Source organism: Triturus cristatus, chromosome 10, assembly GCF_964204655.1.
Source record: "Triturus cristatus chromosome 10, aTriCri1.1, whole genome shotgun sequence".
Lineage (NCBI taxonomy): Eukaryota > Metazoa > Chordata > Amphibia > Caudata > Salamandridae > Triturus > Triturus cristatus.
The window spans coordinates 1,171,266,592-1,171,338,680 of record NC_140593.1 but is presented as its reverse complement, the minus strand read 5'-3'; the positions used below and the strand labels follow the sequence as shown (position 1 = coordinate 1,171,338,680).

Below are 72,089 nucleotides of genomic sequence, written 5' to 3'. Positions count from 1 at the left end.
AAGGGAAGGGATTTGGAAGGGGTAGTGTTGGACTTGGCCCTTTTTGCATGGTCATCCCAGAACTTTTTGCCTTCCTCTGGTATTTTATTTTCTGAACATTTGTTGGTGGTTTTAGGACTCTGGGCATTTTATCACAGCTGTTCAGTGTTAAAGTACATGTGCTCTCTATGGTAAACTTGGCAGGATTGGTCTACACCTGTTTGGTGTATTTAATTTACTTATCAGTCCCTTGTAAAGTAGTATCTCATATACCCAGGGCCAGTAAATTAAATGGTACTGGTGGGCTTGCAGACTTGCTTGTGCCACCCATCAAAGTTGCCTTTCAAACCTGTCTCAGGCCTCTGTGGTTGTAGGACCTGCACGCACAGTTTACTACTGCTGTGACGTGGCACATAAAGTGGTTGCCACGTCCGTGACTCCCCTTTTACTACATATCAGTCACCCTTAAGGTAGGCCCTGGCTAGCCCTACGGGCAGGGTGCGTGTAGGTAAAGGGTAGGACATGTGCCTTAACTGTGTGGCATGTCTGGTAGTGACAAACTGCCTACTTGGTTTCTCACTACTGTGAGGCTGCCTTCTCATAGGAATGCATGGGGGATTCCCTGATATGTGTTTCAGTGGTAATTCCTGACATGAGAGGAGTAGCGTGATCCAGTTTGGTATGTTTGGAATAGTGGCGATAAATGCTGCGTAATCTTGTTCGCTGATTTATTATCACTATTTTAGAAATGCAACTTTTAGAAGTGGGCATTTCTGTATGCTATGTGTCTTTGTGCCTGCCTGTTGTATATCCACTGTCTGACCTTGGAGTGACAGGGGCTGGGTGAGTCAGTGCTATGCGCGATAGGCCTGATCTGCATTTGGAGTAGTGGGAGGAGTAGCACCTGAACCCAAATAGGGCTGTGCCTGACTTACACAATGCTGGCTCCGCCCCCTGTGGTGTGTCTGGGGCCAGAGCCTACACTGACAATGGGGAGTGTTGTGCACTTGATAAGTGCCCCCCAGAACTGGTTTGGACTAGGTCCAGGGCCCTGTGCCAGGGCAGAACAAAGACTTTATGGAGTATAAATATTTGGGCTGTGACCCCATGTAAATGTGCTGTACTTCCTGAACTGGTGCTTACTATAGGACTGCTGGGCACCAGAAGGAACCACCATGAAGGACTTCCCCTCTGCTGGAGGGCCCTGTGAGCTGGCCTGCCAGGGCCCAGCCCTGCCCCAGCCAATTTCTCAAGAGGGGGGCTGTCTGCACCCTGGGTGTGTCTCGCAGTGGGAGACACAGAGCGTGAAGAGCCTCCCCTGCTGACCAGACACAAGCACATGGTGAGAGCTGTACTTTTAATTTTTAACTGGTGCCCGGAGCAGCGTGTGGCCATGCAGCGTGCGTTGGGCTGCATTGCCAGAGCCGAGAAGTTGTGGAGACTGCGCTCCGTTCTGTGGCTGAGGGAGGAAGCAGGTGGAAGCCAGGCTGAGCCTCGTTGTGGGCGGAGCTGGCAGGAGCGGCTGAGCCAGAATCTCACAGGTTCCCAAGACTACCAAAAGTCAGGTGGGACATTGCCTGGTTGTGAGCGGAGTCGGCAAGAGCGGAGAGATGTCGCCTTGTGTGCTGGTTGTGACCGAGGTGTTCAGTGCGCTTTCCGTGCGGCTGAGACGGTGCCGGCATCTCCACTTCGGGAGTTTAGCCAACGGTGGTCTGGGAGATCCTGGAGGATCCCGCATGTGCTGCAATGTTAGGGCAGGAGCTTTTTGGTTGCTCTGCACTGGGAGAAGCAGCGCTTCCCCCTCTCCCGGCCTGTAACGAAAGGAAAAGTAGGTGAGGAGCTGAGTCAGCATCACCACATGTGGCCAGGGTAGCAGCTGCCCCGGATGGTAGTGGCAGCTGCCGGAGTGACCCTTGGGCCCACATCCCTACTTTTCGGGCGAAGGCCTTGTTGTGGGTCTTGGAAGCTCGGGGTAAACCTCGATGGAGGCCCACGAGCTTGGGTGGAGGAAGGACCCTCCACAGAAATCACTGCGCAGTCCAGGTGGTGAATGCAGAGGCAGTGGGACTACTGATTGCGGGCCAGAGGGACCCCAGAGATATTGTTGCATATGAGCAATTACAGTTATGCCTGAGAAGGGCTAATAAGATGTACACTGTGGCAGGTGTTACTAAGGTGCACAGCTGCTGATGTTATGCATAATGTGTTATGCTCAGGGTGACCCCTACTGCAAGGCTTCTGCTGAGGGAATGTAACGTGCTATAGTGCACAGCGGGTGGGTGCACCTTATAAGTAATTATGGTGCACTGTTGCTGATTATGTTTTGCATAATAATGAGCTAAGTGCAATCTTACCAGTAGTTACTAGTTGTCTTCACTAACTATAAAGTTATGATGTTGTGACAGTGGCCCGATTGGCCCTGTGGTGTATATGATCCCTGTAAAGTCATGCCAAGTGCCAGGTGGCACAGTGTATATATGTGAATATGTTCTAATGTGTTTTATGGATAATGCAAAGACTATTATTACATAACCTGGAGTGGAGTTTCTTTTGTGGTGTGCCCAGTGTGACGCTGCTGTGAGAGTGTGTTGCGCAAACGATTTTTACGTTGCTCCTGGGATAAGCCTGACTGAGTGTGCCAAGCTACCAAGGGGGTGAGCAGGAGTTATCTTTAGTGTGTAACTTCCTTGCCCTGACTAGAGGTGAGGTTCTGGACTTTTAAGAGTCCAGAGGTGTCAGGGAAACAACACCCGAAGACCCCTGAGTTCCTCCTGTCTCGGTGCACAAATAAACAGAGACACAGGCTTCTCGATGGCGGCGTCAAAGACCAAGGTTTATTTACTGCAGGGATACAGAAATCATAGGAACCACACAGAGGCAGAATCTACGAGGCTGTTCAAATTGCATTAAGTGGGTTGCTTCTTAAATACAAGAAAAATGTCTTGGGGCAACATTACACGAATATTTCTCATGCCTAACCCGGTATCCCAAACAGACAATAAATAAATATCAAACAATGATTAGTTGTGGGTTTTCGGTATTCAATCAGGTCCTCTCGACAGTTTTTCATTCTCTACTTGATCCTCCCCATCATAAAAATCGTAACCTCCCCATTGTAAAAGCCCAGAAAGGAAGGAGCAGAGCCAGGTGCAAAGGATTGAAATGTAGGATAAGAGGTGTTTATGGATCATAAACGGGCATGGCTACCGTCTTCGGCCTTTCAGTCAGGACAACGGACACGAGAACCAGTATAGCAGGACTGGCCTCAGGCAAGGGAGGCAGCTTGATTCTGCCTAGTCATGTAGCGTCAGCCTTTCTCGGGGCTCGAGCTTACGTGTCCTTAACAAGGTGACTCTGCCGGGGTCATCGTCCGTTCATTGACTATGTGAGGGCAAGAAACAAGATGGATGCCGTAACTAAAATGGATGCCGTGACTTTTAGAGAGAATGCCCTAGTTTCCAGTGAATTCGTGCTAGTTGCGCAGCGAAAACACTGTCACGTATACAATGGATCGTTTGCGGTTCATTGGTACCAAAATCGTGTCAGTACTATGATACCGAATTCACAGGTTCGAATCGCTACAGAACCTCAGACCGTCCTTTTGCCCTTACATAGGCAACAACTCACTCTATGTCAGAGTCCAGTTCTATGTTCATCAGGTCACTGATATGTTGTTGTAGCATTACTCTATCCCGTGGCGTATCTCTGAAAACAGGTGGTCTTCTTACGCATGATGAAACACAAACGCTACATAAGGCAGGGCCACACTGAATAATGAGACAGCACGAGAATAAAAATACTAACGTAACACCAATGACCATTAGAACCTTCCACCCCCATGCAGATAACAGGTTCCAGAACCATCCCATTAGTGACCAGTCACCTTCCTCTACGTGGATGGAGTCGGAGATTTTGTGTAACTTAGAGATGGCCTTGTATACTGTTGGCGCATTATCTGGGATAAAAACGCAGCAACTGGATTGGATCATTTTGCATACCCCACCTCGATCTGCAAGTAACACGTCAAGAACCATACGGTTCTGTAACGTCATGAGGCAATCCGCTTGAAGCTCAGCTGTCAGGTTACTAAGGGCACCTGTAGTTTCAATAATGGTGGATTCAACTACTCGTGTTAGTTGACGCAGGTTTCTACTGTTGACCATAGGCCCCCAGAACGGGAGGAAACCTTTGAAAAAGTCTCCTGCTTCTTGGCCAGCAGTATCCTCTTTACTGAATACACCTCTCACAACTCTCGTTTTGTGATAATCCGGTGCAGCAGTGTATGTCGGAGGTAACAGTTGAGCGATATAACATGAGCCTGAGAAGTCAGCGGGCAGCCATGTATATGCTCTGTCTTGACAAACAAAATAGGTACCCTTAGCGGCTAAGAATGCAGGGGAAGATTGTGACGGGAACACGTATGTTTCAATGCAGTCACTCTTCCCCAGTCGAGCCTTCGGATTCCTCCCATTCCCTTGCAAACAGACCTGACCTTAGTGGGGTACGACCCAGATCGGAGTTGAGCTCTTACGTTTGTTCTCACCCAGAGTAATGCCATATTCTGTAATGTTCCACCCCATGTAAACTCGCAACTCATCCTTGGGAATGTACGGAGTATTAGTGACATCTCTCACCATATCAGTGATTCCTTTTACCAAGGCTCTATTAGCAGAGTTATACCGGGTGGAACGCGGAGGTCGTGGAGGGTAGGTCTCTAGAGCATAGGCGAACATGGTCTGAAATGCCCAGAATGATCCATTATAACTGAAAGGCAGAACCAAATAAGGGATGCCCTTGTCCATGGTATGTGGTATCAGGCCACATACCCAGCAGTTTGTTGTGTTAACCACTAGTTGATGTTGATGCAAGAGCTGAATGAAAGTGTTATTTATAAACTCAGAGCGTCGAGCTTGCTCGTGAGCAGGAAAAGGGTGGAAAGAGTGAATAGTACCAATAGTTGGGGAAACAGAAATATGGGGAGATACTGTGGACGTAACAGGTGCAAAGATCAATTGAATACCAAAGATAATTCCGCCTACTAGAGTTATAAAAACAATCAGAAGTGTTAGGGCACATTGCATTAGGAAACATTTACTATACAATATGTCATATAATTTTGTCTTGTGCACATTTATGACTTTAACCCGTCGTAATTCAGGAAGCTCCATCTTCTACAACCGTTCGCAATGGATGGTTTGTACCTGTTAGAAACTTACCTCTGTTTATCCTGGGAGTTCCCAAGACAAACAGAAGAAACCGACCTAATGTCTGATTCTCTGTAAATTAAAACAAGGCACACGTTACGACCCTACGGTGACCCAGATGGCAAGGTGAAAGAAACAAAAATAAAAAAATAAAAATTCTAGCAAACTTCCTGATTGACTGGAATGTAGTATGATCAAAACAGTTTTACAGTCTTTAAACAGAAGGGCAATAATGCAATGTCATTAGTTCATAACATGAGAACGTAGATTATATCTGTACTTTCCGGGTCTTGTTTGGTCTTGAAATAGCTGTTCCACAGGTGCAGAAATGTTCGATTCCACAGGAGACAAGTGTTCACTTTGTGCAATACTTGGTTCAGGATTCAAAGGAGCGGTTTCTGCTGAGGTGCCAAAGTTCTGCGTTTCGGTTCGTGGATGGTCCGTTAGGTACTCTGCATCACTGAAAGGGATGTGCCTAGGAACAGGTTCTGTTTCGGACACACCAATTCCTCGTCTAACCCAGTTATCATAGGGGAGTGGAAGAGGGACACGCTTTGTGTGGCTGGCGTGCACCCAATTCTTCCTTCCAGCTAGCCGTACTGCAGTTCTGGTTACGAGGAAGACCTGAAACGGGCCCACGAATCTTGGCTGAAGGTTTCGGGTGCGTTCAAAGTTCCGCACCACAACCTGGTCGCCGGGTTTCAACGTATGACCTGGACTCTCCGGCAGTTTAGGCAAGGATTCGAATACCTGTTGATGAATAAGGCTTAGTTTAGCAGTCAAGTCATAAAGGTAATCAATCAACATTGGGTATTCGATCTGTTTGAATTCCTTTGGCCTAGGGACTCCCCAAACATTAGCAGGACGACCAAACACAATCTCATATGGGCTAAGCCCTACTCGAGAGTGTACAGTCGCTCTGGTGGACAGTAAAGCTAGAGGCAGTGCGTCTGGCCAAGAGAGACCAGTGGAAGCATGAATTTTCGCAAGTTTCAACTTCAGGGTGCCATTGTACCCTTCCACCAAACCTGCTGACTGTGGATGATTCGCACTGTGGAATTTTTGTACAATTCCTAGACCTGCACACACACTCTTCATAACTTTCCCTACAAACTCACTTCCGTTGTCTGACCAAACAATCCGTGGCATACCATACCTAGGGAAGTACTCTTTGAGGAGGATTTTGGCAGTGGACATGGCAGTGTTATCCTTTAATGGGTATGCCTCAATCCATCTTGAAAAGGCACATACTACCACTAGGACATACTTAAGATTGTTACACCTGTCCATGTGGATATAGTCTAATTGAATCACTTCAAAGGGACAAGAAGGGGGAGCAAAATGACCAGTTGGGGTTGGGGTTCCCTTACCAGGATTATGCATCAGGCATACCATGCAGTTTTTCACCACTCTTTCCGCACACTTAGTAATTCCATCGTTCTTCCATACTGGAGCTAACATTTTACAGATCCCTTTCGAACTGATGTGCGCCGCTCCATGTGCCATCGTGACTACCGCAAGTACATACGCGTCAGGTAACATCCAACGTTGCTGCTCAGACAGATCAATCCAACATCCACTTGGATCCATTTTACCCGTTTTCTCCTTCCATTCATTCTTCTCATTTTCAGTTGCCTCATTTTGGATTGCTTTCACACTGTCAATCGTATTCTCACACATTCCTGATTCAGCAATCCATCTTGCAGACGTTGCAACATACATTCGGCTCGTCATGTTCTTGGCCGTCTCTTTGGCAACCTCATCGGCAAATGCATTCCCTCAGCCAACATCATCCGTAATCTTTCGATGTGCACTGCACTTCACAATCGCAACTTCATTCGGTAGGGTCAGGGATTCCAATAGATCGCTGACTAGCTGTCCATGTTGGATCTTAGTTCCATGAGACGTGAGAAAACCTCTTTCTTTCCAGAGACGCCCAAAACTATGTGCAACACCGAAGGCGTACTGGCTGTCAGTAAACACATTCACTCTCTTTCCCTCAGCTAAAACACACGCTCTCGTCAATGCAATTAATTCTGCTGCTTGGGCAGAATTCTGACTCACTCTTGCAGCCTCAACAATCGTGCTCAAAGTCGTAACTGCATACGCGGCCGTCACGTCACCATTCTGGAGTTTAAAGCAGGACCCATCGACATATAACGTGCCGTCTGGGTCTGATAACGGAGTATCTTTCAAATCAATTCTAGCTTTTGTCTCTTCCTCAGTTCTGAAACAACAATCATGGGGCTCTGAATCACTCGACTCCTGAGTAGTCGGCAACAGTGTTGCTGGATTCAATATGTTGCATCGCTTGATCTGAATGTGACTTGCCAATAGTGTCAGCTCGTAGCCTGATAATCTAGCACTGGTGAGGTGCTGAGTTTTTGTTCGATTCATGAGTGTATCCACAGCATGTGGAACCATGACTACTAGCATGTTGTTCATGACTAATCCGGCAGACTGTCGAATAGACACTGCGGCTGCTGCCGTGGCTCTCAAACAACTTGGCAATGCTCTGGCTACCGGATCTAACGTGGATGAAAAATATGCACAGGGCCGCTGCTTGTCGCCAAATTGTTGCGTTAATACGCTCAATGCACAACCTTCTCTTTCGTGGACATATAGAGTAAACGGCTTACTGTAGTCAGGAGTACCCAACACAGGAGCTGAACACAGCGCATTACGCAAGTCGGAGAAGCTCTGTTGACATTCATCAGACCATGGCAAAGGGCTTGGAACACCTTTTCCAGTCAGGGCTACCAATGGTTTCGCCATGAGAGAAAAATTTGGGATCCATTGCCTACAGTATGACGTAATACCCAAAAACGCACGCACTTCTCTTTGTGTGCTTGGTACAGTCATCTGCGAAATTGCTTTGATTCTCTCTGGGGTCAACCTTCTTCCCTCTTTTGACAAAAGATGACCTAAGTAGGTCACTTCTTGGCAACAATATTGCAGTTTAGAAGGTGACACCTTGTGATGTAAGTCTGACAAGTGATGCAATAAAGAAATTGTAGCTGCTTTGCAAGTTTCCTTGTCGTCAGCGGCTAATAAAAGATCGTCTACGTATTGGATCAGAGCAACACCATGAGGAAGTACAAGAGCGGCTAATTGACTTTTTAATGCTTGGCTATAAATTGAAGGGCTTTCACAATAACCTTGTGGAGCACGTTTGAATCTGAAACTGCGTCCTCCTAAGGAGAAACCAAAAATGTCTCTACTTTCTTCTGCTATGGGAATGCTGAAAAATGCATTTTTCAAGTCGATCACCGTAAACCATGATGCCGATGCAGGAATCAACGTCAACAATGCGGTGATATCTGGTACCACTGGGAACTGTGGAATCACAATTTTATTTACCTCTCTGAGGTCAATCACAAATCTGTAGATTGGAGGTTTGGAAGGGTCAGTGCGTTTCAAAATCGGCAGGACAGGACTATTGCAGACGTTTCCTCTAGTTTCCTCAATCACGTCTTTCTGTATCAAGTCTTTCACAATCAGCAAGAGTGCTTGTTCACCTTCATTTGAAATCCGATACTGTGGGATTCGTGGAAATTTAACATTAGCTTTCAGACTTACCACGTAAGGGGGAATTTCCAAGAGGCCTACATCGTTTGGACCAGTTGCCCAAAGAGTATCAGGGAGAGAACGTAGCTCCGGTGGTAGCTTGTCCATCGACATGTACCTCGGAGAGATTACTCTTTTTCCTAATGTGAGCTGTACTCCCGAAGGAGAACAGTACAGTGTCGCATGCAGGCGTTTCAACAGGTCTAAACCAAGGAGATTCTCATTACAACCAGTAGTTAGGATAAGGGGTGCTTCTAACTTGCATGGCCCAACAGAGATAGATAAAGGATTGGACACAGGATTGTGAACAGGGGCGCCTGAGAAACCTACTGAAGTGTTCGTTAAGCCGGACAAAGGTGCGCCAGGGAGTTTCGCATGCATGATTGAGCTTTTTGCCGCACCAGTATCCAACAGAAACGGTTCGACCACGCCTGAGGTAGCTACTGCGACATAAGGTCCACTCTGATCAACTGGAACTGATACTACTCCCTCTCTCTGCCTGTGGCTGTCCTATTGCTCGCTTCTATGAATCTCTTCATTATGGTCGTAGTAATCTTCAACATGGTACTGCGGAGATCTACCTGGCTGCGTAGGTTGTACATTTCGCTGGTCGAAATAATTCGATTGGCGATCAGCCTGTGGTGTCATCGTACCACGTCCTCTACCTCTAGGAGCTTGCATAAACCCAACATGACCTCTCTGAGCTGGGACACCACTAGTTTGTGGGTGTAGTACTGGACACTCATTCTTATAATGGCCCTCCTTTTTACAATAGGCACACTGATTCCATGCTAACTGTTGTCGGTGAAAACTATAATTAAATCTCTGGGCCGTCCCTTGCTGGAATTGTGGCTGCTTTTGAAACTGGGGTCGCTGCTGTGAATCTGACTGATTTGAACGAGGCGGATATGCCTGTTGCAAAAGGACTTTGGTTTTTAAATCTTTCGTTTTCTTTTCTGACTTTTCCTTTTCTTCTTTCTCTCTATTCTCATAATACTGTGCAGTTGCAAGTATCTGTGCTGTCGTCGACACTGCCCATGCACTTTCTGAATCCTTTAACTTGTTACTAAGCTCAGGTAGTAAATTAAACACGAACTTGTCAACAAACAATCTCTGACCTCCCTCGGTACTCATATCTTGCCCACTGTGGTCTACGAAAGTCTCTTCAAATCTAGTGAAGAAGTCAGAGACGCTTTCGTCCTTCTTTTGCTTGCATGCTGATAGTTTATCCCAATTTACTCGTAACGCTGGCATCAGCGTTTTCATCAGGTTAATTATTCTGCCAGGTAAGTCAGCAATCAGAGGTTCGGGTTTAGCTCCGCCAACCTGCTGTGTGTCTGCCGCTACGATAGCTGCCCAATCACCTCCTAAGGCGACTGGGTGGTTCTCTTGTCGAATCTTAGCCCATATAGGCTGTGGTACTACATTACCAAATAGCATTTCAATGTCTGCCAAATTCATGATACACGCTTGGACTGTCTGCGTTAATTCTTTGTAATAACCAGCAGGATTCTTACGAGGGTCTGGTAATGCTTGTTTTACTGCTAATACTTCAGCCCGTTTCCAAGGAATGTGTATCCACACTCTCTGGAATTGTGCCGGAGCAGCCAAAATACCCAGGGCCGCATCAGCTTGAACTGCATCACGCCATATCGGTGGAACTTCCCTCATCGGATATTGACCTCGTCTTTTCCTAGTTATCGGTGTACCATCAGGGTCTCTTGTCGCCCTAAAAGGGGACTCATCCCGATAGGCTAAAATCAATTCTATCGCTCTCCCTACTTCTGAACCTATCACCATTCCTGCGGCGAATTTCTGCTGAATATTTATTAAATCCGAGGGGACGGAATCTAATTCATCATCTTCCCATTCTTCACGCACAAGAGAACACATCACGTCAAAAACATAACGTTGAGTTGGTTCATTCCATTGCATAAATGTGTCTAACACTCTTCGTGCATCATACTTCGCAGCTTTCGACATCCACCTAAGAGCTGTCGAATCTAACGTGTCTCGTTCCTCGGGACCAGGAAGCTGGCTACGTCTCTGTATAGAGTCAGAAACGGGGGTCCCAATTAAAGACCTGTAGAGAGGAGTTAAGATATTAGTTACAGAGTCGGTTATCTTCCGACGAACGGAAAGCGGAGTCAGAATGACAGGGCTTGGGGACAGGGCAGCTGAAGCAGATGAAGTAGTAAGGGTAGGAGTAGTAGGTAAAGCAGTTTGCGAAACGATAGGCAAAGGCGGAATAGGCGACCCAGGAAGAGGAGGTGCCGTAGGATCATTGATCACGGGAAAGACAGGAGCTGGATTAAAAGGAAGTGGAGCACCTATCCCATGCTGACCAGCAGCTGGCTGTACAACAGGTAGTAACTGTGGTGCTGTAATACCCTGTGCATACGGTGGAGGTGAACTCAACAGATAAGATAACAGAGGGTCCTTTTCAGGGTCCTCTATCGGCTTAGCAGGACAAGATGGCAATACAGGGTAACATTTATCAATTGCCAAATTGTGTTTTCTATTTTCTATCTCTATTGCTTTCTCGGTCTCGTTGACATGCAGCTGCCTAGCAGACTCCATCAAGGTCAACCCTTTCTCTTTCTGTTCTTTCTTCGTTTTCCTAATTTCTCTCTGTTTGGCTTCTTTGCGCCATACGCGAAAAGAATCAAACATTGCCGGCCGGGCTTTTCTCTTAAACAACTTTGTTTCTAAATTATCTAGAATTTCTGTTTCGAAACTACCATGCGGTGGCCAACTAAGGACACCATCTTTCTTGGTATAACGGACCCATACTTCATTATACGTAATAGGACCCACACCATGTTTACAATAGAGCTCATATGTAGGAGTCCCAATCGGAGGAACCAAACACGAGTCCTCCAACCGTGAATCCCCGTTGCAACGTAACCAGGACAAAAAACAATTGTTACCTTTAGTCATGACTACAAGGACAAATTCCAACCAAAAATGCGCAGAGAACTTAGGCCTACCAAAATGAACCAATACCAAATACAAAGATTATCTTACCAAGAGCAACCAATGATAATCTACAAATCCAAAACAAACGTATCCAAATAACCAAACTGAGCACAACCCACTTAATACTTAACTGAAATGTGGAAGACGTCACCAAGGAGAACCCGTCTACGTCTCGCCGTACTAAGGTCTGCACCTCGGGTCCAAGACAGGGCGACAGTCAAGGCAGCGGTCCTCTGTAGCCGTCTGGGAACGGGAACCCTCGTGGAAGAGATCGTCGGGCCACTTTTACGACATGCAGGGATCGATGAAGCGGGGTACCTCCCTTCGGAATCTTCACACGAAACTTCTCGAACTTTTCAGGCTTTGGACCGGTACCGGATGACGTCGCCCCACGTTGGGCGCCAATTTGAGGTTCTGGACTTTTAAGAGTCCAGAGGTGTCAGGGAAACAACACCCGAAGACCCCTGAGTTCCTCCTGTCTCGGTGCACAAATAAACAGAGACACGGGCTTCTCGATGGCGGCGTCAAAGACCGAGGTTTATTTACTGCAGGGATACAGAAATCATAGGAACCACACAGAGGCAGAATCTACGAGGCTGTTCAAATTGCATTAAGTGGGTTGCTTCTTAAATACAAGAAAAATGTCTTGGGGCAACATTACACGAATATTTCTCATGCCTAACCCGGTATCCCAAACAGACAATAAATAAATATCAAACAATGATTAGTTGTGGGTTTTCGGTATTCAATCAGGTCCTCTCGACAGTTTTTCATTCTCTACTTGATCCTCCCCATCATAAAAATCGTAACCTCCCCATTGTAAAAGCCCAGAAAGAAAGGAGCAGAGCCAGGTGCAAAGGATTGAAATGTAGGATAAGAGGTGTTTATGGATCATAACCGGGCATGGCTACCGTCTTTGGCCTTTCAGTCAGGACAACGGACACGAGAACCAGTATAGCAGGACTGGCCTCAGGCAAGGGAGGCAGCTTGATTCTGCCTAGTCATGTAGCGTCAGCCTTTCTCGGGGCTCGAGCTTACGTGTCCTTAACAAGGTGACTCTGCCGGGGTCATCGTCCGTTCATTGACTATGTGAGGGCAAGAAACAAGATGGATGCCGTAACTAAAATGGATGCCGTGACTTTTAGAGAGAATGCCCTAGTTTCCAGTGAATTCGTGCTAGTTGCGCAGCGAAAACACTGTCATGTATACAATGGATCGTTTGCGGTTCATTGGTACCAAAATCGTGTCAGTACTATGATACCGAATTCACAGGTTCGAATCGCTACAGAACCTCAGAGGGGTGGTTTCTGCCTGGCTTAGGCACATGCCCTAGCCAACCAGAAATCCAATTTCTAACAGGTAGCCACTGAGATGCCTAGCTTAGCTCAATTTGTACCAACTCGGAATAACAACCAGGGTTCTAGTAAGGCACCAGGCCCTGAGTGCCCTTCTTCCCAATTCTGAACATGAATCGCGATGAGGGGAAGACTTGGCAAGCCCGAAACTGTTTGGTCTTACTAACGAACATTCCAAAAAACAAGCATCTGAGAACACATGAAGGTGAGGAGGCTTAAATACTCTCTGCCTCTTAACTCTAACTACCCACATATTGATTCTCCCACTTGGATGGAAGCTTGACAACCACCACCCAGGACACTGGGTTAAGTGAGTGCATATCACTTGAGTAGCTAAGAACCATGCGGGCTAAATCCCCTCTAAAGTATTCCTCCCAATGTAGCAAGTGAAACTAACTCAACCCACACAGCTCTCACTGGTCATGCATTATTTATCAGTAATATTGGTTCTGATTAAAAATGTGATCAATGTCAATCACTTTGATTCAGTCCAGTCTGCTTTGGCTGGAAAGAACATATCTATTCTATCTTGGAATATTGCTGGCCTTAAATCAAAAATTGCTCTACCCAGATTGAAACTCTTTTATTGAGTCTTATGACATTCAGGACACTTGGGGTTATGAGCCTGTTTATGAATTGGGTTATCTAGATTCTAAACTACTTTATGCCCACCACTCGTGGACCTGTTGAAGGCCTGCTGGGGACCTAATCTTATGGGTCAGACTTGATCTTGCCTGTAACATTCAAACATTAGTCCTTGATTCCTTTCATATTTTAGCCATTCGATTAAGGGTATCCAAGGAGAGGGCTTCTGACATTGACACCTTCAATGTCCATGCAAGAGGGATCCAGGGAGTATTGAGATCCCAACTATCTCAACCATAGAAGAATTTTTGATAGCCCACCATTCCAACTCTGGCCTGATACTAGGATGCGATATAAACGCCACACACGAGCCCCTGGACAAGGATGATTCCTCAAGAAATGGTGATGCTGCATGTCTACTGTGAAGGGAGCAAGGGTGTCCCAACAGAGCAAGCTTGACCGATACGCTTGCGTGAAGTCGGACTCGCATGATAAAAAGGTGGTGGACGAGACACCCGGCGGAAGCACGGAGCAGGTCCCCCCGGAGCCCACTATGAAAGACCCCCTGGCGGCCATAACTGGAGTGCGAACATCTGTTGATACCCTCACCTCTGAAATGTCACTGATACGAACTGACCTCGCTAACTATCGTGAAAAGGTTAAACAACTTGAGACCACCGCTGCGGATCTCTCGGGTGATGTCTCCCAAGTGCAATCTGAGGTATCGGAGCTGCAAGCCTTCTGACGAGCCGCTGAGGATAAGCTTGATGACTATGAGGGACGGATGCGACGCAATAATATACGCGTCCTGGGGGTGCCGGAAAAAATGGAGGGCCCTGCAGTGGACCTTTTTATTGAGGACCTGATTACGACTAAGCTGCAACCTAAAGGCCTTTCTAAACTCTTTGTTGTTGAACGGGCGCACAGGGTGTCTGGGGGTAGCCCGCGGCCGGGAGCTCCACCTCGCCCGATACTGGTGCGCCTGCTGAATTACCGGGATAGAGACACTATCCTCCAAGCTGCCAGGATTGCGCCCACAGTCCGACTTGATAACGCAGTCATTTCATTTTTTCCCGACTTTGCACGCGTGGTGCAAATGCGTCGTCGCTCATTTCAAGACATCAAGAAGCAACTGCGAGCGAGAGAACTCAAATAAGCCATGCTTTTTCCTGCGCGACTGCGTGTTGAAGCAGATGGGAAAACTCATTTTTTTGACTTTCCGGAGGCCGCGACGGACTGGCTCGAGAGGCGGGGAGACCTGCCGACACCTGGGCCCTCTGGTCGCTGACTGGGACATGGTGCTGCCACCACATTGCTCTGAACTCCTGCGATGCCACTGGTTTCCATTATAATCAGGTACATGCCGGGGACATATCCGAAACTGCTGGCCCTGAACTGCGCATATTCTGACTTCATAAACTATTTGTGCTTCATTTGGCCTCCATGCGCCATGATTCAGGTGACTCTCCATGATGGAAGGGGGGAAGGGCGGAGTATCATGGCCTCCCCCTATGTTCTTTCTTTAGCCAATTTAACCCTTCGGGTTTTTTGATGGGCGACAGGCACTCTGCATTTTTTGTTAAGCTGGCCAGTTTACAGCCCAGAGTGCTGGGAAGCGGGGAGGGGGGATGTTGGGAGGGAAGGTTCTTTAGTGTTATTTGTTGTTTGTGTGCTTTCGACGGCATAGTCCTTGACTGTATAATGCAGAGATGTACCCTATTGACGCATAACTGGGTGAACAGCGAAATAAGGAAATCAAGCTCTTAAGTTGGAATGTCAACGGGTTGGGAGACAAAATCAAAAGAGGTGTAGTGTCCCAGTACATCAAAAGACTTGCCCCTGACGTTGCCCTGCTTCAGGAAACGCATTTAATAGGCAACAAATGTGGAGCAATGGCTAGGTGGGGATACAAGATGGTTGCACACGCAGGCTTCACGTCCAACTCGAGAGGGGTGGGCATTATAATGAAAAAATCATTTCCACTAACTGTGGAGTCCACATGCACAGATGATCGAGGGCGATATGTCGCTATCACGGGGACATGGGAGGGTCATACCATAACCCTACTCTCAGTTTATGCGCCCCCTGGACTGCAATCGACTACCTTTAATGACCTTAGCGCTCTATTGCTCACACTGCCGGAGGGGCTCCTCATAATCAGCGGGGACTTCAACACCGTTGTATCGGGCGAGCTAGATAGGCACCCGCCCCGGGTGCTGCCTCTAACAGCGCAGTCATTCCCCAGTTTTCTAGATGCGATGGGTTTAGTGGATATTTGGAGAACTTACCATATAGACAAAAAACAGCATACTTTCTACTCTTGTGCTCACCACAGCCTCTCCCGCCTGGACTACGTTCTTGCCCCCGCCTCCCAGGTCACAAACTTCCATGAGATCAGACACCTTGCTAGGGGTATATCGGACCACTCCCCCCTTTGGGCCCACATTGTATTGGACTGTAAACAAGTAGGGCGGATTGCCCCCATAAATCCTTGGCACCTCAAAAACCCCAAAATACGCAAAGGCCTCATTACAGATATGACTATTTTACAGAAAACGAACATACAGTTGACTCCCCCCAGACACTTTGGGAAGCCTTCAAGGCGGTGATAAGGGGCCAGGCCCTGTCCCTTACAGCGGGAGCTAAAAAAGAAAGACTAAAAGACATATCTGACATTGAACAGGATATTTACCAACTTGAGAAGGACGCAGACTCGAATCCCACCCCTGACACTATGCATGCACTCCGACTCCGCCAAGACGAATATAGGGCTCTGGTCACCGACCGTGCCAAACTAATGGCTCAAGAACGATTAGGTCGCATATACGACTTGGGAGGTAAAACAGGGAAATTGATTGCCTGGCTGGATCGGAGGGAGCGCGCTAGCCGACTGGTCCCGGAGCTCAGGGGGGCGGAGGGTGCCGCCATAAAGGATCCACAAGATATAGCTAACCAGTTTGCAGCCCACTACTACACGCTATGTAACGCTGTCGCCCTACACACGACTGCAGACTCCTTGAACCTACTGGAGGACATCTCCCTTTCTGTCCTTTCTGAGGCGGATCGTCATTTCCTTGATAGTTCCCTCTCCGCTGACGAAATCGCATTGGCAATACGAACATTACGCCCGGGCAAGGCTCTCAGCCCAAATGGTATCCCTATTGAGCTGTACAAGCTTCGCCCTGACAAATTAAGTCATTATTTGAAATCCATGTACTCAGGTAGTCTTGAGGAGGGGGTCTTGCCTTTGGATCAGCGACTGGCTACCATTGTCACCATACACAAAGACGGTAAACCCAACCCTATCGGCCCATCTCCTTACTCAATGCTGAGCCCAAAATCCTAGCTAAAGTACTCGCCAACCGACTAGTGAAAGTTATAGGGAACCTCTTGCATCCCGACCAATCAGGATTCACGCCGCGGCGCAACACTGCGATGAACCTCTGTAGAGTCCACGGGGTGTTGGGTAGGGCTCATACTATACAAGAGGACGCCATCATAGTGTCGTTAGACGCCACTATGGCATTCGACACCATTGAATGGCCTTATCTTTTCGCGGTACTAACTAAAATGGGATTTGGCCCGATATTCATCAGCTGGACAAAACTCCTTTACACCGCGCCGTTGGCGCAAGTGGTAGTGAACAACAAAAAGTCCAATTCCTTTGCCCTTGGTCGAGGCACCCGTCAGGGCTGCCCCCTCTCGCCGTTGTTGTTTGCTCAGGCCCTTGAACCACTAGCTGCTTGGATTCGCAAGGACATTAGCATTCGAGGGCTGCGGTGGTCGGTACAGTGGGAAGATCGCATCTCTCTATACGCAGATGATATCCTCCTCTACCTTGCCTCTCCCCAGAGGTCCCCGATTGTCGTATTTGACATACTGGAAATTTTTGGAAGATACTCTGGGTTCCGAGTCAATTGGCAAAAGTCACTTATATATGTCTTGCATGGGAAATCTCCACTCCTGCGTCGGAATTGTCCGATCTCAATTGCTACTGAGGGATTTAAATACCTTGGCATATTTGTCTCCCTTGACCCCGCACTTAGACGTGCTCGCAATCTGGAACCGCACCTGCAACGGCTTAAAAGTGACATCGTGCATTGGAAGTCACTACCGATCTCCCTATTAGGTAAGGCTGCCTTATTCAAAATGATGTCCTTGCCCAGTTTCCTTTATGCCTTACAGAATGCTGCGGATCCAGTCCCTAACTCGTATTTTAAGGAAATAGAAGGGGTTGAGAGGGACCTACTATGGTGCGGAAGATCACGCATTGCCTTGCCAAAACTGACGCTCAGTTGGTATGATGGTGGAATTGGACTACCAGACATTAGAAAATATTACTGGGCTGCTCACCTCATAGCCATAAACCACGGCGCCTATGGCCCCCCAGACGCTCCAGGGTTCCGGATGGACCGCTGGATTCTCCCTAACGGGGCCTTTGCCCGTGCTCTGTACTCCAAGCCTGACAAATACTCACTGACAGGACCCACTAAACATACAGTCAAGATCTGGCACGCTGCGACACAGTCTCTGGGGTGGACCAATAGATTGACACTTGCCACCCCACTCTGGGACTCCCAAAAACTAGGCTATTTGGGGAACACCAAAGGTTTTAGCAAATGGGACCTTATCGGAATTTCTAGTATTGGGGATCTATGGGGTGCAGAGGGAGTGAAACCGTTTAGTGCACTTAAGACCCAATATTCATTGGCAGACTCTGAATTGTTTAGATACCTCCAAGTCCGGCATTCATTACAGTCGGCGGTCACTAGTGACACCTCCTTACCGGACAGGTCCCCACTAGAGGACAGGCTTCTAGATGAACACATGCCTGAGCGGGCAATCTCCCTGACATATAGGAAGCTTATTAACAATATGAGCGACCCACTGACCCTGTTACGAGAGAAATGGATGGCAGATGGGGTTGAGTTGGACGATGAGGGGTGGCAGGAGGCGGTCTCTTCCCCTAAAACGGTCGCAGTATCAGCACGACTCCAGCTGGTGCAATTGAAAATTTTACACAGAATATACATAACGGAGCCCCAACTGGTACACATGGGGGGCCAGACAGATGGGTCTTGCCGACGGGGGTGCACACAACCAGGCATTTTCATGCACACCTTATGGCACTGTAGACATATCCAGGAATACTGGCGAAAGATACATGAAATCATGAGTAACACCCTGAAAATTGAGATCCAGCCAGAAGCCCCCAGATGCCTCCTTAATATTTGACAGCCAACAGACCTGAACAACCATGCCATGCAATGGGTTACGCTTGGTTGCATGGTAGCAAAAAGGAATATTGCAAGCTCTGGGGGGCGGCACATGCACCTAAAATCACTGATTGGAAAAAAGACCTTGATTGGTGCATGCAGCGTGAAAAAACTGTTTACATTGCTCGAGGCTGCCCTCGTAAGTGGTCCAAAGTGTGGGCCCCCTGGATGCATACCGTGGTAATATCTGTTCCCCCCCCCACTTGGTGGAGGAGGATGTCTCCCTCAGCGTGTAATTCCTACTGTATGAAATTAATGCATTCTAAAGAATTTCTGTTTTGCTGTCACCTATGCCACAATTCTGTGATACTATGCCATGTTGTCGAATTGGTTTTAATAAACAGATTTACAAAAAAAAATGGTGATGCTGATGAGCTATGGAGAATTCCATAGCTTGGTCTCCCACCTATACAAAGGTGGGCAGCCACACAGGAGGCAGCCTCACAGATTAGGCCTTCATGCTGGATTTTGCCCTAAGAGCCGTAAATGACAGAGCCCCCTCCGATAGGCAGGGAGCCAACACCTATAGTAACTCTATTCACTCAAGCCACGTTGTTAAAGATTACAGGGATCTGTTAGCATGAGCTGAAAGCCATTTTGTACTTGGCAGCCATTTTAGTTAGCTATGTGCTAGCCATTTGCCGTTTCCCTCTTCCAGAGCCTTGCACATGCTCAGAAGGGCCTAGCTAGTAGAATGCACCTGCTCCTAGTATAGAACTGTCAGGCTGTTCTAACTGATGTCAGCAACTAATTACTCCTCCTACTAGTTGACTGTGCATTTTCTGTATGAACTTCTATGTGTGTAACTCTTCTCATGTGTACGTGTACCGCCTTCTTTTGAGCCCATGTGTGGGTATATAAGGCCCCTGTTCTCTGTACTCCTTAGAATGCCTTCTACAGTGACTTGAGATTACTGTGTGACGCAATCTCCCTCATCTGAGGTTAATAACAAAGATGTCTTTTATATTACAGCTTCTGTGCCAATCTCTTCTTTGTTGGTTTAAAAGGACCAGGTGTATCAGTGAAACCCCTGAGAAGGTTTTGATTTCTTCAATTGGTGCCCTCTGTGAGGCTCACCAGAGAAGTGGCTATCCAAGGGAGTGGTCTTAATGGGAGACAGGAATCTACTGAGGAGGACGGAACAGGACTCTAGTAAGAAGGTACCCTAAACTGAGATTCTCTGTCTCTGCAGCCCAGTATATTTCTGGTCTTCCTGATTTGACTCCTCCAACTGCTTACCACTCCTGACTGAGAACATTTTTGGCGTGAATATTCTAAAAACGACCGTTTGGTCAGTCAGAACTTGGCAGTTAGAATCTGGAGACCCATGCTAGGTAAGGTCATTTGTGAGATAGTGAGAGAAGTGTGCAGGCTACGCAGATAAACGTGAGATATAACGTGATATAACAGTGAGATATAAAGTGATATAACGTGAGAAATAAAGTGAGACATAAAAAGTGATATAGAGCAATATAACGTGATACAAAGTGATAAAGTGATAATGTGATACAAAGAGATAAAGTAATAAAGTGATATATATTGATATGGAAATGGAAATTGGCCAATATGTGATGGGAATGTGAGAAATATATAAATTGCAATTTATGTAGGCAGGTAATGAGAAACTTTTGAAAACTTGAACAGCACACTGAGTTAAGTGCTACTTTGTGTATAATATTGTATATGCTGCAATATTCTTGGCATGCCTGTTCTTAGCACACATCGCAGAATGTGTTGCTTTCTTGGAGGTACCATTTTGGAACTTGTATGAAATCAGCCGGCTCCCCTAGAGGGGATACCTAATTAGGATTAGGTATAAAAAACGGGTTTCTTCCTCGGTGACTAGTACCCCGAGGAACTAAATATGTACATAGAAAGGATCCTGGTCTGTGCACTTAGTTACATTCATAAGTGGTGATATGCAGAGCGTTTTTGTTGGTGTTCTGCCAGCCAAATCTAGTGAATTTGGTGTATTTTGGCTTCTTGAAAATGGAAAAGTCTTTTTTTGGGCTGTTTTTGAACTACTTTTGAGAGCTTTTCTTGTAAATATGACTTACAACTAGTGTTTACAATTGGTTTGGTTTAAGTACAGTCTGTGGGCTGTCTTTTGTTTCTGTCCTAAGTGTTGATCTATGGGTTAAATATGTGTTTAAATGTCTATGTGGTTTGTCATTAGTGGTACTTGTGTGAGTAAGTAGCGATTGTGGTCTTGGTGCAAGAATGGCTAGCCTTAAGCGCGCTGTATTGTGTGTTCTGAGTGTATGGCCCCCTTCTGAAAATGTCTGGAAGGAGCTCAATGTGGGTTTTTTTTGTCATCATTCTGTTATGCAAAATATCATTAAAATAAAATATATTTTAAAATAATCCAGCAATGAATTATATAATATATGCTAAATAGCTGCACGTTATCATTAAATTGACAGAGTAAGACACTATACATGTGTGCAAATTGACACAATGCTAAAAATACAATTAGAATTCACATTGAATAGGAATAAAATAGGCCTCAAAAACGAAATTGTGTGTTTTGCAATAAATAAATTAAGATACAAAATGTCACAGCATTTATCCTTATGTATTAGGTGTTAAAAGCCATTCACATTATTTGAGTGAGTTGGTTGTTGTTGAACTAAACACACATTACAGAACGATAGATTTGTGCTGGCTTGAAAGGCTGGCTTAAAAAGCGTGAGAATTCGACGCCTGCGGATCACAAGCAGCTGTGTCAGCACATGGCTATTTCTGACTGCAGGCTACAGAGGGGAAAATGCTGAGTCATCTTAAGTTAGTGCAACCTCGGTAAAACCCTGCATTTCAGACTGCTGTTTTAAAAAGTTAGAAATACAGTTTCATTATTTTGGATAACAGAGAACAGATTGTCAGTGGGCATTTTCCTTTCTTAATGCCTTTTTAAATAAGCATATCCGTGGTTCTGATGTTAAATAATGACTGTCCTTTAAAATTAAAGTGGCGCAGATTTTTTCATTTTCCAAGTTAGGCTTCTGTACTTAGGGTTATGAATGAATGCGTTTAAATATGATAGGCAAGGGATGCAGCTTGCTTTTTATATGTGGACTCATCAAAATGATTGGATTTTTAAAAAAAATATATATATATTTTGATTATATAAAAAAAAGAATTTAAGATAAGTGCATTAAATTAGTTTTTTAATATTTATAATGCCTAATAATGATACTGTGAACTCCTAGCATCAAAATTGAATGTAAGCAGTGCTGTACCGCAATATGAGGAAACTTAAATGTGAAATGTCACTTTACCCAGGCGTACAAAACTCATTTTTATAAGGGTATACATTATATATTTCTGATGCCACATCTCTGGAATGTGTAGGGAACATTTTGGGGATGACTATTATGCAAAAACATTGTAGGATATTGTTCTGCTCGATTTTCCCGGCCTTCTTGTGAGGAGGAATGATTGAATGTGACTTCAGTCTCTTATCATTCAAGTCTAAGGGTTAGAGTAGTGAATGGAGCCTATTTACTAGGCACTTCGACATGATCCTGTGCTCTTCCCCATAGATCAGGGCTTGCACACATAGCCTAGGGGATAGATTCGTTAGTATTAGGGATAACCTGTCCTGTAGTGAGGGTATTTCATGGAGCCGTGCTGAATTCAGGCCTGGTAGGCCTCAAACGGGAGAGACTCCATCTTTCTTTCTGCTCCGGCAGCTTGGGATGCTTCTAGGTCAAATGTAATGTTTTAGTTATGAGGTGTTATTCGCTTGGAGAGAACCGGTTCAGGCCGGCCCTTATCGAAGGATTGTATTTTTTCTTCATGCCGAAGACACTACATCAGGCCGGCCGGCTGGGAACGTGTCCTTGGTACGGGGAGGTACAAGAATTTGGTGGGCGGCAGGTTACGGGCCGGAATTTTCCATGAGGAAACGCACCTCTATATTAGTGAAAGTCTGAGGCAGTTACTTGTTCAGTCCGTAGGCGGCATCTAGCCGTTAGCAGTAAAGCTACTACTTATTCCAGGGAAGACAGACGCCATCTTGAAGGCGGAGAAGAACCGAGAGACAGATACTCTCCCAGCAGAATAGCCAGAGAGGAGAGAGTAGCCGATAAGGAAGAGGTCCCAGTGACTCGGAGAAGGGTGAAGAGAACAGCGCATAGTGGTGCAGACATGTATCCGTGACTGCGGAGGTGTGACTTCCAGGCGAGCCGAGGCACAGACGAGAAGGGAACCTAGATGACCACTGAGTGCAGGCTACACACTACTAAGGTGATGTCGACCCTTTCTTATTAGAGTGTACAACTTAATCTTTCACTTTTCTTTGCAGGTTATGTGTTATATTGTAATGTTATGTGATTGCGTATGTAATGAGTAATAAAGTACCCAGTTTGTAGTGAACCAACATGTGCTGCGTGTTCTTGTATGAGAGGGTAGCCTATTCTTCTAGTCAGCTGCGGCTACATGAACAGATGTTAACCCTGATCAGGTAAGTGGTAACTGAATAAGGGAAAGAGGAGCCCCATGAACCAGAGAACAGGCTATGCTTGAACTGGCAGTCCTTGTGTGATCTGATGAATAGTGAGACTGATTCCCTTTTTGTATGTTATGGTGATCATAGGATGAACTGTTGTATGAGACTGCCGTCGGGGTAGAGAGGTCTGGATTCGTATGGGATCGCGAGGCCGCCACTTGTGATACTGTCGTATGGGCAGAGAGGTCTGGATTCGTATGGGATCGCGAAGCCGCCACTTGTGCTGAGACTGCCGTCTGGGTAGAGAGGTCTGGATTCGTATGGGATCGCGAGGCCGCCACTTGTGATACTGTCGTATGGGCAGAGAGGTCTGGATTCGTATGGGATCGCGAGGCCGCCACTTGTGCTGAGACTGCCGTCTGGGTAGAGAGGTCTGGATTCGTATGGGATCGCGAGGCCGCCACTTGTGATACTGTCGTATGGGCAGAGAGGTCTGGATTCGTATGGGATCGCGAGGCCGCCGATTGTGCTGAGACTGCCGTCTGGGTAGAGAGGTCTGGATTCGTATGGGATCGCGAGGCCGCCACTTGTGATACTGTCGTATGGGCAGAGAGGTCTAGATTCGTATGGGATCGCGAGGCCGCCACTTGTGATGGGCAGAGAGGTCTGGATTCGTATGGGATCGCGAGGCCGCCACTTGTGATACTGTCGTATCGGCAGAGAGGTCTGGATTCGTATGGGATCGCGAGGCCGCCGATTGTGCTGAGACTGCCGTCTGGGTAGAGAGGTCTGGATTCATATGGGATCGCGAGGCCGCCACTTGTGATACTGTCGTATGGGCAGAGAGGTCTGGATCCGTATGGGATCGCGAGGCCGCCGATTATAAGAGGTCTTGGTATGTATAGTAGGAATTCCCTGTCCTTAGGTGGTAGATATATGTGGTTGCACTATTGTAAATAGGCCCTAGGGAGGGGGTAACGTTCTGGCCGGGTTAGTGAGGCTCTGATGAGCGGGTTCTATCTGATCCGAAAACCCAAGCAGAACAGATATTCATTTTTAAGTGCCCCAAACATCAAAGTCGAAATTGGGTAAAATTCACTATTTAAAAGCAATTCTGCCACTCAGAGGAGCTTTTAAACAGCATTAGGCATCAGTAAATGCACACATTTAGAACCAGAACCTTTTGGACCTGGCGGCGCAGGGTACGCCTTAATCTCCTGGGTTCTCCTGCTTAGCTACACAGAGACACGGGGACACTCTGTCGGCATAAAAGATCAGATTTATTAGCTGCAGCTAGTACAGTTGTCCTAGAAGTACACACGGTATGTTCTCAGGAGACTGCCACTTCACTCCGTGGCGCACAATTTTATATAGTACATAGGTGACATATACATTAACTAAGAACACACCTAAAACATATAAAAGGAGCCAATAAGAAAAGTTGGAAAACAGAACAGAACCAATAGGAAAGGTTTGAAAATAAAGTATCGAGTAACTCGAAGAAGCTTCTCCTCTAACTGTGTTTGTTACCCCACCCCACGAGCTAATTCATTAACTGACTTGTAGCTGTCTTGCAGGTGACGAGATACGTTTGTGTGTTTTGGAGGATAGTTGTGAAACAGAATACGAGCAGAGGACAGCGAAGGCCAGACGATAAGATAAAATCATAAGAGAATAGTGTGAACCAACAGATAGTTGAGACAGGGATTAGGAAAACCAGACAGGGATTAGTGTACTCGGCCAGTCTCTAACACCAGCTTTTGTAAACAGAGGCACAAGGTTATTTCGACACACTATTGCAGGAAAAGCAGAAAAAGACTTTGATTGTCGTGCTGCCTGAGTGAGGGCAACACAAAATGGCGGCGGTGCACAAAATGGCGGATCGATACGATCACGATCGAAAATCGAAGTTCCTCAGACCCTCCTTTTGCCAGAACTCAGGCAAGATACTCAGACTCACATTAATCTGAGTCAATGTCGATGGCCATGAAGTCATCGAGCTGTTGCTGTAGCATCATTCTGATATTCTCTGTTCTTTGTGACTTGGGTTTAGGGATGCATATAGTAGCACAAAGGTCGCAGATGGCGGGGCCACAGTGCATACAAAGGCAACAAGAGAATACGATGGCTAAAACTACTCCAAGGAATGTCAATACCTTCCAACCCCATTTGGACAGTAGCCCCCAAAACCACTCCAATAATGACCAATCTCCTTCGTCCTGATGAATCGACTCAGAGATTATATGTAACTAAGAGATAGCTTGGTAAAGCGTCATTAGGTATGAAAATACAGCAACTTGACCCAATCAATTTGCACACTCCACCACGATCCGCAAGAACAAAGTCTAAGGCAACCCGATTTTGTAAAGTCATAAGACGATCTGCCTGTAGTTTTGCCGTGATATTACTTAAGACCCCTACAGTGATGTCTATGGTGGTTTCTACGACACGAACCAATTGCCTTATATTTCTGCTGTTGGCCATTGGACCCCAAAAAGGAAGAAATCCTTTGAGGAAATCTCCTCCCTCTTGCCCTGCTTTGTCCTTGGAATTAATATTCCCTCTGCCATATCTGTTTCGATGATGATTTGCAGAAGCAGTGTATGTAGGGGGAAGAAGGAAAGCTATATAACAGGTACCAGAAAAACCAGTTGGCAACCATGTGTAAGCCCTATTATAACAGATGAAATATGTACCCTGAGATGATACTAGAGGCGGTGAATTCTGAGAGGGGTAAACGTATGTGTGGGAACAGCTATTTCTTTGTACGGTGTCAGTAGACTAACCATTTATCTGTAGACAGAAATTGCCCTGATGTGGTATAGTCCAAATCGGTGAAGATTTTCCTTTTTTGACTTTATCGCTAAGGCTAGTGACATAATGGGTGACGTTACAGTTAGTGTACGCTTTTCTTTCGTCAATGGAGATCTTACTATTTTCCATGATTTTAGCCATAGCTACCATTCCCTTTATCAATGAACTATGACTAAAATCTGGATCACCAATATATGAACTAACGGATCGTCTGAATTTGCTTTGGTAGGTGCTAGAGAAGATAACAAAATAAGCCCAAGCAGAACCTTCATAGGAGAACGGAAGAACTAAATATGGCATTCCTTTTTCTACGGTATGTGGCATAAGTCCACACACCCAACAGTTTGTTGTATTTATCACTAATTGATGTTGATGTAATAACTGGATAAATGAATTGTTGTAATATTCGGTTCTTCTAATGAGTTCATGTTGAGGAAGTGTATGAAATAGATGTGGAGAGACAGTAGAAGAAGACGAAGAGGTAGAAGGAGAGACAACTTTTCGCTGCAGAGCAATAACAATCCAATTTATACATGCCAAAAGAATACACAATAATATAATAATGGATAAAGCAATACCACAACAACTATACATTTCTTTACAATGATTCATTTTATCTTTACTTTCTCTTTTGCCTAATGTAGTCTTCATCTTTCTAAGTGGATGCTCACGGCAATCTTCCTCAATCACTTAATCACGATTGTCTGCCGTCCTATGACACTGCAAGTCCTGCAGGCCTATTGCCACTACTCAGGTCGCAATCAAGACTCCTACCGTGACCCTGCAACCGGGATAGAATACTACATAGGAGAGAGAAATCTTAAGTGTTCTTTAGTCTAGGTCTTAGGTTATAGTGTTCTTTATCAGGTACAGTTTGGTCTCGGAACAATGTTCGTGGATTGGTCGTATTTAAGCGACGATGTGGTGGTATTGCTTCTTGAAGAATGTCGTGGTCCTCTTTCTCAGACAATGTTCCATTCAGGCGTGCATCACTAAAAGGTACAAATCGTGGAACCTTTTCGCTCTCAGAGTCTCTAATGCCCTTACGTACCCACTGATCGAACGGAAGAGGCAAAGGCACTTTCTTGCAATGCAAACCGTGAATCCAATTTTTCTTTCCTTCGACTTTCACTGCTGTTCTCGTGGTGAGCAACACCATTCGGGGCTCTCTCCACCAGGGTTCCAAATTTTTCGTCCTTTGGAAGTTCTTTGTGCAGACCCAGTCACCTGGCCGGATGGAATGACCTGGGTCTGTGGAATCCTCCGGCAAAGCACTCTGAACCTGTTGATGGAGAACACGCAATTTAGTCGTAAGGTCATGCAAGTAATCAACTAACATTGGATATGGTAAATCTGAGTATTTCTTAGGACGAGGGACTTCCCATACATTAGCTGGGCGTCCAAAAACCACCTCGTAAGGGCTAAGTCCCAAACGAGAGTGTACTGCTTTTCTGGTGGATAGAAGAGCCAATGGTAAAGCATCTGGCCAATTAAGTCCTGCACTAGCCTGTACTTTCGCTAGTTTTTGCTTTAAAGTTCCATTGTAGCATTCCAATAAACCCGCTGACTGTGGATGATTTGCCGCATGGAACTTTTGCTTGATACCAAGACCCGCACAAATTTTTTGCATGACTTGGCCCACAAATTCGCTCCCATTGTCACTCCAGACAATGCGCGGCAAACCAAACCTGGGGAAAAATTCTTTTAGTAGAGCTTTAGCTGTTGATAAGCCTCTATTGTCTTTTAGAGGGTATGCTTCTATCCATCTAGAAAAGGCGCATATTACCACCAGAACATATTTGAGGTTATTCATCGCTCCATATGAATGTAATCAATCTGCAACACCTCAAAAGGATATGTCGGAGGAGCAAAGTGACCTGCCGAAGTTGGGGTTCCCTTTCCCGGATTGTACATCAGACAAACAATACAATGTTTCACTACATTGTCTGCACACTTTGGGATTCCTTCATTCTGCCACACTGGAGCCAGAAGCTTGCACATACCTTTCGCACTTAAGTGGGCTGGACCATGCGCCATAGTGACTACTGGTAGCACATAAGCGTCTGGTAACAGCCAACGTTGGTGCTCAGACAATTCCACCCAACATCCCATCTCATCCAACATTCCTGTACTTTCTTTCCACTTGCTCAATTCTTTCTCTATAGCCTCTTTCTGAATCGACCTTACACTTTCTACTGTATCCTCATACATTCCTCTCTCTCTAACCCAATTCGCAGGACCCGCAACATACATTCGATTTGTAGCATCTCTTGCTGTCTTTTTCGCTACTTCATCTGCAAATGCATTTCCTCGACCAACATCATCTGTAATCTTTTTGTGTGCACTACACTTCACAATTGCTATTTGAGCAGGTAAAGAAAGTGACTCAAGAAGATCAGTCACCAATTGACCATGTTGTATTTTAGTGCCATGTGAAGTAAGGAATCCCCTCTCTTTCCAAAGACGCCCAAAATTGAACGCCACACCAAAAGCGTATTGACTGTCAGTGTACACATTCACTCTTTTTCCTTTTGACAACACACATGCTCTTGTCAAAGCTATCAGTTCTGCTGCTTGAGCTGAATTGTGTCTGATACGTGCTATTTCCACGACTGTATGTAAAGTAGTAACAGCATAGGCTGAAACTGTATCTCCATTAGGAAGCCTGAAACAAGAACCGTCCACCCATAGAATTCCATCCGGATTTTCTAGCGGTGTATCTTGTAAGTCAATTCTTCCTTTTGTCTCTTCCTCTGTACGGAGGAAACAATCATGTTGTTCCTGAACACCTTTCTCTACTGGAAGAGGCAACAAAGTAGCTGGATTTAAAGTATTACATCGTTTGATGTGCACGTGACTAGCCAAAAGCGTCAACTCATATCCAGACAAACGAGCACTCGTAAGATGTTGTGTTTTCGTTCGGTTTAATAAGGTATCTACTGCATGCGGCACCATAACAATAAGTGTATTATCTAGCACTACTCCAGCAGACTGTCGAATAGAAATTGCTGCTGCTGCTGTTGCTTTAAGACAACTAGGCAATGCTTTAGCTACTGGATCTAACGTAGCCGAAAAATATGCACATGGCCGCTGTTTACCTCCAAATCGCTGTGTTAAAACTGACAACGCACAACCCTCTCTTTCATGAACGTAGAGCGTGAAAGGCTTACTGTAATCGGGAGTACCCAATACAGGAGCAGAACACAGAGCAGTACGCAAGTCAGTGAAACTCATCTGACATTCATCAGACCATTGAAGGGGCTGAGGCATATCTTTCAAAGTGAGTGCCAACAGAGGTTTAGCTAACAAAGAAAAGTTCGGAATCCACTGCCTACAGTAAGAAGTAATACCCAGAAAGGCACGTACCTCCCTTTGTGTGGATGGCACAGACATTTGCGCAATCGCCTGAATTCGTTCTGGGGTTAATCGTCGTCCCTCCTTTGATAGGAGATGACCCAAGTAGGTAACCTCGCGGCATGCATATTGTAGTTTGGAAGGGGAAACCTTATGTTTCAGATTAAACAGATGGTGTAACAATGCAACAGTCACATTTTTGCAAATATCTTCTGAATCAGCAGCTATCAACAAGTCATCCATGTATTGTATAAGAGCAGTACCAGACGGCAAATGAAAAGCATCAAGATGACATTTTAAAGCTTGACTGTAAATAGAGGGACTTTCACAATAGCCCTGAGGTGCGCGCTTAAACCGGAAGCTTCGACCTCCAAGAGAGAAGCCAAAAATATCCCTACTCTCTTCAGCAATGGGAATACTAAAGAAGGCATTCTTTAGATCGATAACAGAGAACCAAGTCGCTGTGGAAGGTATCATCGTCAACAGAGCGGTGATATCTGGGACTACAGGAAATTGTGGTGCAACAATTTTGTTTACCTCCCGAAGATCAATTACGAAACGATATACAGGAGGCTGAGAAGGACCAGTGCGTTTAAGAACAGGAAGAATAGGACTATTGCATATGTTACCTCTCGTTTCCTCAACCACACCAGATGTCTTTTATATTACAGCTTCCGTGCCAATCTCTGCTTTGCTGGTCTAAAAGGACCAGGTGTATCAGTGAAACCCCTGAGAAGGTTTTGATCTTGTGGATATGAGGGCCATAAACAGGATTAAAAGTGACAATGAACCGTTAAATCATCTCATGGCTTCCTTTTATCCGAGACAGATAAATGAGCAAATCACACTAGTCCACACTATGGAAGTCATCCCCTCAAAAGCTACGTGGCGCCTCAATTAATCCAAAGTAGTGGAGTCACTGCTCATTTTACAGCAAATAAGTATTGATTTGCAGGACTAGTTTCCGGGACATCTCCGATATATGTCCTCCTTTTGAGGGTGGAGTGATTATGACTGCCATCCACAACAACCTTTTTAAGAAAATCCGATCTTATTTTATAGTTCCTAGTAAGGGCCACAAAATGAGTCACACTAAAGACACCAACTGGTTTAACAAGGAATGTAGACTATTACGGAGACAACTAGGTATGGCTCTGCGTACAAAGGATATTCCACAAATCCGATTGGCAGGGGAAATTTGCAAAAGGACCCAAATTTCGGCGAAGAATGCAAGTGACCAAGAATGGTCACTTGTAAAACGGGGGAGAGAAGCTTTGACACATCTTGTCCAGAACAATATTGCTCCCCAGTCTTGGGTTAACCATTTTATATTCAGTAACCCTCTCTCCTATGATTTGAATAGCGTGTCGAGGATTGATCACATTGATCACGTCACAGTTCTTTCTAAATTCTTTTTTGATTCCGCTGATGTTGCCTCAGCCTTGAATGCTATAACCAGAGTTAGAGCAAAGGGACTACATGGTAACCCAGCCAGCATCTTTCTGTCAGACAGAGATATCTTCCTATTGGCTAATGCCATTGTAAGCGGCACCCCCATACCTAAATCTTGGAAGTGTGCAGAGGTCATTTTGATATATAAGAAGGGTGATAGAGCTCTTCCAATAAACTACAGGCCGGTCAGCTGGATTGATTGTGCACAGAAAATATTTGCTCGGTTAGGGCCTCATTTGTGAGGCCACCTGAGACACTTTTGCTCTGTTGGAACATCATTTTTTTAATGCTCCAGAGGGCACAGTGTGCCACAGCAAATTCACAAGGCCACGTAAAGCCACTTTACATGGCTTTTCATCACCATGCTAATATATGCCCCTTTCATGTAGAACACTGCGTGAAAGGCAATTCCATGGGTGTTGCTCTGGGTGTTCCCACGCAACACCCATGGAGCCTGAAGCATTCCCAAATTTACAAGGAATAGGAGTGGCATTAGGTTGGTGCACCGAGGAGAAATGTTTCATTTCTCCTCGATTTTTCCTCTTTCTATGTGTGCTGCATTCCGCAACACATAGAAAGAGGAAATCACCTGAATTGATTGAATTTGTGCAGGAAGGCGGCCCTTCCTGCACAAAATAAATCAGCCCCACAATGCAGGCCCCCTTGCACATTGGTGCAAGGGTGGCCTGTGTTGGTACATGGCAGCCCATTGTGCACCGGCGCTGGGGAAAAAGACAGGAATGCACCGCATCTTATGAAATAGATTTACCAATCAGAAATCCCATCTTGGGAAATCCAAGCCTCGGAAAGAGCGGAGAGTCCTAGCTATCATCTTTTCGGTTGTTTTTCTCAAGGTTACCACCTCTGGATACCAGGTGGCATGATCCACCACAAACAAGACATACTTGTTACTTGGGGGTGGGTAGGGTTTCAAAAGAACCAAGAGTATTGTTTCCTGGAATGGGACCACTAGGCGAGTTGAGCTGCACAACTCATAAGGGCACTTATGGGTCAGCCACCGCAGGAAGTTCCTGGGCGCTATTGGTACAAATAGCCTCTATCTAACACCTGGCTTATGATTCACGGGCTGACTACAGAGAAACAGAAACAACAAAACAAAGTAGGGGGAGGTCCAAGGGAAAAAAACTTTTATAGACCTGCAGGTTGTGTATCCCTCAATTTTAAACACTATAAACACTGAATCAACCTGGGTCTAATGCTGTGTCAACAAAAAGAAGAAAGCATACCTAACTATTCCGACATCTCTTGTTAATAGAGAACCCTTCTAGGAACAGAACCCATCAATCACAAAGGAGTAATGTATTTGTCATCATTTGGGTCTGTATATCTCGATACAACGCCCCAGGTCCTGATGGAACGACCTGGTGACGAGTAAAGAGAAATGGCATACAAGGGTTGCTGTCAGATCTCCAATAATAACAGAAATATGATAAGCCCTCACATTTGTGAAAGGGGTCCTAAAAGTGCAGCACTAAATCATAAAGGTGACGATAAAAATGGCTAGTGGAACTCAAAAGTGCTTTAATCGGTAGAGTGCCTCTGCCATCGTTAAAAAGCAAAATGGCAATTTAGCATAAATAGTTTGTCATTATGCTCAATGTCCATAGTAATCTGGTCGACATGTTTCTGCCCATTTAGATCTATACAGTATCAGGGGCATTCCTCAGGACCTTAAATGCTGCTACTATGTGAAAAAGTGTATTAAATTATAATAAAAATTCACAGACAATCCTACCACACCGGTCAACTCTACAGATGTCGAAACCGGATACCTAGGAAAACAAAAAAAAAAAAAGACGGATAAGGAATGCAATCATCCTGGATTTTGTATGAAACAGCAAAAAGACAGTCTTATCAAATGACGTCAACAGAAGCACATACTAATGCTTCATGCATCTAATAGTGTATCAAATTGCACTTACCCCAATATTATGGGTGATACCCTCACCTCAACCTGGTCTCTGCTCAGGGAAAGGGGCCCCGCTCTAGTGAAGGGGAGAAGAAATGAAAGGCTGCTGATTGACATGCCAAAAATGTATCTCCCCATAAACAAGGCTAAAAGAATATAGGCAACGTCCAAGTACTACAAAAAACATGTGGATGCTGGCATCGTGGTCATCAACAAAGTACTAACTCATCCTGGGACTGTATATCAGGACAAGGAGCTCAAGATGTAAAAAATTAAGAAAAAACAAGTCTTATTCCAGAGTCAATCACGTGTGACACACATACTCAAGGGAAACACTGTACTTTTGCCTAGAGGTCACTCGCGTATAATTGAACAGTAACACACATCTGAATATTTAAACAGATGAAAACTGATAAAGTGGATATTCGCTCACAGGATCAAAGTTCGAAAGCAGGCAGAAAGGAGGAGGTTTAGCGTTACACTTGCCTATCCGTCGGTACCCCGGGGCGGTCTTTGAGTAAAGACCAGAGGTGCCGGTAGGAAAGGTTCAGTGTGCTTTATAGTAGGGAAACCTCAATTGCTTGCAGCTGCGTCTACTCGTCAAGGTGGCCAGATAAGTGCCTGTTGTGTTTTGGACCGGCGCAAAGACCCCAGCCGAGGCAAAAAACTGAAGCAGAATGCGCATGTGTGATTTTATCCGCTAGTCTACTAAAGCCTAATGCGCATGTGCCAAACTACCTACACTGATCTCATACAGCTCCTTGGTCATAATGGGGCTTGTAAGAGACTCATTTGTCAACCGGATACTTAAAGTTGAAAGTATTAGATGCTGCATTATTACTCAGAATCAGCTACCTAATAGACATGTATCACAGGTCCTAACAACAGCCAAGGGATATCATCATTAAGCCCCATAACATCAGAGTGTAATCGGTAAACCCATTTCTGTTCTCTACATAGGAGAAACCGTTGGATGTCTGCAATGTGTGGGGGAATGTAGGGTTGTTCAAGTATAACCCAATGTAAATCAGTATCTTTATGGCCTGCTGAGATGAAATGACTAGTGAGTTTAGTAGCACTTTTCTTGCACCGTATAGTGCTCTTGTGTTCTGAGATCCTCAGCTTAATCTTGCGAGATGTCATCCCCACGTAATTTTTCCCGCAAGGACACTTTATCAAGTAGATAACCCTGTCACTGTTGCAATTGGTGTGTTTATTGAGAATCCACGGTCTGCTCGTGCCGATGTCAATTTCCGTTGTGTGCGAGGTCTGAGGGCACACTGAGCAGTTCCCACAGGGGAAGTGGCCTTTAACTGGGGGTAAGCCCCATAGGGGGACGTCCACGGAATTTCTCAAAGCACGAGGACGTGTATGTATCAGCTGATCTTTGATGTTACAACTCCTCTTGTATGCAAATAAAGGGGGGGGTAACACCTTGCCTTCAATTTTGAGCACTCTCCAGTTTTTAAGAATGCTCTTCTTTAATGCATTAGAGTAGCTGGAAAAAGTATTCACACACGTAATCCTCTTATCCTCCGAGGTAGGATTGCAAATTTTCTTCTCCAGGAGAGCCTCCCTGTGATTATTTACAGCTCTCTTCATTGATGTTCTGATAGTTCTTTTAGGATATTGTCTATCCAAAAGTTGAGAAGAAAGTTGGGTGGCGTGTTCACGGTACTTGGAGACACTGGAACAATTCCGCCGGATACGAAGAAATTGCCCAAATGGCAAATTCTCCCGCAGAGCTCTAGGATGAAAGCTCTGAAAATGTAACAGGGAATTCCGAGCCATCGGTTTTCTATACAGTTCCGTGGTAAGTGTTCCATCCTGAGAGCCGATCAACAGATCCAAAAAGGGTAGGTTCTCTTTAGAGGCCTCACATGTAAATTTCAAGAAACCATTCCTGTTGTTCAACCAAGAGTGAAAATTCTCAATCGTATCCATAGAGCCTCTCCAGATGACTAAAATGTCATCTATATACCGTTTCCAGGTCAAAATATGACCTAGAAACGGATTTGCTATGGACGGAGATCTGTAGGAATAGCTCATCTTCGAATAGTGATGTGGAGTCACTATACACCTGCATTCCCCAGGATGAGACCCTGTCTGTAATCAAAACACTTCTGGAAGCAAGAGATCTGCAGAGTCCTACGCCAGTTGAGTTCATCATGTTCTGTGCAACATTGGCCATGAAGGAGAATATTTTCTCCAATTCGAAGATGAGCTATTCCTACAGATCTCCGGAACATCTATGGGGAGCATTTTTGCCCCTTCCCTAGCCAACCTGTATGTTCATCAATTTGAACAGACTGAGATTCTGTCCATAGCAAATCCGTTTCTAGGTCATATTTTGACCTGGAAACGGTATATAGATGACATTTTAGTCATCTGGAGAGGCTCTATGGATACGATTGAGAATTTTCACTCTTGGTTGAACAACAGGAATGGTTTCTTGAAATTTACATGTGAGGCCTCTAAAGAGAACCTACCCTTTTTGGATCTGTTGATCGGCTCTCAGGATGGAACACTTACCACGGAACTGTATAGAAAACCGATGGCTCGGAATTCCCTGTTACATTTTCAGAGCTTTCATCCTAGAGCTCTGCGGGAGAATTTGCCATTTGGGCAATTTCTTTGTATCCGGCGGAATTGTTCCAGTGTCTCCAAGTACCGTGAACACGCCACCCAACTTTCTTCTCAACTTTTGGATAGACAATATCCTAAAAGAACTATCAGAACATCAATGAAGAGAGCTGTAAATAATCACAGGGAGGCTCTCCTGGAGAAGAAAATTTGCAATCCTACCTCGGAGGATAAGAGGATTACGTGTGTGAATACTTTTTCCAGCTACTCTAATGCATTAAAGAAGAGCATTCTTAAAAACTGGAGAGTGCTCAAAATTGAAGGCAAGGTGTTACCCCCCCCTTTATTTGCATACAAGAGGAGTTGTAACATCAAAGATCAGCTGATACATACACGTCCTCGTGCTTTGAGAAATTAAGTGGACGTCCCCCTATGGGGCTTACCCCCAGTTAAAGGCCACTTCCCCTGTGGGAACTGCTCAGTGTGCCCTCAGACCTCGCACACAACGGAAATTGACATCGGCACGAGCAGACCGTGGATTCTCAATAAACACACCAATTGCAACAGTGACAGGGTTATCTACTTGATAAAGTGTCCTTGCGGGAAAAATTACGTGGGGATGACATCTCGCAAGATTAAGCTGAGGATATCAGAACATAAGAGCACTATACGGTGCAAGAAAAGTGCTACTAAACTCACTAGTCATTTCATCTCAGCAGGCCATAAAGATACTGATTTACATTGGGTTATACTTGAACAACCCTACATTCCCCCACACATTGCAGACATCCAACGGTTTCTCCTATGTAGAGAACAGAAATGGGTTTACCGATTACACTCTGATGTTATGGGGCTTAATGATTATATCCCTTGGCTGTTGTTATGACCTGTGATACATGTCTATTAGGTAGCTGATTCTGAGTAATAATGCAGCATCTAATACTTTCAATTTTAAGTATCCGGTTGACAAATGAGTCTCTTACAAGCCCCATTATGACCAAGGAGCTGTATGAGATCAGTGTAGGTAGTTTGGCACATGCGCATTAGGCTTTAGTAGACTAGCGGATAAAATCACACATGCGCATTCTGCTTCAATTTTTTGCCTCGGCTGGGGCCTTTGCGCCGGTCCAAAACACAACAGGCACTTATCTGGCCACCTTGACGAGTAGACGCAGCTGCAAGCAATTGAGGTTTCCCTACTATAAAGCACACTGAACCTTTCCTACCGGCACCTCTGGTCTTTACTCAAAGACCGCCCCGGGGTACCGACGGATAGGTAAGTGTAACGCTAAACCTCCTCCTTTCTGCCTGCTTTCGAACTTTGATCCTGTGAGCGAATATCCACTTTATCAGTTTTCATCTGTTTAAATATTCAGATGTGTGTTACTGTACAATTATACGCGAGTGACCTCTAGGCAAAAGTACAGTGTTTCCCTTGAGTATGTGTGTCACACGTGATTGACTCTGGAATAAGACTCGTTTTTTCTTAATTTTTTACATCTTGAGCTCCTTGTCCTGATATACAGTCCCAGGATGAGTTAGTACTTTGTTGATGACCACGATGCCAGCATCCACATGTTTTTTGTAGTACTTGGACATTGCCTATATTCTTTTAGCCTTGTTTATGGGGAGATACATTTTTGGCATGTCAATCAGCAGCCTTTCATTTCTTCTCCCCTTCACTAGAGCGGGCCCCTTTCCGTGAGCAGAGACCAGGTTGAGGTGAGGGTATCACCCATAATATTGGGGTAAGTGCAATTTGATACACTATTAGATGCATGAAGCATTAGTATGTGCTTCTGTTGACGTCATTTGATAAGACTGTCTTTTTGCTGTTTCATACAAAATCCAGGATGATTGCATTCCTTATCCGTCTTTTTTTTGTTTTCCTAGGTATCCGGTTTCGACATCTGTAGAGTTGACCGGTGTGGTAGGATTGTCTGTGAATTTTTATTATAATTTAATACACTTTTTCACATAGTAGCAGCATTTAAGGTCCTGAGGAATGCCCCTGATACTGTATAGATCTAAATGGGCAGAAACATGTCGACCAGATTACTATGGACATTGAGCATAATGACAAACTATTTATGCTAAATTGCCATTTTGCTTTTTAACGATGGCAGAGGCACTCTACCGATTAAAGCACTTTTGAGTTCCACTAGCCATTTTTATAGTCACCTTTATGATTTAGTGCTGCACTTTTAGGACCCCTTTCACAAATGTGAGGGCTTATCATATTTCTGTTATTATTGGAGATCTGACAGCAACCCTTGCATGCCATTTCTCTTTACTCGTCACCAGGTCGTTCCATCAGGACCTGGGGCGTTGTATCGAGATATACAGACCCAAATGATGACAAATACATTACTCCTTTGTGATTGATGGGTTCTGTTCCTAGAAGGGTTCTCTATTAACAAGAGATGTCGGAATAGTTAGGTATGCTTTCTTCTTTTTGTTGACACAGCATTAGACCCAGGTTGATTCAGTGTTTATACAGAGAAACAGATCCTGCAATCCAAGATAATGCTTTCCTACTACTCAGCTGCTCCTGGACACCCTTCCAAAGTCCCACAAGAGTGAGGCAATCTACTTGTGCCCTGCGGATTCCAATGTATGTAAAATAGCACCAAAAACATGAAGAAATGACTTTGAAGATCTTCATGAATCCATCAAACTCTTCTATTGTTTGTTCATAGTACTGTGATGAAACGGCACTTATGCCTGTGCTTGTTTGTGCTCCTGCTTCAGTCTGCACTGGTGCCTGTGTCTGCTACTGTGAAAACACTGCAGACTGTGCTGGTGCCTATGTGTGTTCCTACCATTACAGATGGACTCTATTGTCTCTTTACTGTGGTGTCTGCAGGTTGCAACTCCGCCCCTGCAGGTTGATCGACATCAGCAGCATAGGTAGTAATCCTTGTGTTGCACCTCCACTCCATTGCGTGGTACAATATAGACCTACTACTGAGGTTTCTGAATTTCTTGGATTAGACTTTCACTGCTTGTGGGAGGTCGACCATAGACCCTCAACTGAATGGTCTTCGAATTTCTGTCCCCACCTCCTTGTGGAACCTGAGACCCTTTGGTGGACCTTGAGCCAGTCCCTCATACACATCTCGGTGGACCTCATAAACTCACTACTCTGGCTTTCTGGTTTTCCTTGAGTCTGGGCTCCACCACCCCTTCGTGGATTGCAGAGTGGTGCATGTTATTTGCATGAGTTAAGCATTAGGTTATAGGTTATTGTTTTGTGACTTGTCATATTTCTTTGGTTTGCAATGATTTTCAGAGGGCCTTCACACCCACCAAATGTGGCCTTTGGACCCTGGCTGAATGTAACAGGTGCTTGCCATGTCTCTTTCCCTGGGAGCTTCTGGGTAATGTTTAAAGAGCATTCGCACTTGCTGTCTACCTGTAGGTTACTCTTCATTGCTTCTGGACAGACTTACATTATTCACCATTACTGACTGTATTAGGAGCATGGCTGGGGTTGGCTTTGCTGTCACTCCACATTTGAGCCTATAGACTATTTACTTTGGTCTTCACATCTAGGAAACTCCTATGGGTCCTCTGGGGGCCTATGGTGGATGCTACAGGACACTAACCTAGCTGCTTGTTACTAGCACATCATAGTCTACTTCTCTGTTGCTAATGGGCTTATAGAGCATTTATCCTGGCACCTTGTAACCAGTATCCTTCTGTGGGTCATTCCTCTTTTGCTAATGGATGCACTCTCGCAAACTTTACACTAGCTGTCTGCAACCAATCTATGCTGTGAGTTACAACTCTGTTTCTCGATGGCTCATTTATCCTAATTGTCGGTTATCAGTGCACTCTGTGGGTCCTCTCTTATGTTACGTTAGTTTATGTTATGTTATTTTATGTTACGTGGATTTGTATAGCTCTCTAATCAACCGTGAGAGTATCCAAGTGCTTGAGCAGGGGTGTAGGCATGAAGCGCTAAAGAGCGTTACTATGGCTGTGTTTCTCCTGTGCATTTCTATGGATTCATCTCCATCACTCCTGGAGGGACTCTGATCATTTAGCATGGCTCGCTGATTATAGCACATGCCTATGGGTCAAAGATGGGTAGCTCCCGGGGGAGGTCTGTTATTCCTGCCTGGATCCAGTGCATGTGATAAAGTGCTCCTGCTTTATCTGTAGCCGTGCTCCTTAGGCACAAGAGGGAGTTCATGTAAATTGCATGTGTTCTATCTCTCACTCTCCTTCCAGCCATTATAAGCCTAGGGGGGACGACCTAAATCAGGTCAAGAGCACCCCTAATGCACAAGAATAAAACAATTCTGAGGGGTCCCCTGCAAGGCTTTTCCAACCAAGCACTCCTGCAACGTGCAGTCTGCCATCTGTCTGCTAATGTGCTTTGACTCCTCCTCAGGATTATAAAGCACTGTATAAATACAATTAAGTGCAACAGGACAACTGACAGGACACACTGCCCCTCTCAATCAACTTATGAGCACATCATGGACCAACAGTTATGGTGCATGGTAGCGGCTGATTCCCTCGCATGGAAAACTCCCACCGTTGGCCTCGGATAATCGTGGCAAGTATTGGAATACTATAACTAGCCAAGGCATGATAGCATCTAGCTCCCACAGACTGACTTTTGTTCGCTATAGTGAGAGGGTACCAAACCTGTGACCTTCTAGTGAAAGTCTTTGTCTCACACTAACACGCACCCATGCCCCTTGGAAGCATGGTTTAAGGCCTACTGCCCCCCTGCCTTGTCTGCTCATGCCCTTCCTGCTCCTTATCCAAGCAAAAGAGGTCTCTAGGCTTTTTAATGAGTTTGCATGTGGGCACACCAGAAAGCTTTATGAAAAGGAGACATCTCCAAAAACAAGAATTGGCACAGTTAATAGATCCAGCTTATTTAAACTGTAACGCTTCTCCAATGATAGGGGTGTGGTTGAGTGAATGGGTGATGAACGTGAGAATAAGTCAACATTTGGAAGAATGGATTAGTGGGTGAGTAAATGGACAGACGGGAGAATGCATGTATGAATGGCAGAATTGATGAGTATGTGAATTGGTGCTGGGTGGATGAATGGGACTGATTAGAAGTGTTTTCATCACAAGAAGGGTTTATTTATATCAACGAGGTGTGTAGGTACCATTGGTGCAGCAGGAGCAGTGACAACAGGGCCCAGAGCCCTCTCGGGCCCAATAAACTCTGACAATTGTATTTTACTACCCCAAATGCAGTTAAAGTTTTTTTTTTCTTTGCTTGAACCATGGCCCCGGGCATCCTTGCTAACCTGCTGATATCAACAGTGTAAAGCTGGAGGCCTCTGTTCCTCATGAGACCAAATATTGCTGCTGATAGTTGTATCTGCATGCGGACACCATTTAAAACCTGAAATAAAGGAATGAATACATATATACAGACATACAGAACGGTAAGTTCATGCAAATGAATGGCACCAATCTGACACCATGATAAGAATTGTCATGATGATGCAAATGACAATAATATGCTGGAAGGGAGAATCATTATGACATGGATACTAGAGCTAGGATATTTCTAGGGGTAGTTGCCATCATCGCCATATTTTGCTAAGAATTCCCATTTCCATGCGATGACCAACCTCATTTCATGAGTATCAACATTGTGCCAAGACTTAACACAATCAAATAAGGTTATGACTTTAAAGAGATGGGCACCATTATTTGATGAATGCTATAACATTTGTACAGCGCCTCGTCAGAGGTCCGAGGCGCTGTACAAATTCGATTCAACACAATGCGATTCAAGTGCAACTCAACTCTCTTGCTTGACGCCAGTCTTAATCTTCCAGTGGAGGTAGCAAAAGGGTCAATGTGTGCTCTGCTCTAAAACTGGCAGGTTTTAAATACATACGGGGCTCAAAGAAAAGCGTGTGATACCTGTGCTCTGTCCTCCAACCTAGAACAAAGGGGCTAAAAATGGCCAATAGGACCTAATTAGCCGCGTGACGACTGTTTGTGTTGCTAAATACTGCAATGATATAGGTTCAGTTAGACTCTCAGGAATCCGAGCTGGTACCACTGCACCTGCTGCACCATTGATAGCTACACGTACCCCTACTAGGTGCGCATTTTTGGGCTAGCATCCAGCGTTTGAAAAAAAAAAAAAAAAGGTGTGTTGTACGGTAACACAGGGCTCTATGCCTGCTACTGGGAGATAGGATGCCTGCCTTCGTCGTTATCGTCTGTGTTAGGGCGGGCTGTGCAGTGGGCGGGGCCGCCGTATAGGGGGCAGAGCCCGCGTCACATGTTGTGACTCCAGGTGCTTTGTACATGCTGTGTGTGCCGGCAGTAAGATATTTCCATCACGTAACCTGGGACCAGGAAAGGTGAGTAAACATTGCAAGAACGACACAATGTCTGCCTAATGTGTACTTAACCTGTACACACCTCCCAGGGCCTTATGTCCCGCACCGCTCGCACACACCCCTCCTGGCTGCTGCTCGCCGGAGCATGGCGACCACTGCTGCCAAGGCTGCATGACTGGGGTGAGTTCTTACGACTTGGTCCCCGAAAGGAAAGCTCGACTTTTCTTTCTTACATTATTGTTTTTGTTGAGAAATTAAGGTGGGCAAAAATTTCCGGGCAGTGGGAGGGTAGGGGAGAGGTGTCTCTGGTTTTAGGGCAGTCGGTCTGTCGGAAGCAGGTACACACTGTACCTCTTTTAGGAGTGAATGGTAAACTCACAGCCTGTACCCTTCTCGTTTCGCGCGGGGCATCACACATTTTTTTTCTTCACTTTTTCAGAAAAGTGAAAAGGGGTGTATTTTTGAATTAAAGTTGTTAGTGGTTTTTTGTAAGCAGTGGTCTGAAGCTTTCACAAATCTGCTAAGGAACCGGGTACGTTCCTTAAATAAGGCAGGGGCTCACCTAATCCAGCTTAAAGTAAAATATTGACCAAACGATCTAAGAGAATCCCTCTGTTCAATGTTTGAGTGTTATCATTAATTACAACTCCATAGCTGCCGAGTAGCACAACAGCTCTTTATAACTAACAGCACCTTACGGGCCGAGGATTTTAAGTACTTTCTTGCCACATTAAACAAGAAACTACAGGTCCCAGAATGAAGAGAGTAGCTGTTTGCTAACAAGCGCGGTCCCGAAAGAGGACGCGCTGCAGCCGGAGCATGGGGATCTCTTGTCTTTATGGGGCCATGTGTTACTAACACATGGCCCCATAAAGATAGGAAACTGCTTTGCGACAGACGCAAAGCAGGCCACCGAGTCTGGCTCCGAGGCCACAGGTCGTCCACCAAAAACCCTAATTTCCAATGGCAGGCCACAGTTTACCATAAATGGTGGTGCCAGGAAATGGAAATAAGGGGCGGGGCTTAAAGCCCTCTTCTAAAACTACTTATCAACAATAAATCTCGCCGAGCGAGTTGCGCATGTGCGCAGCAACGCTAGGCGAGACCTAAAAAGGACCTCAAGCTCCTCCTATTTGACCGACACCTAGGTTAATCACCCGCAACCATACCTAGGTATTCTAACCAGGAGACAAACTACCTTTATTATGTGACCCCAACATCTTAATCAATGCTTGAACAGTGTAGGTCCCTTGTCCAATGGCTGCAATTGACCTGATCGCAGCTACCGAATCAATATATCTGAACGCAATTATTGTAACTGTAACTTGCTGTGCCCTTGTATCATGCTACTGCTGTACAGCGCTCTCATGCCTTTGGGCTATGTCCGCCACTTCTGTTCGCATCACAAAGTGAAAACAGCCTAGTGCTCTGTTCAGATAATGCCAACCGATCCTAGGATCGGTATTATTGGTGAACATATAGGGGCAGATTTACAGAGATGTCGCCTTGCACAGCAATTGAGGTTGCTGCATCGCCTGAGAGAGCAGGAAAGCTGCAACACCGCCTAGGATAAGGCAGTGTCCTGCTCTGTCCCTGGTGGTGGCACAGAATTATGGTTTAGCGCCACACATACACCCTTGCTGCATAGTGCAAAGATACCTGTGTCATATCCAGCACAGATATTGTACTTGAAGAGTACCCTTCCAGCACCAAATACTATGCCTGGGCAAACTTTACAACTTCCCCCACTTTAGTTGTGTGCTGTCCAATGCAAAGTGGGAGCAGTTAGGAGAAATAAAAGCTTTTACCCAAGTCAACGCCACTCTGAAAAAGCTGTTTTTTGTGTGCACAAACCTGTCAACAACTGTTTGTAAATAGGGTGGCGTTGAATCAAAAATCGTGGCTGGTTGCATCTGAACCATCATGTACCACCCATGGATCGCCCTCCTGGTGCAAAATAAGGAACCTTCAGGCAACTTTCCACTTTAAAACAAGTTTTGCCCATGACTGTAAATTCCAAATAAACATTTTATGCCCGTTTATATCACTTTTGCGATGCAAACTCAACGCGAAATGTTAGCAACTCTATACCCAAGACCTCTGGCCGAACTGCGTCTATTTGCTATGGACAGACAGTTCTCTTGGAGGCGCGCCTATCACTGCTGAAAATGGCGCCAGAGAGTGGCCGGCTTTGAAGGACCCCTGTCAGCTCAACTATGCCGGTGAGAACCTGTTCTGAAAAACAATCACAAGGACGCCACTGCAGGTCGCTTTAATCCGAGCAGTCCGTCTCTCCGGGATCACTGGATTGTAATGCCCTTTCAGGATTCAATGACGCAGTCTGGTACTGTACAGTGACACACAGTTAATTTATAATGTATTATATTCTAGCTGTATAGCAGGAGCTTCCAATTTTGCTCCACGCGTGACCAAATGTGTGATCCAGACTTCTCAAATAATTTCCCGAAGGTTCAGTTCATTTTCCTGCTCCATAAAACTGAAGTTTTTTAGTACAATGTCCAGGAGTCTCGTTCAAGTATTTGGGGGTAGGGTGTAATCTCTGACACCCCTTCCTGCGAGCTGGCAATCTGCATGCCGCCTCGAAAACCCTCAAGATTGTTGATGCTTTACATAAGAGCCCATTTGCCCTCTCTCCGCGGGACGTCTCACTCACCCCTGCCCCAAACACTCCCGCTGAGGGGGCTTTGTCTCCGCCATTTGCACTTCCAGTGCCTGATTCTTGACCTTGATTGCGAGAGGCGAGGCCGCGTCACCCCCCATCCTGGCGCCTTTGAAGCCACAATGGCTTTGAGATTCATTTGCAGATCCCACCCCGGCCCCCCCCCCTCGGGCGCTATCTCCCCCGCCCCCTGTCCTCTCTTCATTAACCCCTGCCCTCGGCGAGGCTGAGACAAAGGGCTTCATCTGCATGCGCTGATTGGCTGTAATCTGCCGAGCGCAGGAATGCGGTTAGGTGACAGAACTGTAGGGAAGAAAAGGCAATTAAGGCCTCCGAGTGCAGACATTGTTCCTCAGATTCGCACCCCTGCTGACTCACGGGAACTCCACCTTCTAGCCCCCTTAATGCAGCCAGCGCTGGGACATTACTATTCCTGTTCCGACAATTGTACGAGTAATTAGAGAAACAATTCGTTTTTTGGGGAAAAGGTCACATTGGGTTGTTTAAAGAACATGTCTGTCCATAGAAGAAAGGGCCACTTACCAGATGACTCCGTGTCATAAAGGACACCATGTTACAGTTATGGGATTACAATGAACTGTGCAATGAACTATGGGACTTGTAGTCATGATGCTCATATTGGATGTCATTTAGGTAATCTTATCATCGAATACAGTAAAGGTGTACTGGTGCCATGCCTGTGCCTGTCATGCACACCGCGCTGCCTGCACAGAGCAAAGGCGTCCCAGTACGTTTGTGAGGCAGATTAAAAAAGAAATGTATAGAGCCCGGGTCAGGCGGCGCAAGTGTAAAATACTGCCGGCAGGGTCCATCCGTGAAAGGTACGCCATGTGATCCATTTAAGTTGGACAGCGCAGTTAATTTCATGTTTCATGATTCAATTTCTGCTCACACACCACCCCTTCTGCTCATAAACAGGCCTCCCCACTTACCCTCTATACTTTTTTTTTTTGCTGCAGGAACTCGACCCGAAAGTATTAGAGCGCTTTGCGTGAGTTCCAGTCACACTACACAAGGACACGCCCATTTTTGTAGGCACAGGGAGATTAAAGTGATTTGCACAGAATCACAGAATGTCGAGCCGACCTAAGGCTCGAACGTGATCCCCCAGTTCCAAAGTCGGCAGCTCTGGCCTTATGCCACATCCTCCCCAGACCACCCTTTCTACCTGCCCCCCTGCACATTCAATGCTCGCTGTGCCCCCTACCCTGTTGCACATTAAACACGCTGTTTATAAACTGTACTTTTCAACCTGCTGGCACACTGCCCACTCTGCCCCTTGTGCTCAGACACTGCCCTCTCTACTCTGTGCCCCTTCTAACCATCTTCCTACATACTGCCCACTCTGCCTCTATTGCTCACGCTCTCCCTGCTCTGCCCAATCTATTGACCCTCTGCCCACTCTGGTCATGGTGCTTATACACTGCCCTCTCTACTCTGTGTCCCTTCTGATTCTGATCATCTTCCCACATCTGCCCACTCTGCTACTTCTGCTGACCCACTCCCTGCTCTGCACTCTGCCCACTCTGCTCTCTGCCCCTTGTGCTCAGACACTGCCCTCTCTACTCTGTGTCCCTTCTGACCATCTTCCTACATACTGCCCACTCTCCCACTTCTGCTGACACACTCCCTGCTCTGCACTCTGCCCAATCTGCTGGCACACTGCCCACTCTGCTCTCTGCCCCTTGTGTTCAGACACTGCCCTCTCTACTCTGTGTCCCTTCTGACCACACTCCATCCTTTGCCCCTTTTGCTCACACAGTGCCCCCCCCCCCGACTATCTTCCTGCATACTGCCCTCTCTGCTTCTTGCACGCCTGCTCACACCCTGCCCTCTCTCAGTGCTGCTGGAACAGTTTTACGTGTGCGGGTGCTGCCATGACGTCACATCCCTGGAGTCACAGAGATTGTGAAAAAATCAGTGTCAGTCAAAGAACAAGTGTAGAAAATGTGCCTCGCCCATGTAGCAGGAGACTGGTGAAGAGTGGCGTGCAGCTGATGGTGCCTTTCACAGCACTCTGGCTGCTATGTTAGTAAAGCCTGGTGTGGGGGCGTGTTCTCAGTAGACACTGCATTGTCCATCAAAATGGCTACTAAATTTGCACAGAAGTAATTTTACTGAAAAAAAAAATATAGGGCACAAACAATTGGGGTGGCGTTTCAGGTAACATTTATCATCTGTGCATCACCAACTAAAACATCTTGATTTGTTTTGATAGTATTAAAATCTTTTACATCACACTTCAGAATTACAAAAAATGTGCTTATTTTGTGATTTCCTAACTGCTGATAGATTTTGAAATATTTGTAGAGTACATTTAAAGGTATTCTAATTGTGTTTGTGTGTTAGCCCAAATTAGACCTCCCTGTACAATGGAGACATTATCACATGGTTCACTTGACAAAATCCTCTCACTTTGCAATCAGAGGAAACAGAGCAGACACCAATCTCCATGTTAAAACAATAAGCAGCCATTTGTCAGGAGACATCTCCTGACCGTCTTTGAAGCACAGCAAATGTTGAAATCAAAATTTAAAGGTTATTTTTATTGGCTTTTCATGTCCAGCGTGGTTGTTACATGGGTGCTGCCGCACCCCCTGAACCCCTACTTCCAGTACCAATGGCCTCTGTCCTCCCTGCCCATCAGACTCAAACACTGTCCTTGCTGCGCAGTCTCTGCATACACTGCCCCGTATGCGCCCCGCCAGCCCGCATGCACACTGTCCTCTCTGCTCGCACACCATTCTCCATTTCTGCCCCTTCGTCTCACATGCTACCCTTGTTGTGCCCTACCCCTTTGCTCATGCACAGCCCTCTCTGCTCTTTCTCCTCACACACTGCACATTGCCTTCTCGGCACACACTGCCCGATCTGCCCTTATGGTCATACTCTGCTATCTCTGCTGCTCCACTTCTCACTCTGCTCCCACACTATCCTCTCTGCCCCTGCACCCTCTGCCACACTGCCCTATCCTTAGCTATCCCTTCAATGCAGCGCCACTCTACTCCCACACTATCCTCTCTGCCCCTGCACCCTCTGCCACACTGCCCTATCCTTAGCTATCCCGTCAATGCAGCGCCACTCTACTCCCACACTATCCTCTTTGCCCCTGCACCCTCTGCCACACTGCCCTATCCTTAGCTATCCCGTCAATGCAGCGCCACTCTACTCCCACACTATCCTCTTTGCCCCTGCACCCTCTACCACACTGCCTTATCCTTAGCTATCCCTTCAATGCAGCGCAACTCTACTCCCACACTATCCTCTCTGCCCCTGCACCCTCTGCCACACTGCCCTATCCTTAGCTATCCCTTCAATGCAGCACCACTCTACTCCCACACTATCCTCTCTGCGCCTGCACCCTCTGCCACACTGCCCTAGCCTCAGCAATCCCTTCAGTGCAGCGCCCCTTTACTCCCACACTATCCTCTCTGCCCCTGCACCCTCTGCCACACTGCCCAAGCCTCAGCCATCCCTTCAATGCAGCACCACTCTGCTCCCACACTATCCTCTCTGCCCCTGCACCCTCTGCCACACTGCCCTATCCTTAGCTATCCCTTCAATGCAGCGCCACTCTACTCCCACACTATCCTCTCTGCCCCTGCACCCTCTGCCACACTGCCCTAGCTATCCCTTCAATGCAGCGCCCCTTTACTCCCACACTATCCTCTCTGCCCCTGCATCCTCTGCCATCTGCCCTATCTTCTCCTGTCCCTTTAATGCAGCGCCCCTCTGCTCTCACACTGCCCTTTCTGTTCATTGCCCCCTCTGTTCCCACACTGCCCTCTGTGCCCCTGTCCCCTTTGCCACACTGCTCTCTTTGTTCCTGTCCCTTTTAATGCATTTCTCCTCTGCTCCCACACTGCCCTATCTTCTCCCTGCCCCCTCTGCTCCCACACTACTCTCTCTACGCCCCCTGCTCCCACACTGCCCTCTCTGCTATTGTCCCTTTAATGGAGTGTCCCTCTGCTCCCACGCTCCCCTCTCTACCCCTTACGCTCCCACACTTCTCTGCTGCTCCCTGCCCCCTCTGCTCCCACACTGCCCTTTCCGTTTCTGACCCTTTAATGCTCCACACCACCCTCCCTGCTCCTGTCCCGGAAATGCAGTGACCCTCTGCTCCTGCACTGCCCTGTCTGCTCCCTGCCCCACTGCTCCCACCTACCCTCTCTGCCCCCTCTGATCCCACACTACTCTCTCTACGCCCCCTGCTCCCACACTGCCCTCTCTGCTATTGTCCCTATAATGCTCGCACTCTGCCCTCTATGCTCCTGTACCTTCAATGCAGGGCCCCTCTGCTCCCACACTCTCCTCTCTGCCCCCGCTGCTCCCACACTGCCCTCTGTGCTCTTGTACTTGTAATGCTCGCACACTGCCCTCTATGCTCCTGTACCTTCAATGCAGGGCCCCTCTGCTCCCACACTCTCCTCTCTGCCCCCGCTGCTCCCACACTGCCCTCTGTGCTCTTGTACTTGTAATGCTCGCACACTGCCCTCTATGCTCCTGTACCTTCAATGCAGTGCCCCTCTGCTCCCACACTCTCCTCTCTGCCCCCTCTGCTCCCACACCTTCCTCTCTGTCCCTTCCGCCACACTGCCCTCTCTGCTCCCTGCCCCCTCTGCTCCCACACTCTCTCTCTCTGCCCCCTCTGTTCCCACACTGCCTGCCTTCTCTGCTGTTGTCCCTTTAATGCCCCCACACTGCCCTCTCTACTCCTGTCCCTTTAATGCTCCCACACTGCCCTCTCTACTCCTGTCCCTTTAATGCTCCCACACTGCCCTCTCTACTCCTGTCCCTTTAATAAAGTGCCCCTCTGCTCCCACCCTACACTCAGTTAATCCTTTGCTCTCTGCCACCTCAGCTCAGACTCTGCTGCTGTAAATCTTGGCCCCTCAGCTGAAGTATTGCTGGGGCCAGTACCCCATGGTCACACAATAGGGACACACCGCACTGGGGTTCAAAATTAGGGGAAGCTACATGTCCTCTCCATGCAAACTTTAAAATAGTTGGGACTGCCTGGAACGAGGAAGAGGCGTGAATGGGCAGAGAGGGCACTGACTGCCTGTTAATTACTGGCCGCACTCTCAACAACCTTGCTTTATCTTATGATAGAATAACCTATTACCTGTAAAAATGACAACACAGCACACCCCGGAAGAAAACAGACAGCGGTTCACAGAATCTATCCTGCAGACCATAAAGGGAAATAATGCAGATCCCGAACTTCATGGAAGACACGACCAGAAATCCCCGGGGATGGGAGATATGGTATGGATCCAGGAAGCCTTCTGTGATGGACCGCCTCAGACCTGATCAGAGATATTGGGGCACACAAGGAAGGAGTGCACTGAAGAACCCAAGCCTGAGAGAGAGCTCATGGAACTGTGAGGAGAGGGCACAGATCCATCACATGCCGCCACACGCCATGCCAAGGCTCATGACAATATTCTCCGGACATGCCAGGATGGTAAACCCTTCTCATGTTATAAGGGTGCCTGGTGGGCTATGCGTGGATATCATGAAGCTAAAGGTGTGCTTGTGGATGTTGTGGTACAGTTGGAGTAGCCAGAGAACCAAAATATCCCCCACTTTGACCAATACCACACATGCCATTGATGAGCGAAGCAAGTAAGCACCCCTGTCCTGATTGGAGTCCCCCGAGGTTCTGCCTTCTCGGCCACTCTCTTCAACCTATTCTTGGAGCCTCTTGCAGTCATTCTGAACGGAGCCAACATCCAATACTACATGTATGCGGATGACACACAATTGTGCCCGAAGATCTCCTCGCAAGAGGACATAAAAACTTTAAATGTTGCACTAGCCCAAACTCAATAATGGCTAGCTCAGAACCATCTCCTACTAAATACTCTCAAAACGGAATTTCTTTTGATCACCCCACCTAATCACTCAGCTCCACACCTAACTTCCCTGAACTGCACTCCTCACATTGTAGACTCTGCCAAATCTTTAGGTATCACCTTGGGTAAACACCTAAACATGGAGGCACACATCAGTGCTACTATTAGGGGAGCCAATTTCCAGATCAACACTCTGAAGAAAATCAAATCATTCCTCCCCATTGAAGATCTCAGGCCGGCGGTTCAATCCCTTACTATCCCAAGATTGGAATATGGGTTGGTGACTTCCCAAAGGTAGCCTCGCCCCACACGGAGCTACCCTGAATGCATGAGCCAAGCTTTTAACGGGTTCTAGGAAATTTGATCACATTTCACCCGAGCATGTTGAAGGACTGGGCTATTCTAAGGCCCAGCGGTGCCAGGGGACAACACCTGAAACCTTCGTGGGTTACCTGTTCCGGCGTACAAAACACAGAGACACGGGACACTTCCTGCGGCGTCAAAGATCAGCGTTTATTTACTGCAGGGATACAGAAATCGCAAGAAGTACACAACGTGTAGGTTCTGAGAGACTGCTTCAAATTGCACAAGTGGATCGCTCCTTTTATACACATTTTCGTCATTGCACAACATGACGAACAAAAGGTTACAACTCAGTTCCCACAGTAAACTTCAAAAGGGTCGCATTCATGTTTCAGAAGCCCGGAACATAATTACAGCAGCATTGCCGGTTCCCAACTGTAAAAGCACATTATCCCCACATTAAGCACATTCCATTCCGACTATAAACGAATCAGGAGAAAGGACAGGAACAGATGCAAAGGAAAAACAAGGATGCACAACAGATTGGAAAAAGAGTGTAAAGAGCAATATCAGAAACTCGATTGCAGGATCAAAGGACTCGTGCCTAATGCATGCATGACTGAAACAATAGACTGGCACGGCAAGATGAGCCTCGAGCGGAGCCATCTGCCTTTGCCGTGTCAACCCCCTCATCATAAAGACACCTTCAAAGGAACACGTGTCCTCCACGAAAGCTTGGGAATCCCAGGGTCACGAAGCGGACAGTGTCCGTTCGCTGGCTACTTGAGGGCAAGAAACAAAATGGATGCCGTATCTAAGATGGAACCCGAGGGTTCAGATGGACATACCCAGGAATGAGACGAACCATACATAGTAGCGTAGCGAAAACGCGTACACCCACTAAACTCGTCATTTGCGGTTCGTAGATACCAAACTCGTCCATATTCGAACACACCCAAAAAGTGCCATTACGATTCTCACGGAACCTCAGACGCTCCTTTTGCCCTCATGTAGGCAAGCACTAGTCGAGATCAGAATCGATTTCGATATTCATCAAATCATTCAGTTGTTGCTGGAACATCATTCTATCCATCAATGTCTCCTTGGTAACAGATGGCCGTCTTATACACGTTGTGGCACAAAGACCACATAAGGCAGGACCACACTGCACACAAAGACAACACGTGAACAAAAACGTTACAACAACCCCTACGATCATCAGAATCTTCCAACCCCAAGTTGATATCAGGCCCCAAAACCATCCTAGAAGTGTCCAACCACCTTCGTCCCCGTGTATGGACTCGGAGATCTTATGTAACTTCGAGATGGCTTGGTAAACAGTTGGAGCGTTGTCAGGGATGAAAATGCAACAGCTCGAATGGATCACTTTGCACACACCACCTCTATCTGGTAGAACAACATCTAGAACCATCCGGTTCTGCAACGTCATAAGTCTACCCGCCTGAAGTTCTGCTGTTAAATTACCAAGAGCACTCGCAGTTATGTTAGCAGTCGACTCTACTACACGGGTCAACTGTCTCAGGTTCCTACTATTAACCATAGGTCCCCAAAACGGCAAGAAACCCTTAAAGAAGTCTCCTGCTTCTTGACCGGCAGTGTCTTCTTCACTAATAACGCCTCTCACAACTCTAGTCTTGTGATAGTCTGAGGCAACTGTAACAGTTGGTGGCAAAAGATTCGCAATATAACAGGTACCCGAGAAGTCACGGGGCAACCATGTATATGCACGCTCATAACATACGAAATAGGTACCCTTGGCAGTCAAGAAAACAGGGGAAGAGAGCGTTGGCAAAACATACGTATCGGTACAAGCACTCTTCCCAAGTTGTGCTCTCGGATTTCGACCAAGACCTTTCAAGCAGAAGTTACCGAGGTGGGGTACGATCCATATTGGAGATGAGCTCTTAAGCTGTCTATCACCCACTGACATACTATACTCAGCCTCACTCAGATCTTTATAGGCTTGCACCTCTTCCTCTGGAATAAGCGATGCATCAAAAATATCTCTATCTAAATCAGCAATCGCTATCGCCAAAGGCTTGTGGTACGGACCAGGACCGTAGTTTGCAGAACGTGGCTCTCGACTGGGGTAGGAATCTAGTGCACTACGGAACATAGTTTGGAATGCTCGAGCTGACCCTTGGGAGCTATAAGGGAGAACCAAATACGGAATACCCCTATCCATTGTATGTGGCATTAACCCGCACACCCAACAATTGGTAGTATTCATCACCAACTGATGCTGATGTAGGAGTTGAACGAAGGAATTATTCATGAATTTCGCACGTCTAACCTGTTCATGTTGGGGCAGAGGATGAAAGGAATGTGGAGAAACAGTGGTAATAGAACTTAGTTTAGGAGAAAAAGTAGGTGAAATGGAAGGCAATAACGATTGTATTCCAAAATACACCCCACCCACCAATAGCATAGATACAGTCAGAAACAGCAGGAATACCTGAAACAAAAAACATTTTGTTCGTACAATCTTATGCAATTTTGATCTTTGCGCCGACACCCTTTCTACTTCCAACAGCTTAGAGAATGCCATCCTCTAAAAACCGTCCGTGACGTCCTTGACGCACTTCGTTCTGAGTAGCGATTATCAATTCCCAGGAGTTCCCAGGAATCGACAAAAAGTAACCGACCTAGTGTCAGGAACCTGCTAAACAGAAAGGAGTACCCGCACGGCCCTACGGTGAACCCGGATGATAAGTTTTTTTAAACGAACACTCAACTTAATAAAAATCTCTTAGCTGTAAAGAGCACACATAAAAAGGAACTCAAAAATCAGAAAAGGATGTAATTGTTCTTAATGTTCATGGCAACAATAAAGGAAAATATAGGAAAAATTTTATTAGTCTTTGTCACGTGGGCGAAGAAAATATCGATTTCTTCCAGGTCGAGTCTGCTCTTCAAATAATTGTTCAACTGGTGAAACAGTGTTCAGTCGATCAGATGACAATGCAGACCTTGAGTTCTCCGAAACTGACGACTCAACAGATGTGTCTGGCTGCAATGAATTGTCTCTTACAGGTTGAGCATCACTAAACGGCACTAAGCATAGAGGGGTCTCGGTTTCCGTTGCCGCAATACCAGTTCTCACCCAACTGTCTGCTGGTGAAGGGATCGGAACTTTCTTGGTATGGGTGGCGTGAACCCAGTTCTTCCTGCCTTCCAACCGAACTGCAGTCCTTGTAGCCAGCAGCACTTGGTAGGGACCCACGAATCTCGGCTCCTAGTTACGTTTTCTGCCAAACTTACGGGTAACAACCCAGTCACCCGGTTGAAGCCGATGTCCAGGACCCTCTGTCTGTGCCGGTAAAGCTTCAAAGACCTGTTGATGAATTAACCTCAGTTTAGCAGTCAGATCATGAAGATAATCAATTAGCATTGGATACTCAAGACTGTCAAAGGCCTTGGGACTCCCCAAATGTTCGCAGGGCGGCCGAACACAATCTCATATGGGCTGAGCCCTACTCGAGAGTGCACAGTCGCTCTGGTCGATAAGAGAGTCAGAGGCAAGGCATCAGGCCATGACAAACCAGTCGTAGCTTGTATCTTCGCAAGTTTCAGCTTCAGAGTACCATTGTACCCTTCAACCAAACCCGCTGCCTGGGGATGATTGGCGCTATGGAATTTCTGTCGAATTCCAAGGCCCTTACACACACTCTGCATCACACTTCCCACAAACTCGCTTCCGTTATCTGACCACACAATCCGTGGCATTCCATACCGAGGAAAGTATTCCTTCAGTAGGACTTTCGCTGTGGACAGGGCAGTATTATCCTTAAGAGGATAGGCCTCAATCCATCTGGAGAACGCACAAACCACAACCAAAACGTACTTCAGATTATTGCATCTCTCCATATGGATGAAGTCCAGTTGGATAACCTCAAAGGGACAGGCAGGAGGAGCAAAATGACCAGGTGGAGTGGGGGTGCCCTTGCCAGGATTATGCATCAAACACACCATACAACTCTTAACCACCCTCTCAGCACATTTAGTAATACCATCGTTCTTCCATACAGGGGACAATAACTTACATATACCTTTCACACTGATGTGTGACAAGCCGTGAGCCATAGTCACAACAGCTAGCACATATGCATCCGGTAACATCCACCTCTGATATTCTGACAAGTCAACCCAACATCCATGCGTGTCTAACTTTCCCGTGCTTTCTCTCCACTTGATCTTTTCAGTGTCAGTGGCCTTATTCTGAATTGCTTTCACGCTCTCAACAGTGTCTTCACACATACCAGTCTCCGTCGGCCACCTCACTGAACTCGTAACATACATTCGGGTTGCAAGGTTCTTAGCCGTTTCTTTAGCAATCTCATCCGCAAATGCATTACCACGACCAACGTCATCCGTAACCTTTCGATGCGCACTGCATTTAATGATCGCCACTTGTTTAGGCAATGTAAGTGCATCCAAAAGATCGTTCACGAGCTGTCCGTGTTGGATCTTCGTACCAGGCGATGTCATAAATCCTCTTTCTCTCCACAATCGACCAAAACTATGTGCAACACCAAACGCATACTGACTGTCGGTAAACACATTCACTCGCTTTCCCTTAGATAAAACACACGCTCTTGTCAACGCAATCAGTTCTGCCGCTTGCGCTGAATTCTGACTCAATCTCGCAGTTTCCACAACCGTACTCAAAGTCACTACAGCATACGCAGTCGTCACATCACCATTCGGCAACTTAAAACATGAACCATCAACATACAAAGTGCCATCGGGGTCTGTCAATGGAGTGTTTTTCAGGTCCACACGACCCTTCGTTTCTTCCTCAGTTCGTAAATAACAATCATGTGGTGGTACATCATCTGATTCCATATTAGTCGGCAACAATGTCGCCGGATTCAGCACATTACAACGCTTGATCTGTATATGACTTGCCAAAAGTGTCAACTCATACCCGGACAACCTTGCACTCGTCAGATGTTGAGTTTTTGTCCGATTCAGAAGAGTGTCAACTGCATGCGGAACCATCACTATGAGCATATTATCCATGACCAGACCTGCGGATTGTCGAATAGACACCGCAGCTGCCGCTGTCGCCCTCAAGCAACTTGGCAACGCTCTAGCTACCGGGTCTAAAGTCGCGGAAAAATACGCACACGGACGTTGCTTACCACCAAATTGTTGCGTCAAAACACTCAACGCACAACCTTCTCTCTCGTGAACGTATAGTGTAAATGGCTTACTGTAATCAGGAGTACCTAACACAGGAGCTGAACACAGCGCATCACGTAGTTCAGAAAAACTTTTCTGACATTCTTCCGTCCATGGCAAAGGAGTCGAAACATCCTTGCACGTGAGAGCTATCAATGGCTTCGCTAACAGTGAAAAGTTCAGAATCCACTGCCTGCAGTATGACGTGATACCGAGAAAGGCACGCACATCTCTCTGAGTTGTTGGCACAGTCATTCGAGCAATTGCTGCGATTCTTTCAGGGGTCAACCTTCTTCCCGCCTTTGACAATAAGTGACCTAGATAGGTTACTTCTTGACAACAATATTGTAGTTTAGAAGGTGACACTTTGTGATGTAAGTCACATAGATGCTGTAACAGTGATACTGTAACAGTTCTACAAATCTGTTCAGTGTCAGCAGCTACCAACAGATCATCAACGTACTGAATCAAGGCAGCACCAGCCGGTAACACAAACGCATCAAGTTGACTCTTAAGAGCTTGGCTGTAGATCGATGGACTCTCACAGTAGCCCTGAGGTGCGCGTTTGAACCTGAAGCTGCGACCACCTAATGAGAAACCAAATAGATCTCTGCTTTCCTTAGCAATTGGAATGCTAAAGAAAGCATTCTTCAGATCAATTACCGAGAACCATGATGCAGAAGCTGGAATCAGAGTCAGCAAAGCCGTAATATCAGGCACCACGGGAAACTGTGGAATAACAATTTTATTTACCTCCCTTAAATCAATAACAAAACGATACACAGGAGGCTTGGATGGATCAGTTTGTTTCAAAATAGGTAACACAGGACTATTACACACGTTACCCCGAGTTTCTTCAATGACATCTTTATCGATCAATTCGTAAATCATCGCTAATAGTGCTCGTTCTCCATCAAGAGAGATACGATACTGGGGAATACGTGGCAGTCGCACGTTGGATTTCAATTGAACAACATAAGGTGGTATATCCAGCAGGCCCACATCATTGGGACCTGTTGCCCACAAAGACTCAGGAAGAGAACTCAATTCCGGTGGGAGCTTATCAGTCGACAAATACATAGGAGAGATCACTCTCTGACCCAACGTAAGCTCCACTCCCGCAGGAGAACAGTACAAAGTCGCATATAACCGCTTCAACAAATCCAGGCCCAAAAGATTCTCACCACAACCAGTAGTCAAAATCAACGGAGCGTCTAACTCACGAGACCCAATTGTAAGGGGCAAAGGGCTAGAAACTGGATTGCTAACAGGGGCGCCAGAGAATCCAACGGAAACATTCGTTAAGCCAGACAAAGGCGCGCCAGGGAGTTTCGAATGCATGATGGAACTTTTCGCTGCACCAGTGTCCAACAGAAAAGGCTCAACTACGCCCAATGTGGTAACCGCGACATAAGGCCCTCTCTGATCAACCGGAACTGATACTACTCCCTTTCTTTGTCTATGGCTGTCCTAGTAATTACCATCAGCATCAACCTCATGCTCGACATAATAGTCGTCCACATGATACTATGCAGATCTACCAGACGATGGATCGCGCCGATCAAAGCAATTTTGCGAGTCTGATGAAGTGGCAAAACGCTCAGTCTGATTCTGAGTAACACCACGACCTCTACCACGTGACGCTTGTTGAGGACCACTACGACCTCCTCGAGCCGAAACACCATTGTTTCGGTCACGCAAAACTGGACAATTAAACTTCAAATGGCCCTCACCCCTACAATATGCGCATTGATTATACCCCAACATAGAGCGAGGTGTAGAGGAGTCAGTACGCGACTGCGATCTAGAAAACTGAGATTGTAATCGATTTGGCTGTTGCGAGTCATTTTGATTCGAGCGCGGAGGATACGCTTGCTGCAATAAGACCTTAGTTTTAAGATCCTTCGTTTTCTTATCTGCGCGCTCGCTTTCTTCTTTCTCTCTATTTTCGTAGTATTGGGCCGTGGCTAATATCTGAGCAGTGGTAGAAACGGCCCACGAACTTTCAGAATTCTTCAACTTGTTGCTTAGTTCAGGCAACAAATTCGATACAAATTTATCAACGAACAATCGCTGACCTCCCTCAGAGCTCATATCCTGACCACTATGATCGATAAATGCCTCCTCAAATCTCGTAAAGAAATCGGAGACACTCTCGCCCTTCTTTTGTTTGCACGCAGACAATTTGTCCCAATTAACACGTATTGCTGGCATAAGTGTCTTCATAAGGGTAATTATCCTCTGGGGCAGATTCTCAATGATCTATTCAGGTTTAGCCCCACCAACTTGCCGTCCGTCAGCCGCCGCAAGAGCAGCCCAATCACCGCCTAACTCAGCTGCGTGATTCTCTTGACGGATTTTCGCCCAAATCGGTTGAGGGACTACGTTACCAAACAACATGTCGATATCGGCAAGGTTCATAACAGTAGCATCCACTAATTGGGACAACTTCTTGTAATAACCTGCAGGATTCTTGCGGGGGTCAGGCAAAGTTTGCTTTACCTGCAAAACTTCCGATCGCTTCCATGGGAGGTGTATCCAAACTCTCTGAAAGTGTGGTAGAACAACAGGATTAGCAGCAGGATCACCTGGCATCCATACCAGGGGAACTTCCCGCATAGGATACTGACCAGGTGGAGCCGTTCGCTCCTCAGTTTCGTCCTTAAACAATGCTCGAGGTTGTACTGTAGATCGAAAAGATAACAGACGCTCTAAAGCACGTCGGACATTACCACCCACAATCATACCAGTCGAAAACTGATTCTGAAGCTCAGTCATCTCGGGCGGTACATTGTCAACCTCCTCATTATCCCACTCTTCTCTCAAGGATTTACACATTTCCTCGAACACGAATCTTTGAGTGGGCTCATTGAACTGGGAAAATGTCTCAAAAACTATACGCGAAGTGTACTTAGCAGGATGCCTAATCCATTTACGCGCCATTTTCACTAGCGACTCACGTTCCCTACCATCAGGAATTTGACTGCGCCTCTGAGCGACATCAGAAAGATCAGACCCGAGTATTGGTCCGAAAAGCGGAGAATAGAGATTAGCGACAGCATTAAATATACGACTACGAACGGAAGGGGAAGAAGAAGGAAGCACAGGAGCAACGACATTAGGAGTAAACGTAGAAGCAGTAGCGGCAGTCGGGATAACGGGAGTAGTAGCAAGATTGGGCTGATGAGATACTGGCAAAGGAGCAGTAGGAAAAAGAGCGGGTAAAGGAGGATGAACAATTTGTGGCACAAGGGGATTCGGAAGAACAGGAGGAACGACAGGCTGATCAGCAGCCGCCAGAACAACAGGTTGAGGAACAGGAGGAATCACAGGATCCACAGTATCTGGTGCATAGGGAGGTGGTGATTTCAATAGATAAGACAATATGGGATCTTCTACCGCTTCTTCTCCCGTCTTATCAGGACCAGACGGTAAAACCGGATAACATTTATCCACTGCCATATGATGAAGTCTAGCACAAACTTCCTGCTCCTTCTCGTCTTTGTCTCGCTGATACTGTTCTGCATTTTGCATCACCGTAATAACACCTTCTCTCTTATTTTTCTTAATCTGTTTGATTTCTTTCTGCTTGGCCTCTTTACGCCATAACCGAAAGGAATCAAACATGGCCGGCCTAACCTTCTTTTTAAACAATTTAGCTTCAAGATTATCTAATATTGCAGTTTCGAAACTACCATGTGATGGCCAACTAAGAACACCATCATTTTTAGTGTAACTAATCCAATATTCATTGTATACAATAGGACCTACTCCGTGGCGACTATAGAGCTCATAAATTGGAGTTCCAACTGGAGGTATCGGACATGAATCCTCCAATCGGGAATCCGTGCTGCAACATTTAAAGAGACCAAACAAAGTACTACGGCCAGGCATCGTGCACACTAACCGAGTTTACAAACTTCAAAGGCTATCGAATTACGATGTCCTCGCAAAAAAATGCAAGACCCTCGGTTTTTGGCAATTGCAATCGTCAAATAAAACCCAACAACTAAGAATCAACAACTAAGAACCCCAAATGCAATGGAACCATGCAAACAACCAGGTTTAACCAAGAACTCTGGGAGCGACCCACAAATACTTAACTGAGAGAGCAATGGCGTCACCAGGAAGGCCCGTCTATCGTCTCGCCGTACAAAGGACTATGCCAGGCGCCAAAACAGGTCGACAGTCAGGGCATCAGTCCGTCACAGCCGTCAGGAGGCGGGAATCTTCACGGGAAAAGTCTTCGGGCCACTTATTTCGACAACTGGATCGATGAAGCGGGGTGCACCTTCCCTCGGAGATTTCACACGAAGTTCCTCACGATCGTCGGGCTTCGGACCAGTACCGCTGATGTCGCCCCACGTTGGGCGCCAACTGAAGGACTGGGCTATTCTAAGGCCCAGCGGTGCCAGGGGACAACACCTGAAACCTTCGTGGGTTACCTGTTCCGGCGTACAAAACACAGAGACACGGGACACTTCCTGCGGCGTCAAAGATCAGCGTTTATTTACTGCAGGGATACAGAAATCGCAAGAAGTACACAACGTGTAGGTTCTGAGAGACTGCTTCAAATTGCACAAGTGGATCGCTCCTTTTATACACATTTTCGTCATTGCACAACATGACGAACAAAAGGTTACAACTCAGTTCCCACAGTAAGCTTCAAAAGGGTCGCATTCATGTTTCAGAAGCTCGGAACATAATTACAGCAGCATTGCCGGTTCCCAACTGTAAAAGCACATTATCCCCACATTAAGCACATTCCATTCCGACTATAAACGAATCAGGAGAAAGGACAGGAACAGATGCAAAGGAAAAACAAGGATGCACAACAGATTGGAAAAAGAGTGTAAAGAGCAATATCAGAAACTCGATTGCAGGATCAAAGGACTCGTGCCTAATGCATGCATGACTGAAACAATAGACTGGCACGGCAAGATGAGCCTCGAGCGGAGCCGTCTGCCTTTGCCGTGTCAACCCCCTCATCATAAAGACACCTTCAAAGGAACACGTGTCCTCCACGAAAGCTTGGGAATCCCAGGGTCACGAAGCGGACAGTGTCCGTTCGCTGGCTACTTGAGGGCAAGAAACAAAATGGATGCCGTATCTAAGATGGAACCCGAGGGTTCAGATGGACATACCCAGGAATGAGATGAACCATACATAGTAGCGTAGCGAAAACGCGTACACCCACTAAACTCGTCATTTGCGGTTCGTAGATACCAAACTCGTCCATATTCGAACACACCCAAAAAGTGCCATTACGATTCTCACGGAACCTCAATGTGCAGTTAAACTGGTTATCTATTGAAGCTAGAATCCAACTCAAGTTAGCTTGTCTGACTCATAAAGCCATACAGCACAATACCCCACACTATCTAGCAAATAAACTTGACCTATCGGGCTCAAGCCGGAATCTCAGAAGTACGTCCACCCTTCTCTTGAAACCTCCCTTCTCTTGAAACCTCCAAGATTCAAAAAGAAAAGATCATACAACCCTGCGTTCTCCAGTCTTGCTCCAAGAATATGGAACTCCTTGGCAACCGATATCAGATCAAATCCTTCCACTACCTCCTTTAAAAAACTGATGAAACTAATAAACGAACGCTAATGCGCTGATCATGCACATGTGTTTTGTTAATAACCTAAAACTTGAAATATTTTCACTGATGTTTTATGATATGTTCTCACTGTCTTTTTGTTCTAGTCCTCGATAGCTCCTTTAACTGCATCAACTGCTGATTTTTGCTATTCCGTGATGCTCATCGCACATCTTGGTTCTTTCTATGTGTATGATGTTTTACTCGGAGTGCTTTAGGGCACCTCTGATACACCCTACTCCTTATTCGTGAATGTTTTCCCACAGGTTGTACTCTCACTCACCTTCTTTATGTTCTGTATAATTGCTGATGACAACGCTGTACAGCGATCTGATACCCCTTTGGGGTCTTCTTCGCGATCTATAAAACGTTTCAAATAAAATAAATAAATTTTAGCACAGTCTCCAATTTATGCCACCCTTGTAAATAGGAAGCAGAATCAAAATAAATGGGTGTTGCAGCGGAAAACCGACTACAACACCCAGTGCCCACCGTTTTCACGCTAAGTGTAGCGTGAAAGGGGGCCCTATTTACAAGGCGGTGTTATGCCACGTTAAGTGGCTTATCGCCACCTTGTAAATAAGGTTAAGGGATTATCACCGCAGGAATGTTGCAAAAAAGGACGTTCATGTGGCAATAGGGGCTTGTAAATATGCCCCATTGACTGCAGAGCTGCAGGCAGAACAGGCTTGTAGGATGGTGGAGTAGTATGTGATATTGCTGGTTAGGCTTCACCATGCAATACTCTCACAGACCCCAAAGATGGTCCTTGGATTTACACTGTTAAGCATTTCAGAGTATCAACATGGACGATAAGTATTTGACAAGACTCAATAAAAATCCAAACCCAATTAAAAAAAAAAAGTGTTGTTTTTTATCTTAACTTGGACACCCAAATGAATGAGATAGCATATATGTAACCGGAGTTATGGATTTTAGAAGTGATATAAAATCAGTGTAAAATAATACAGTGAAACTTTATCATTGCGGTCAATGGGAAAAAAACACTAGTGACAATCGGTCACTTTCAGATCGAGTTGCGTGAGTAAAGTGATATGGGTCCAGGGCCAGGCCACGAAAGTCAGTTCAATTTTACATGGCCCGCAGATCCCGGGTGCAGGGTTGTCCTGGCTGTATTCAGTATGGAATGGGAGCCGCGGGAGAGCTACTTTTACTGCTTACAAAGTGCTGCTGAAAACAAGATGCAAAAAAAACCAAAATGGGGCTGCTGCTGATGTCAGACGAGCATTGGATGGAATTTCCTCTTGATGCAGCGTTGAGAGAAGGGGTCAGTTCCAGGACTGGTGACCAACAAGCCTCGGCATTGGTAAGTAAAGCAGATCAGTATTTCGACATCCTGTGGTCCCGGGAAACAAGTAGCTGCCTGAAACTTTGTGGTAGACAGGACTACAATTTCCACAATGCACTAGACCATCTGGATTTGGGAGACCGCTCAGATGGCCCGATGGCCAGCGATTCTTTGGATTCACTGCGTTGTTTTACCTGCAGTTTGCAGGGGACTAGTGCCAGGGGAGTTTTAGGATGATTCAGGCTCTCACAGGGCTTCCTTGGCCTGGGGAGCCAAGAGATTGCCTAGGACAAGTCTCAGTCAGGCAGTTCCAGGTGCGTCGCCACAGGAACTGAGAATCCCTCTTTTGCTTTGTGCAAAGTGCTGTTGTCGTTGACAATGGTCTCTTATGGTGTTCCCATTGATGCAGTCAAGTCAGAACTGAGGTTTAGGTGTCAGTGAAGTCCCTTAAATCTTAGAATTAGGGGAGTTTAGGGGTGGGGGAGAAAGTAGCCAATAGGATGGTAGTCCCTGCAGCTAATCCACCCCTGAGGTTACCTTTTCCAGGGATGTAGGTCACCTTTTCTACCAAGAACCCACAATTTCTATTGCTTTTAAAAATGGCAGATGTTTTTCTCAAGTGTACAGACCAGGCAGCTCACCTTAGAGGTGTGGCTAGCCTTCAGGGGGTGTACAGCTCCAAAATACCCAATGTTCCCACCTGCCCAGTAAAAATGTGACCGGGGCAGGGCTGTTTACTCCTCCTGGAGACAGCCTGGATGCATATCAGAGGCGGTGCAGCCTGTGAAGCTCACCGCCTTGATAGGAGGGAGGAGCAGTGCTTAATTTGAGCCGGTGCTTTCCGGTGCTGAGCACCAGCACTTAATTGGTTTCCGGTGCTGAGCACCGGCACCTAATTGTCAACACCACACTTAGGGGTTAGGGCAGTCTACCACATGGTGGCGCTGCTCATGTAATTTAGGGATGAGCAGTATAACAGTTGTCCTGCCTCCCCAGCCATTCCTTTAGCTTTGGGGACATGGAATAATCCGAACTGTCTCATTTACATGCAAGAGAGATGATTAGTAGTTGTTTGGCAGTAATGAGAAGGGCGATGGGTGGTGCAAGCTGCAGTGGCCTCCTAGTCAGAGCCATGGCACTTAATATTTGACAAATTAAGGACTGGGGAGGATGTGTGGCCTCCTTCTTGCCCAGGCCTTTGTTCCTGACTCCTGGGAGTGATCACACTGCCGGGCAGGAGGTCATAATACTGTCTTGGTGGCAGCAATTGTGGGATGCCAGCCAGAGTACAGAGAAGCTGGGACAACCAGATGAGCAACCTCTAAAGTAGCCACCTGGGTACATGCCACACCAACCACAACCTCCCCAAAATAGAGGCCAAAGCCAAAAAGGTATACAAAGAAATCCTCAGCACACATCACAGGTGTATCAACAATTAGTTAAGTGCACGATCTAAACACAAATGATACACAAGTTATTTCAATTATTATTTTCTTTCTTTATTCTTTTGGTCTTGCTTCAGACAGCCAACAAGTGTTTTGTCACTTACAAAGGGAAATCGTCCCGCAACTTTCTCAAGGCTGCATAAACACAAACAAAACACAGGCCAATGTAACACCTTACAAAGTTTTCAGGTGTCAATTATATTATTCTGAAATCTCCCCGTGTCAGAAGTGGAAAATAACTCCAAGTAGACATGTATTAGTATGCACAGGGTGGGCAATGCAGAGCGTGAGCCAAAAGAAATGCCCAATACCATGAACAACATATAATATCATAAGATCAAAAGATCCCAAATACCTAATGCAGTAATGGAGGAAAATAAGAGTGACAAGCAAGTGACATTGAACCTAAGTATCATTCCAAGACCGCTGCTTTACCTCCATGTGAAAAGCCATTATCAAAATATAGTGAGTCACACAAAGTCTATCCCATATCTAGTGAAAGTCAGGCAAACGTCTATAGGGTGCATCCAAGTGGTGACGGAAGAGTGACTACAGTATCCACCTCTTTAACCTCAAACCGTGAATTTGTGGAAACCCAATAAATACCTATGTTATTTTCAATAAAGACCTCTGTAAAGTAAGAACAACCACTAGTTAGCAGACCATAAAAACAGGCTGCCCACTCTCTAGTACTCAACTCCCACACACAATCTGGACACCTACTTCTTTTGTGGTGATATTTCTAACCCACAAAGGGATTCAGTATCTTGCGCGACGTTAATAAGGCAGTCCATGCATCTGAGGGATCCTATTTTGTCCCCAAATCTTGAGCTCTAAAAATATTAATAATGGGGATGTCTCAATGTGTAAAATCCTTACAAAAACAATTTAACCAGTTCTATATGAGTAAAAGTATGTGCTCATTCCAAATGCACAATTTCAACCAACGTGACATCTATCCTCGTGTTTGCCAAGCCTGTTCCGTCAGCCAACATGTCAGCCCTCACTAGAATCATCTGGCAGATCATCCCATACACACCGGAATACATATCACGTTACATTCGTTATCTCTTTCGCCAAAATTTGCGACCATAAAATCTCTTATGTCCCTCTACAACATAAAAGACTGCTTCAAAATGTGTCCTCCGTAATATACTTTCACAGTGTCACAGACTCTTCAAACCAATACATCCCATTATATCCGATTTGCACAATCAAAGTTTTTGTAAAGTAGAGCCAAACCACACATAGGGCCTCATGTAGGAAGCCCAATACCGGTCGGTAACGGCCGATTTTCGGTAAATATACCGTTACCGACCGGTATTTGGGCTTTTGAGATGTATGGGGCTCATTTCATGATTCGGTATTTACCGAATCGGTAAAATTACCGAATCGGTAATTTTACCGATTCGGTAAATACCGAATCATGAAATGAGATGTAGGGGGAGTGTGTCGTGGGTGTGGGGATTCGTTATTTACCACCAACTAAAGGTTGGTGGTAAATGACGAATAGGTGAAAAAAAGCATTTTTGTGCACGTTTAAGTGTGCAATGTGGCAGACATACATGCCCTCAGGGCATGTATGTGTGCCACATGTGCACACATGCAGGAATCAGGGGGGCAACAGGGTGTCAATGTGACACCCTGCCACCCTTGAATGTGCTCCCCCCATTACCAAATCGGTATTTACCGATTCGGTAATGAGGCATACCATCCCATTGAGAAATCAATGGGAAGGTATGCCTCATTACCGAATCGGAAAATACCGATTCGGTAATTACCGAATTTTTCCGAATCGGTAATATTTACCGACTTTTTACCTACATTGCATTTACCACTTCATAAATACCGATTCGGTATGATTCGGTATTTATGAAGTGGTAAATGTAATTTACCTACATGAGGCCCATAGCGTGATGGCTAATACAGTGATAATCATGTATATATTTCAAAATCGAGCAGGAATCATTTGTTAAATCCTGTACTCTATGCCACATCATTATTCGGCATACTAAGTGTCAACCCCCATTCAATCTCAAATGCTTACATGCCAAATCAATTACCCCAAATGTCTTTACAGTTTCACACTACAAGACAAACACATCACCCAAACATAGTCCCACTCTTACCGTGAGTCTGGCGGTCTCATCCAAAACGTCGCTCTCCGTGTAGCTTGAGTACGAGAACACAGAAAGAAGCCATGCAAAGCTGCTTAAACACAAACTTCCACTAATCAATTCATTGAAATGAAGAGAGAACAAAAACCAAGTCTCATTCACACAACCTGATTATCAGAATAGACGAAGGACTAAGCCATGTCCCACTGCTTGGTGGCCATCTTAAAATATCGATGTCCAAAAGCAAACTAATTACTCTGACCTCTGTACTCATTATACAGCTCCCCAAAACTCCAGACCCATATTACACACACTGTTATTTCAAAGTAAAACCTATATTCAAGCGTTTCGCTGATTACACAGGGCATATATTAACAAATATCCATATAAACTCCACTGGGCGCCATCTTGTAACGTGTTTCTCGGACAAATGTGGTTACTTAAGGTAATCAAAAAGGCTCAATAAGTAGTTAAAGCACCCGTTCAGAATGTGTGTCCTGGTGAATTGATTATAGTGATTCTTTTTCAAGGTGTGCTATAAACCATGAGTGAGATGTGCTCAACGTGATCATTCACACTAAATTTCTCCATCCCCTCATGATACTGAAATATTATTATTTTTTTGTGTATGGATAGAACAATACAAATTATATATAACGGGAAAAAAAACAGAATCACGGAATACAATGTACAGAAAGCAACAATTAAAAATACTAGGCAAATGTATCAACGTAGAATGCAGGCAAACGGAAATTTTCTTTTTTCATTTCTAAAAAAACCATCATGACACCGAGACCAGATCTAAAGCAGTTCTATGCATTTAACTTCCCAGTAAATAATGTGGCTCCTGGTCTTCATTAAGCCCTATCTCAGTGCTACGCAGTCTAAGAATGCAAAGTGCCTCTCGCCTACGTAAGGCTAATTCTCTGTTGCCCCCTCTGGGATGTCGCTGAGTTTGTTCAATGCCATAGAATTCAAAGTATTTGTTCGAGGTCTGAGCGGAGCATTGAGTTATGTGCCCCACGATGGGATATCTAAAGTCCCCTTGCTTGACCGCTCTCATATGTTGTCCTATTCTTTCATGCAGCGTTCTTGCAGGGACTTTATCTTCTTTATTTGAACAGGGCCCTGTCCTGTGGAGCCTTGAATATTTATTGAAGTTGGGGATCAGTCCTCACTTAGTCTGGAGGTTGCTGATCCTTTCTGACGCCATCATTTTCTCTTGCAGGGATTTCGAAGCTGCAGGCGGGCCGGTAAGGTTGGGACCAAGTCAGTTGTGCCTTGGGTCTTCACTGCTGCGCTGTCTTTGGATTTCAGTCTTCGTAGATTGTCAATCCAGAATTCCTGGGTTCAGGCCTGCCTCCTAAATCCAACATTTAGGGGGTGTTTTAGTTGCCTCGGGGTAGTAGTCAATGGGCCTCAGACCTTAGGGTGACTACACCCATGGCATGCTCATCCCATGTGGGGGAGTGAGCACATTCCCTAACTCTGATTGGGCCTAATCCTCCAAACCAAGATGGGGAATTCTGGGGAGAGGGGTTCACCTCTGCTCCTGGCCACTTCAGGGGTGTGCCAAGCCAAGGTGGACACTCCTACCCTGTTTACTAAGTTTCCCACCTGTCCTTCTGCCAAAAAGCGAGGTGAGGACATGGGGGGGGGAGGCATCTCCACTGGTTGGAGCTGCCCAGATCAGCATAACACAAGAGGGAGCCTTTGAGGCTCACCAGGAGCACTAAGGCTCTGACCCCAGGAGGTTAGAAACCTGTCTGGTGGTTGCTGGCTGGCAGAGACCAGTCAGGTAATACACTAGATAGAAGCTGGTTGTTTTTCAGGGGGCATCTCTAAGATGTCTTCTGAGTGCATTTTATAATAAATCCAACACTGGCATCAGTTTGGGTTTATTATGCTGAGAAGTTTGCTACCAAACTTCCAAGAATTCAGTAAAGCCATTATGGTGCTGTCGAGTTCGTAATGACAAACTCTCAGACCATATACTCTTTATAGCTTTACTGCAATTACAATGTCTAGGAATGGACTTAGGGCAGAGTTCTTCAATCTGTGGGGTGTGGGGGAGCACGACACCATCTCAGGGGGGGTGCGCACTCCACTCTAATTTTACCTTCATTCCCTGCATCGCAAGTCTTCTTGGAGAACTCCGGTATGGTTGGGAAAATCGATGGGGCACTACCTGCCCATGCTTTTGTCTTGCTAACTCTCCCAGGAGGGGGATAATTCATAGAGCTGAAATGCCTCAGCTGCAGTGGGAGGCAGGATGTCTCCTCTGCTAAAACTGAAAGCAAATGAGAAGACAGTCCTGTTCCTTCCTGTTTGATATCATAGCAGAGGAGACCCCTTGCCTCCCACTGCAGCTGAAGCATTTCAGCTCTATGAATTAACCCCCTCCTGGGAGAGTTAGCTCTTCCAAGAAAGGAGACAAAGTTTGCAGAGACATTTTAAGGCAAAGTGGGCTCTGGCCCAGGGCCCCAGCCTTTCAAACAAAGGGGGCGGGGGGGGGGGGGGGACTGAAAGAGCCAGCTCTGTTCTAAAGAGTCTTGCCCTCATGACCTTGAATTTTTTTTAAACACAATGGTGTAAATAGGGTTTTTCTATCATTCATTTTTAATGTGTAAGAGTCTATTATAGACATTTTACAGACAAAATGTGTTTATGTGTCATGCAACATCCATATAAAAAGTTTATTTTAGATCAGTACAGGACCTCGCATATGAGAAATGAGAGGGTGTGACAGAGATTATTTGCAGTAATATTAGTGAACTAATGTTGTGTTACATACTGAAAACACACATCACTATCCCTGAATATCAGATGTACACACATTTAGTATTTTACCAAAGAAGACATGCAAAAGCTGAGACTGGATCCTAAAATCAAAGCTGGTCCGAACAGGGGCCCCCAAAATACATTTAGCCCAGGGCCCCCAAAATCCTTAAAAAGTCCCTGAAAGTTTCTTTTAAAATTACACAGGCAGGCGCGCAAAATGCCAGCCAGCCATGTGTTGTTTAAACAGCCTGCAAATTGATTGTCTTGACACTAAATATGGTTATAAATAAAGAAGTATGTATTTATTTGTAATGTGACTTTTCTGTCTTCTGTTCCCTTTTATTATCAGTCAAAGATCAGTCAAGCAGATCTAGAAAACAATCAAAAGTTCTTTCTATTTATATTTGCTGTTCAAAGTATGCACAGACAAGTGCTGAAAATACAGCTTTAGGTGACTGCTTATTTTTATACAGTCTGTGACATCAAAATAATGAGCAGGCAAACCTAATCATAAGACTGGAAGTTTGTTGAGGGATCGGCACATTATTTCTTTCCTCCACCCTGATCCCTGGTTACTGCCATAATAGCAATAGTTTAACATATTTGAAACACTACGCCGCCTTCAATAACATGCTGAATTACTTCAAGTGTCTAAGATTGCACCTTGCATTCAGACAACTCGCTCCTCATTCTCGCCCTTCACTTTCACCCTCATCCTGCACTCACACTGATCCGATATACTCACACCATTCACCCACTTACCCTCCACTCACAGTGATCACTCTGCACTCACAGCGATCGCAATGCGCTCACACTGATCACCATGCACTCACACCATTCACCCGCTCACTCTGCATGCCCACTGATCACCATGCACTCACACCATTCACCCACTTACCCGCCACTCACAGTGATCACTCTGCACTCACTGCGATCACAATGCGCTCACACTGATCACCATGCGCTCACACCATTCACCTGCTCACCCTGCACTCACACTGATCACATGCACTCACACCATTCAACCGCTCACCCTGCGCTCACACTGATCACTCTGCACTCACACCATTCACACTTCACTCACACTGATCACCATGCACTCACACCATTCACCCTCTTACCCTCCACTCACAGTGATCACTCTACACTCACAATGCACTGGCGCTGTTCACCCTGTACCTCACCCTGCAGTCACACAAGCACACTACTCAACCTGCACTCATGTGATACTTCACACACCTGTCCCCCTCACTGCTCAATCTACAATCTCACTCAAATAAGCCCACCCCTAACCATACAGTCATTCGGCCCACTCTGCACTTAAATGCGCACCCAAATTCATATGGTCACCTCACTCACCCTGTACACAAGTATGGGCATGTCGTGCCCCATCAAGGTTTTCGTCCTAAATTACAAAAGGAGACATCTAAATGCACTGCAATCATCAGCCTTCCAGGGGCCCCTTGATAGAGACAGTTCTGTTTTGCCCTGATGGCCTGGAATAATGTTTTGTTTAATTTCTTTTTAATGTGATTGATGTGAGGGAGTCTATTACTATTTGCAGAGAACATGCAACAACCATAAAAAAGTTAACCATAAAAAAGTTAGATCCAAGCGGGTCCTCACATATGAGAAATTGAAGGATATCACAGATATTATTCACTGTAAAATTAGTGGGCTGCTGCTTTGTTACAACAGTGAAAACACATCACTATCTCTGAATATTAGACGTAAACGCTTTTAGAATTTCGACTACAGTGCCTGTGCACCGTTAGTAGCCTGGCTAAATAGGGAATGGCAGAGCTGAAAGTAAATCATTTCAACTCAAAGCTGTACTGAACAGGGGCCCCCAAAATAGTTTAGGCCCAGGGCACACAAAATCCTTAACATGTCCATGCCATCACAAAGTCTGTCAGACAACATTACTCTGAAGTAAAATAGACAACATCATTAATTTATTATTAGTTCTATTTTTTTAAACATAAGCCCGATATGTCCTAACCCCACTGCTGAAGGCAAGCAATTTATCGTACCACTAAGGAATTCTCAATTAGGTGTTCGTTCAGCGCCCTCTCTGTGGACTTTCAACTGTCTTTGGATCCATAACTGGTTGGTGGGCAATTATCCCATTATAATGCTGCCTAAAACGTTTGGCAATGATTTCTAGAGAAGATTTGTTTCTCGTGTACCAGCTCTGAGCTAGGGAGTGCTTGAACAATCTGACAACACTGTCTCCCTTACAGTCCCTGTCTTGGCTGAAAAATGTCTGCAGAATATTCAGCTTTGGGAGAAACTGCTATCAAAACTCTCTTGCCTTTCAGCTCGTCCTATTTATGTGAGATTGGGTTCTCAGCACTTGCGGTATTAAAGACTACGTACCGTTCAAGACTGGATGTGGAGCACAACCTGAGGATGGCAGTATCAAAAATCCATCCACAGATTGACCGTCTCTGAAAAACAGGCACACCTCTCACATTTATGGTGGTGGTGTTATTATCAATCTATGTCATGTGTAAAACAAAGCATCCTAGTAAAAACAATTTGCGAACATTTTATCTTGGAAAATTGTATTTTGAGCTGTGTAATAATCCTCTGTCATTTCACCACACCCACTCACAAACCTGCAGTTTACTAAACACTCTTATTGTGTTGAACATTCTTTGCCTGGTATGCCCGGAATATGCGTGTGGCGGTCGATTTCAGAAATTTCTGTCAGGTGGTGGTGGGGGGGCCAACATCTAAAAAGATTCAGCTGGGGGGGGGGCTCAACCTACAAAAGTTTGAAGATCTCTGCTGTACGGGTACAGTGCTAATGCAACTGTACCCTCACCAGGGGTATAGTGCACCCAGATAAAGGGGTGACTTACCTATACCATAGGCAGTGGGTTCCAGGCATGGCAC

General features: G+C 45.8%; 1 protein-coding gene across 1 annotated transcript; it reads right to left on the bottom strand.

Moving 5' to 3' along the window:
* Positions 1-51,087: 51,087 nt before the first annotated feature.
* On the bottom strand, positions 51,088-66,553 carry LOC146796892 (endogenous retrovirus group PABLB member 1 Env polyprotein-like). The gene is made up of 2 exons (XM_085630252.1): positions 66,420-66,553; positions 51,088-54,083 (listed from the first exon to the last, which is right to left on the bottom strand). The coding sequence occupies exon 2, from the start codon at positions 53,295-53,297 to the stop codon at positions 51,750-51,752; it is 1,548 nt and encodes a 515-aa protein (XP_085486378.1). The 5' UTR covers positions 53,298-54,083; positions 66,420-66,553; the 3' UTR covers positions 51,088-51,749.
* Positions 66,554-72,089: the final 5,536 nt, after the last annotated feature.

Coding starts and splice junctions, on each gene's coding strand:
- LOC146796892 (XM_085630252.1), bottom strand. CDS start 53,297: ATGGCATTCTCTAAGCTGTTGGAAGTAGAAAGGGTGTCGGCGCAAAGA.